Source organism: Petromyzon marinus, unplaced genomic scaffold (assembly GCF_048934315.1).
Source record: "Petromyzon marinus isolate PM22_M1 ecotype Great Lakes invasive population unplaced genomic scaffold, UKy_Petmar_22M1.pri1.0 PM_G_Scaffold_1, whole genome shotgun sequence".
NCBI lineage: Eukaryota > Metazoa > Chordata > Hyperoartia > Petromyzontiformes > Petromyzontidae > Petromyzon > Petromyzon marinus.
In genome coordinates, this window is record NW_027422650.1 from 7645805 (window position 1) to 7717893 (window position 72089).

Below are 72089 nucleotides of genomic sequence, written 5' to 3' on the forward strand. Positions count from 1 at the left end.
ACCTATACAACATGGCAACCAGCACAATGTCCCCCATGCAATATGGCTGACTTGGAAGTCACCTATACAATACAACCAGCACAATGTCCCCCAAGCAATATGGCTGACTTGGAAGTCACCTATACAAGACAACCAGCACAATGTCCCCCATGCAATATGGCTGACTTGGAAGTCACCTATAGGACATGGCCACCAGCACAATGTCCCCCATGCAATATGGCTGACTTGGAAGTCACCTATACAATACAACCAGCACAATGTCCCCCATGCAATATGGCTGACTTGGAAGTCACCTATACAATACAACCAGCACAATGTCCCCCATGCAATATGGCTGATTTGGAAGTCACCTATACAACACAACCAGCACAATGTCCCCCATGCAATATGGCTGACTTGGAAGTCACCTATACAAGACAACCAGCACAATGTCCCCCATGCAATATGGCTGAATTGGAAGTAACCTATAGAACATGGCCACCAGCACAATGTCCCCCATGCAATATGGCTGACTTTGAAGTCACCTATACAACATGGCAACCAGCACAATGTCCCCCATGCAATATGGCTGACTTGGAAGTCACCTATAGAACATGGCCACCAGCACAATGTCCCCCATGCAATATGGCTGACTTGGAAGTCACCTATACAACATGGCAACCAGCACAATGTCCCCCAAGCAATATGGCTGACTTGGAAGTCACCTATAGAACATGACCACCAGCACAATGTCCCCCAAGCAATATGGCTGACTTGGAAGTCACCTATAGAACATGGCAACCAGCACAATGTCCCCCAAGCAATATGGCTGACTTGGAAGTCACCTATACAAGACAACCAGCACAATGTGCCCCATGCAATATGGCTGACTTGGAAGTCACCTATAGGACATGGCAACCAGCACAATGTCCCCCATGCAATATGGCTGACTTGGAAGTCACCTATAGAACATGGCCACCAGCACAATGTCCCCCAAGCAATATGGCTCACTTGGAAGTCACCTATACAATACAACCAGCACAATGTCCCCCATGCAATATGGCTGACTTGGAAGTCACCTATACAATACAACCAGCACAATGTCCAAAATGCAATATGGCTGCTTTGGAAGTCACCTATAGAACATGGCCACCAGCACAATGTCCCCCATGCAATATGGCTGACTTGGAAGTCACCTATACAACATCTCAACCAGCACAATGTCCCCAATGCAATATGGCTGACTTGGAAGTCACCTATACAATACAACCAGCACAATGTCCCCCAAGCAATATGTCTGACTTGGAAGTCACCTATACAAGACAACCAGCACAATGTCCCCCATGCAATATGGCTGACTTGGAAGTCACCTATACAATACAACCAGCACAATGTCCCCCATGCAATATGGCTGATTTGGAAGTCACCTATACAACACAACCAGCACAATGTCCCCCATGCAATATGGCTGACTTGGAAGTCACCTATACAAGACAACCAGCACAATGTCCCAAACGCAATATGGCTGACTTGGAAGTCACCTATAGAACATGGCCACCAGCACAATGTCCCCCATGCAATATGGCTGACTTGGAAGTCACCTATACAACATGGCAACCAGCACAATGTCCCCCATGCAATATGGCTGACTTGGAAGTCACCTATACAAGACAACCAGCACAATGTCCCCCATGCAATATGGCTGACTTGGAAGTCACCTATAGGACATGGCAACCAGCACAATGTCCCCCAAGCAATATGGCTGACTTGGAAGTCACCTATACAAGACAACCAGCACAATGTCCCAAATGCAATATGGCTGACTTGGAATTCACCTATAGAACATGGCCACCAGCACAATGTCCCCCATGCAATATGGCTGACTTGGAAGTCACCTATACAACATGGCAACCAGCACAATGTCCCCCATGCAATATGGCTGACTTCGAAGTCACCTATACAATACAACCAGCACAATGTCCCCCATGCAATATGGCTGACTTGGAAGTCACTTATACAATACAACCAGCACAATGTCCCAAATGCAATATGGCTGACTTGGAAGTCAACTATAGAACATGGCCATCAGCACAATGTCCCCCATGCAATATGGCTGGATTGGAAGTCACCTATACAACATGGCAACCAGCACAATGTCCCCCATGCAATATGGCTGACTTGGAAGTCACCTATACAATACAACCAGCACAATGTCCCCCAAGCAATATGGCTGACTTGGAAGTCACCTATACAAGACAACCAGCACAATGTCCCCCATGCAATATGGCTGACTTGGAAGTCACCTATACAATACAACCAGCACAATGTCCCCCATGCAATATGGCTGATTTGGAAGTCACCTATACAACACAACCAGCACAATGTACCCCATGCAATATGGCTGACTTGGAAGTCACCTATACAAGACAACCAGCACAATGTCCCCCATGCAATATGGCTGACTTGGAAGTCACCTATAGAACATGGCCACCAGCACAATGTCCCCCATGCAATATGGCTGACTTTGAAGTCACCTATACAACATGGCAACCAGCACAATTTCCCCCATGCAATATGGCTGACTTGGAAGTCACCTATACAAGACAACCAGCACAATGTCCCCCATGCAATATGGCTGACTTGGAAGTCACCTATAGGACATGGCCACCAGCACAATGTCCCCCATGCAATATGGCTGACTTGGAAGTCACCTATACAATACAACCAGCACAATGTCCCCCATGCAATATGGCTGACTTGGAAGTCACCTATACAATACAACCAGCACAATGTCCCCCAAGCAATATGGCTGACTTGGAAGTCACCTATAGAACATGGCCTCCAGCACAATGCCCCCCAAGCAATATGGCTGACTTGGAAGTCACCTATAGATCATGGCAACCAGCACAATGTCCCCCAAGCAATATGGCTGACTTGGAAGTCACCTATACAAGACAACCAGCACAATGTCCCCCATGCAATATGGCTGACTTGGAAGTCACCTATAGGACATGGCAACCAGCACAATGTCCCCCATGCAATATGGCTGACTTGGAAGTCACCTATAGAACATGGCCACCAGCACAATGTTCCCCAAGCAATATGGCTCACTTGGAAGTCACCTATACAATACAACCAGCACAAAGTCCCCCATGCAATATGGCTGACTTGGAAGTCACCTATACAATACAACCAGCACAATGTCCCAAATGCAATATGGCTGACTTGGAAGTCTCCTATAGAACATGGCCACCAGCACAATGTCCCCCATGCAATATGGCTGACTTGGAAGTCACCTAAAGAACATGGCAACCAGCACAATGTCCCCCAAGCAATATGGCTGACTTGGAAGTCACCTATACAAGACAACCAGCACAATTTCCCCCATGCAATATGGCTGACTTGGAAGTCACCTATAGGACATGGCAACCAGCACAATGTCCCCCATGCAATATGGCTGACTTGGAAGTCACCTATACAATACAACCAGCACAATGTCCCCCAATGCAATATGGCTGACTTGGAAGTCACCTATACAACATGGCAACCAGCACAATGTCCCCCATGCAATATGGCTGACTTGGAAGTCACCTATAGAACATGGCCACCAGCACAATGTCCCCCATGCAATATGGCTGACTTGGAAGTCACCTATACAACATGGCAACCAGCACAATGTCCCCCAAGCAATATGGCTGACTTGGAAGTCACCTATAGAACATGGCCACCAGCACAATGTCCCCCAAGCAATATGGCTGACTTGGAAGTCACCTATACAACATGGCAACCAGCACAATGTCCCCCATGCAATATGGCTGATTTGGAAGTCACCTATACAACACAACCAGCACAATGTCCCCCATGCAATATGGCTGACTTGGAAGTCACCAATACAAGACAACCAGCACAATGTCCCCCAAGCAATATGGCTGACTTGGAAGTCACCTATAGGACATGGCAACCAGCACAATGTCCCCCATGCAATATGGCTGACTTGGAAGTCACCTATAGAACATGGCCACCAGCACAATGTCCCCCAAGCAATATGGCTGACTTGGAAGTCACCTATACAACATGGCAACCAGCACAATGTCCCCCATGCAATATGGCTGACTTGGAAGTCACCTATAGGACATGGCAACCAGCACAATGTCCCCCATGCAATATGGCTGACTTGTAAGTCACCTATACAACATGGCAACCAGCACAATGTCCCCCATGCAATATGGCTGACTTGGAAGTCACCTATACAACATGGCAACCAGCACAATGTCCCCCATGCAATATGGCTGACTTGGAAGTCACCTATACAAGACAACCAGCACAATGTCCCAAATGCAATATGCCTGACTTGGCAGTCACCTATAGAACATGGCCACCAGCACAATGTCCCCCATGCAATATGGCTGACTTGGAAGTCACCTATACAACACAACCAGCACAATGTCCCCCAAGCAATATGGCTCACTTGGAAGTCACCTATACAACATGGCCACCAGCACAATGTCCCCCATGCAATATGGCTGACTTGGAAGTCACCTATACAATACAACCAGCACAATGTCCCCCAAGCAATATGGCTGATTTGGAAGTCACCTATAGAACATGGCCACCAGCACAATGTCCCCCATGCAATATGGCTGACTTGGAAGTCACCTATAGAACATGGCCACAAGCACAATGTCCCCCATGCAATATGGAAGTCACCTATACAACATGGCAACCAGCACAATGTCCCCCAAGCAATATGGCTGACTTGGAAGTCACCTAATAGAACATGGCCACCAGCACAATGTCCCCCAAGCAATATGGCTGACTTGGAAGTCACCTATAGAACATGGCAACCAGCACAATGTCCCCCTAGCAATATGGCTGACTTGGAAGTCACCTATACAAGACAACCAGCACAATGTCCCCCATGCAATATGGCTGACTTGGAAGTCACCTATACAATACAACCAGCACAATTTCCCCCATGCAATATGGCTGACTTGGAAGTCACCTATAGGACATGGCAACCAGCACAATGTCCCCCATGCAATATGGCTGACTTGGAAGTCACCTATACAATACAACCAGCACAATGTCCCCCAATGCAATATGGCTGACTTGGAAGTCACCTATACAACATGGCAACCAGCACAATGTCCCCCATGCAATATGGCTGACTTGGAAGTCACCTATAGAACATGGCCACCAGCACAATGTCCCCCATGCAATATGGCTGACTTTGAAGTCACCTATACAACATGGCAACCAGCACAATGTCCCCCAAGCAATATGGCTGACTTGGAAGTCACCTATAGAACATGGCCACCAGCACAATGTCCCCCAAGCAATATGGCTGACTTGGAAGTCACCTATACAACATGGCAACCAGCACAATGTCCCCCATGCAATATGGCTGATTTGGAAGTCACCTATACAACACAACCAGCACAATGTCCCCCATGCAATATGGCTGACTTGGAAGTCACCAATACAAGACAACCAGCACAATGTCCCCCAAGCAATATGGCTGACTTGGAAGTCACCTATAGGACATGGCAACCAGCACAATGTCCCCCATGCAATATGGCTGACTTGGAAGTCACCTATAGAACATGGCCACCAGCACAATGTCCCCCAAGCAATATGGCTGACTTGGAAGTCACCTATACAACATGGCAACCAGCACAATGTCCCCCATGCAATATGGCTGACTTGGAAGTCACCTATAGGACATGGCAACCAGCACAATGTCCCCCATGCAATATGGCTGACTTGTAAGTCACCTATACAACATGGCAACCAGCACAATGTCCCCCATGCAATATGGCTGACTTGGAAGTCACCTATACAACATGGCAACCAGCACAATGTCCCCCATGCAATATGGCTGACTTGGAAGTCACCTATACAAGACAACCAGCACAATGTCCCAAATGCAATATGCCTGACTTGGCAGTCACCTATAGAACATGGCCACCAGCACAATGTCCCCCATGCAATATGGCTGACTTGGAAGTCACCTATACAACACAACCAGCACAATGTCCCCCAAGCAATATGGCTCACTTGGAAGTCACCTATACAACATGGCCACCAGCACAATGTCCCCCATGCAATATGGCTGACTTGGAAGTCACCTATACAATACAACCAGCACAATGTCCCCCAAGCAATATGGCTGATTTGGAAGTCACCTATAGAACATGGCCACCAGCACAATGTCCCCCATGCAATATGGCTGACTTGGAAGTCACCTATAGAACATGGCCACAAGCACAATGTCCCCCATGCAATATGGAAGTCACCTATACAACATGGCAACCAGCACAATGTCCCCCAAGCAATATGGCTGACTTGGAAGTCACCTAATAGAACATGGCCACCAGCACAATGTCCCCCAAGCAATATGGCTGACTTGGAAGTCACCTATAGAACATGGCAACCAGCACAATGTCCCCCTAGCAATATGGCTGACTTGGAAGTCACCTATACAAGACAACCAGCACAATGTCCCCCATGCAATATGGCTGACTTGGAAGTCACCTATAGGACATGGCAACCAGCACAATGTCCCGCATGCAATATGGCTGACTTGGAAGTCACCTATACAATACAACCAGCACAATGTCCCCCATGCAATATGGCTGACTTGGAAGTCACCTAAACAATACAACCAGCACAATGTCCCCCATGCAATATGGCTGACTTGGAAGTCACCTATACAACATGGCAACCAGCACAATGTCCCCCATGCAATATGGCTTACTTGGAAGTCACCTATACAAGACAACCAGCACAATGTCCCCCATGCAATATGGCTGACTTGGAAGTCACCTATAGGACATGGCAACCAGCACAATGTCCCCCAAGCAATATGGCTGACTTGGAAGTCACCTATACAAGACAACCAGCACAATGTCCCAAATGCAATATGGCTGACTTGGAAGTCACCTATAGAACATTGCCACCAGCACAATGTCCCCCATGCAATATGGCTGACTTGGAAATCACCTATACAACATACAACCAGCACAATGTCCCCTAAGCAATATGGCTGACTTGGAAGTCACCTATACAAGACAACCAGCACAATGTCCCCCATGCAATATGGCTGACTTGGAAGTCACCTATAGGACATGGCCACCAGCACAATGTCCCCCATGCAATATGGCTGACTTGGAAGTCACCTATACAATACAACCAGCACAATGTCCCCCATGCAATATGGCTGACTTGGAAGTCACCTATACAATACAACCAGCACAATGTCCCCCATGCAATCTGGCTGACTTGGAAGTCACCTATACAATACAACCAGCACAATGTCCCCCATGCAATATGGCTGATTTGGAAGTCACCTATACAACACAACCAGCACAATGTCCCCCATGCAATATGGCTGACTTGGAAGTCACCAATACAAGACAACCAGCACAATGTCCCCCATGCAATATGGCTGACTTGGAAGTCAACTACAGAACATGGCCACCAGCACAATGTCCCCCATGCAATATGGCTGACTTGGAAGTCACCTATACAACATGGCAACCAGCACAATGTCCCCCAAGCAATATGGCTGACTTGGAAGTCACCTATACAACATGACAACCAGCACAATTTCCCCCATGCAATATGGCTGACTTGGAAGTCACCTATAGGACATGGCAACCAGCACAATGTCCCCCATGCAATATGGCTGACTTGTAAGTCACCTATACAACATGGCAACCAGCACAATGTCCCCCATGCAATATGGCTGACTTGGAAGTCACCTATACAACATGGCAACCAGCACAATGTCCCCCATGCAATATGGCTGACTTGGAAGTCACCTATACAAGACAACCAGCACAATGTCCCAAATGCAATATGCCTGACTTGGCAGTCACCTATAGAACATGGCCACCAGCACAATGTCCCCCATGCAATATGGCTGACTTGGAAGTCACCTATACAACACAACCAGCACAATGTCCCCCAAGCAATATGGCTCATTTGGAAGTCACCTATACAACATGGCCACCAGCACAATGTCCCCCATGCAATATGGCTGACTTGGAAGTCACCTATACAATACAACCAGCACAATGTCCCCCAAGCAATATGGCTGATTTGGAAGTCACCTATAGAACATGGCCACCAGCACAATGTCCCCCATGCAATATGGCTGACTTGGAAGTCACCTATAGAACATGGCCACCAGCACAATGTCCCCCATGCAATATGGAAGTCACCTATACAACATGGCAACCAGCACAATGTCCCCCAAGCAATATGGCTGACTTGGAAGTCACCTAATAGAACATGGCCACCAGCACAATGTCCCCCAAGCAATATGGCTGACTTGGAAGTCACCTATAGAACATGGCAACCAGCACAATGTCCCCCAAGCAATATGGCTGACTTGGAAGTCACCTATACAAGACAACCAGCACAATGTCCCCCATGCAATATGGCTGACTTGGAAGTCACCTATAGGACATGGCAACCAGCACAATGTCCCGCATGCAATATGGCTGACTTGGAAGTCACCTATACAATACAACCAGCACAATGTCCCGCATGCAATATGGCTGACTTGGAAGTCACCTATACAATACAACCAGCACAATGTCCCCCATGCAATATGGCTGACTTGGAAGTCACCTATACAACATGGCAACCAGCACAATGTCCCCCATGCAATATGGCTTACTTGGAAGTCACCTATACAAGACAACCAGCACAATGTCCCCCATGCAATATGGCTGACTTGGAAGTCACCTATAGGACATGGCAACCAGCACAATGTCCCCCAAGCAATATGGCTGACTTGGAAGTCACCTATACAAGACAACCAGCACAATGTCCCAAATGCAATATGGCTGACTTGGAAGTCACCTATAGAACATTGCCACCAGCACAATGTCCCCCATGCAATATGGCTGACTTGGAAGTCACCTATACAACATACAACCAGCACAATGTCCCCTAAGCAATATGGCTGACTTGGAAGTCACCTATACAAGACAACCAGCACAATGTCCCCCATGCAATATGGCTGACTTGGAAGTCACCTATAGGACATGGCCACCAGCACAATGTCCCCCATGTAATATGGCTGACTTGGAAGTCACCTATACAATACAACCAGCACAATGTCCCCCATGCAATATGGCTGACTTGGAAGTCACCTATACAATACAACCAGCACAATGTCCCCCATGCAATATGGCTGATTTTGGAAGTCACCTATAAAACACAACCAGCACAATGTCCCCCATGCAATATGGCTGACTTGGAAATCACCTATACAAGACAACCAGCACAATGTCCCAAATGCAATATGGCTGACTTGGAAGTCACCTATAGAACATGGCCACCAGCACAATGTCCCCCATGCAATATGGCTGACTTGGAAGTCACCTATACAAGACAACCAGCACAATGTCCCCCATGCAATATGGCTGACTTGGAAGTCACCTATAGGACATGGCCACCAGCACAATGTCCCCCATGCAATATGGCTGACTTGAAAGTCACCTATACAATACAACCAGCACAATGTCCCCCATGCAATATGGCTGATTTGGAAGTCACCTATACAACACAACCAGCACAATGTCCCCCATGCAATATGGCTGACTTGGAAGTCACCAATACAAGACAACCAGCACAATGTCCCCCATGCAATATGGCTGACTTGGAAGTCACCTATAGAACATGGCCACCAGCACAATGTCCCCCATGCAATATGGCTGACTTGGAAGTCACCTATACAACATGGCAACCAGCACAATGTCCCCCAAGCAATATGGCTGACTTGGAAGTCACCTATACAACATGGCAACCAGCACAATGTCCCACAAGCAATATGGCTGACTTGGAAGTCACCTATAGAACATGGCAACCAGCACAATGTCCCCCAAGCAATATGGCTGACTTAAAAGTCACCTATACAAGACAACCAGCACAATTTCCCCCATGCAATATGGCTGACTTGGAAGTCACCTATAGGACATGGCAACCAGCACAATGTCCCCCATGCAATATGGCTGACTTGTAAGTCACCTATACAACATGGCAACCAGCACAATGTCCCCCATGCAATATGGCTGACTTGGAAGTCACCTATACAACATGGCAACCAGCACAATGTCCCCCATGCAATATGGCTGACTTGAAAGTCACCTATACAACATGGCCACCAGCACAATGTCCCCCATGCAACACGGCTGACTTGGAAGTCACCTATACAAGACAACTAGCACAATGTCCCCCATGCAATATGGCTGACTTGGAAGTCACCTATACAACACAACCAGCACAATGTCCCCCAAGCAATATGGCTCACTTGGAAGTCACCTATACAACATGGCAACCAGCACAATGTCCCCCATGCAATATGGCTGACTTGGAAGTCACCTATACAATACAACCAGCACAATGTCCCCCAAGCAATATGGCTGACTTGGAAGTCACCTATAGAACATGGCCACCAGCACAATGTCCCCCATGCAATATGGCTGACTTGGAAGTCACCTATACAAGACAACCAGCACAATGTCCCCCATGCAATATGGCTGACTTGGAAGTCACCTATAGAACATGGCCACCAGCACAATGTCCCCCATGCAATATGGCTGACTTGGAAGTCACCTATACAACATGGCAACCAGCACAATGTCCCCCAAGCAATATGGCTGATTTGGAAGTCACCTATAGAACATGGCCACCAGCACAATGTCCCCCAAGCAATATGGCTGACTTGGAAGTCACCTATAGAACATGGCAACCAGCACAATGTCCCCCAAGCAATATGGCTGACTTGGAAGTCACCTATACAAGACAACCAGCACAATGTCCCCCATGCAATATGGCTGACTTGGAAGTCACCTATAGGACATGGCAACCAGCAAAATGTCCCGCATGCAATATGGCTGACTTGGAAGTCACCTATACAATACAACCAGCACAATGTCCCCCAAGCAATATGGCTGACTTGGAAGTCACCTATAGAACATGGCCAGCAGCACAATGTCCCCCATGCAATATGGCTGACTTGGAAGTCACCTATACAAGACAACCAGCACAATGTCCCCCATGCAATATGGCTGACTTGGAAGTCACCTATAGAACATGGCCACCAGCACAATGTCCCCCATGCAATTTGGCTGACTTGGAAGTCACCTATACAACATGGCAACCAGCACAATGTCCCCCAAGCAATATGGCTGACTTGGAAGTCACCTATAGAACATGGCCACCAGCACAATGTCCCCGAAGCAATATGGCTGACTTGGAAGTCACCTATACAAGACAACCAGCGCAATGTCCCCCATGCAATATGGCTGACCTGGAAGTCACCTATAGAACATGGCCACCAGCACAATGTCCCCCATGCAATATGGCTCACTTGGAAGTCACCTATAGAACATGGCAACCAGCACAATGTCCCCCATGCAATATGGCTGATTTGGAAGTCACCTATACAACACAACCAGCACAATGTCCCCCATGCAATATGGCTGACTTGGAAGTCACCTATACAACATGGCAACCAGCACAATGTCCCCCATGCAATATGGCTGACTTGTAAGTCACCTATACAACATGGCAACCAGCACAATGTCCCCCATGCAATATGGCTGACTTGGAAGTCACCTATACAACATGGCAACCAGCACAATGTCCCCCATGCAATATGGCTGACTTGAAAGTCACCTATACAACATGGCCACCAGCACAATGTCCCCCATGCAACACGGCTGACTTGGAAGTCACCTATACAAGACAACTAGCACAATGTCCCCCATGCAATATGGCTGACTTGGAAGTCACCTATACAACACAACCAGCACAATGTCCCCCAAGCAATATGGCTCACTTGGAAGTCACCTATACAACATGGCAACCAGCACAATGTCCCCCATGCAATATGGCTGACTTGGAAGTCACCTATACAATACAACCAGCACAATGTCCCCCAAGCAATATGGCTGACTTGGAAGTCACCTATAGAACATGGCCACCAGCACAATGTCCCCCATGCAATATGGCTGACTTGGAAGTCACCTATACAAGACAACCAGCACAATGTCCCCCATGCAATATGGCTGACTTGGAAGTCACCTATAGAACATGGCCACCAGCACAATGTCCCCCATGCAATATGGCTGACTTGGAAGTCACCTATACAACATGGCAACCAGCACAATGTCCCCCAAGCAATATGGCTGATTTGGAAGTCACCTATAGAACATGGCCACCAGCACAATGTCCCCCAAGCAATATGGCTGACTTGGAAGTCACCTATAGAACATGGCAACCAGCACAATGTCCCCCAAGCAATATGGCTGACTTGGAAGTCACCTATACAAGACAACCAGCACAATGTCCCCCAAGCAATATGGCTGACTTGGAAGTCACCTATAGGACATGGCAACCAGCAAAATGTCCCGCATGCAATATGGCTGACTTGGAAGTCACCTATACAATACAACCAGCACAATGTCCCCCAAGCAATATGGCTGACTTGGAAGTCACCTATAGAACATGGCCAGCAGCACAATGTCCCCCATGCAATATGGCTGACTTGGAAGTCACCTATACAAGACAACCAGCACAATGTCCCCCATGCAATATGGCTGACTTGGAAGTCACCTATAGAACATGGCCACCAGCACAATGTCCCCCATGCAATTTGGCTGACTTGGAAGTCACCTATACAACATGGCAACCAGCACAATGTCCCCCAAGCAATATGGCTGACTTGGAAGTCACCTATAGAACATGGCCACCAGCACAATGTCCCCGAAGCAATATGGCTGACTTGGAAGTCACCTATACAAGACAACCAGCGCAATGTCCCCCATGCAATATGGCTGACCTGGAAGTCACCTATAGAACATGGCCACCAGCACAATGTCCCCCATGCAATATGGCTCACTTGGAAGTCACCTATAGAACATGGCAACCAGCACAATGTCCCCCATGCAATATGGCTGATTTGGAAGTCACCTATACAACACAACCAGCACAATGTCCCCCATGCAATATGGCTGACTTGGAAGTCACCTATACAACATGGCAACCAGCACAATGTCCCCCATGCAATATGGCTGACTTGGAAGTCACCTATACAATACAACCAGCACAATGTCCCCCAAGCAATATGGCTGACTTGGAAGTTACCTATACAAGACAACCAGCACAATGTCCCCCATGCAATATGGCTGACTTGGAAGTCACCTATACAATACAACCAGCACAATGTCCCCCATGCAATATGGCTGATTTGGAAGTCACCTATACAACACAACCAGCACAATGTCCCCCATGCAATATGGCTGACTTGGAAGTCACCTATACAAGACAACCAGCACAATGTCCCAAATGCAATATGGCTGACTTGGAAGTCACCTATAGAACATGGCCACCAGCACAATGTCCCCCATGCAATATGGCTGACTTGGAAGTCACCTATACAACATGGCAACCAGCACAATTTCCCCCATGCAATATGGCTGACTTGGAAGTCACCTATACAATACAACCAGCACAATGTCCCCCAAGCAATATGGCTGACTTGGAAGTCACCTATACAAGACAACCAGCACAATGTCCCCCATGCAATATGGCTGACTTGGAAGTCACCTATAGGACATGGCAACCAGCACAATGTCCCGCATGCAATATGGCTGACTTGGAAGTCACCTATACAATACAACCAGCACAATGTCCCCCATGCAATATGGCTGACTTGGAAGTCACCTAAACAATACAACCAGCACAATGTCCCCCATGCAATATGGCTGACGTGGAAGTCACCTATACAACATGGCAACCAGCACAATGTCCCCCATGCAATATGGCTTACTTGGAAGTCACCTATACAAGACAACCAGCACAATGTCCCCCATGCAATATGGCTGACTTGGAAGTCACCTATAGGACATGGCAACCAGCACAATGTCCCCCAAGCAATATGGCTGACTTGGAAGTCACCTATACAAGACAACCAGCACAATGTCCCAAATGCAATATGGCTGACTTGGAAGTCACCTATAGAACATTGCCACCAGCACAATGTCCCCCATGCAATATGGCTGACTTGGAAGTCACCTATACAACATACAACCAGCACAATGTCCCCTAAGCAATATGGCTGACTTGGAAGTCACCTATACAAGACAACCAGCACAATGTCCCCCATGCAATATGGCTGACTTGGAAGTCACCTATAGGACATGGCCACCAGCACAATGTTCCCCATGCAATATGGCTGACTTGGAAGTCACCTATACAATACAACCAGCACAATGTCCCCCATGCAATATGGCTGACTTGGAAGTCACCTATACAATACAACCAGCACAATGTCCCCCATGCAATCTGGCTGACTTGGAAGTCACCTATACAATACAACCAGCACAATGTCCCCCATGCAATATGGCTGATTTGGAAGTCACCTATACAACACAACCAGCACAATGTCCCCCATGCAATATGGCTGACTTGGAAGTCACCAATACAAGACAACCAGCACAATGTCCCCCATGCAATATGGCTGACTTGGAAGTCAACTACAGAACATGGCCACCAGCACAATGTCCCCCATGCAATATGGCTGACTTGGAAGTCACCTATACAACATGGCAACCAGCACAATGTCCCCCAAGCAATATGGCTGACTTGGAAGTCACCTATACAACATGACAACCAGCACAATTTCCCCCATGCAATATGGCTGACTTGGAAGTCACCTATAGGACATGGCAACCAGCACAATGTCCCCCATGCAATATGGCTGACTTGTAAGTCACCTATACAACATGGCAACCAGCACAATGTCCCCCATGCAATATGGCTGACTTGGAAGTCACCTATACAACATGGCAACCAGCACAATGTCCCCCATGCAATATGGCTGACTTGGAAGTCACCTATACAAGACAACCAGCACAATGTCCCAAATGCAATATGCCTGACTTGGCAGTCACCTATAGAACATGGCCACCAGCACAATGTCCCCCATGCAATATGGCTGACTTGGAAGTCACCTATACAACACAACCAGCACAATGTCCCCCAAGCAATATGGCTCACTTGGAAGTCACCTATACAACATGGCCACCAGCACAATGTCCCCCATGCAATATGGCTGACTTGGAAGTCACCTATACAATACAACCAGCACAATGTCCCCCAAGCAATATGGCTGATTTGGAAGTCACCTATAGAACATGGCCACCAGCACAATGTCCCCCATGCAATATGGCTGACTTGGAAGTCACCTATAGAACATGGCCACCAGCACAATGTCCCCCATGCAATATGGAAGTCACCTATACAACATGGCAACCAGCACAATGTCCCCCAAGCAATATGGCTGACTTGGAAGTCACCTAATAGAACATGGCCACCAGCACAATGTCCCCCAAGCAATATGGCTGACTTGGAAGTCACCTATAGAACATGGCAACCAGCACAATGTCCCCCAAGCAATATGGCTGACTTGGAAGTCACCTATACAAGACAACCAGCACAATGTCCCCCATGCAATATGGCTGACTTGGAAGTCACCTATAGGACATGGCAACCAGCACAATGTCCCGCATGCAATATGGCTGACTTGGAAGTCACCTATACAATACAACCAGCACAATGTCCCCCATGCAATATGGCTGACTTGGAAGTCACCTATACAATACAACCAGCACAATGTCCCCCATGCAATATGGCTGACTTGGAAGTCACCTATAGGACATGGCAACCAGCACAATGTCCCCCATGCAATATGGCTGACTTGGAAGTCACCTATACAAGACAACCAGCACAATGTCCCAAATGCAATATGGCTGACTTGGAAGTCACCTATAGAACATGGCCACCAGCACAATGTCCCCCATGCAATATGGCTGACTTGGAAGTCACCTATACAAGACAACCAGCACAATGTCCACCATGCAATATGGCTGACTTGGAAGTCACCTATAGGACATGGCCACCAGCACAATGTCCCCCATGCAATATGGCTGACTTGGAAGTCACCTATACAATACAACCAGCACAATGTCCCCCATGCAATATGGCTGATTTGGAAGTCACCTATACAACACAACCAGCACAATGTCCCCCATGCAATATGGCTGACTTGGAAGTCACCAATACAAGACAACCAGCACAATGTCCCCCATGCAATATGGCTGACTTGGAAGTCAACTATAGAACATGGCCACCAGCACAATGTCCCCCATGCAATATGGCTGACTTGGAAGTCACCTATACAACATGGCAACCAGCACAATGTCCCCCAAGCAATATGGCTGACTTGGAAGTCACCTATACAACATGACAACCAGCACAATTTCCCCCATGCAATATGGCTGACTTGGAAGTCACCTATAGGACATGGCAACCAGCACAATGTCCCCCATGCAATATGGCTGACTTGTAAGTCACCTATACAACATGGCAACCAGCACAATGTCCCCCATGCAATATGGCTGACTTGGAAGTCACCTATACAACATGGCAACCAGCACAATGTCCCCCATGCAATATGGCTGACTTGGAAGTCACCTATACAAGACAACCAGCACAATGTCCCAAATGCAATATGCCTGACTTGGCAGTCACCTATAGAACATGGCCACCAGCACAATGTCCCCCATGCAATATGGCTGACTTGGAAGTCACCTATACAACACAACCAGCACAATGTCCCCCAAGCAATATGGCTCACTTGGAAGTCACCTATACAACATGGCCACCAGCACAATGTCCCCCATGCAATATGGCTGACTTGGAAGTCAGCTATACAATACAACCAGCACAATGTCCCCCAAGCAATATGGCTGATTTGGAAGTCACCTATAGAACATGGCCACCAGCACAATGTCCCCCATGCAATATGGCTGACTTGGAAGTCACCTATAGAACATGGCCACAAGCACAATGTCCCCCATGCAATATGGAAGTCACCTATACAACATGGCAACCAGCACAATGTCCCCCAAGCAAAATGGCTGACTTGGAAGTCACCTAATAGAACATGGCCACCAGCACAATGTCCCCCAAGCAATATGGCTGACTTGGAAGTCACCTATAGAACATGGCAACCAGCACAATGTCCCCCTAGCAATATGGCTGACTTGGAAGTCACCTATACAAGACAACCAGCACAATGTCCCCCATGCAATATGGCTGACTTGGAAGTCACCTATAGGACATGGCAACCAGCACAATGTCCCGCATGCAATATGGCTGACTTGGAAGTCACCTATACAATACAACCAGCACAATGTCCCCCATGCAATATGGCTGACTTGGAAGTCACCTAAACAATACAACCAGCACAATGTCCCCCATGCAATATGGCTGACTTGGAAGTCACCTATACAACATGGCAACCAGCACAATGTCCCCCATGCAATATGGCTTACTTGGAAGTCACCTATACAAGACAACCAGCACAATGTCCCCCATGCAATATGGCTGACTTGGAAGTCACCTATAGGACATGGCAACCAGCACAATGTCCCCCAAGCAATATGGCTGACTTGGAAGTCACCTATACAAGACAACCAGCACAATGTCCCAAATGCAATATGGCTGACTTGGAAGTCACCTATAGAACATTGCCACCAGCACAATGTCCCCCATGCAATATGGCTGACTTGGAAGTCACCTATACAACATACAACCAGCACAATGTCCCCTAAGCAATATGGCTGACTTGGAAGTCACCTATACAAGACAACCAGCACAATGTCCCCCATGCAATATGGCTGACTTGGAAGTCACCTATAGGACATGGCCACCAGCACAATGTCCCCCATGCAATATGGCTGACTTGGAAGTCACCTATACAATACAACCAGCACAATGTCCCCCATGCAATATGGCTGACTTGGAAGTCACCTATACAATACAACCAGCACAATGTCCCCCATGCAATCTGGCTGACTTGGAAGTCACCTATACAATACAACCAGCACAATGTCCCCCATGCAATATGGCTGATTTGGAAGTCACCTATACAACACAACCAGCACAATGTCCCCCATGCAATATGGCTGACTTGGAAGTCACCAATACAAGACAACCAGCACAATGTCCCCCATGCAATATGGCTGACTTGGAAGTCAACTACAGAACATGGCCACCAGCACAATGTCCCCCATGCAATATGGCTGACTTGGAAGTCACCTATACAACATGGCAACCAGCACAATGTCCCCCAAGCAATATGGCTGACTTGGAAGTCACCTATACAACATGACAACCAGCACAATTTCCCCCATGCAATATGGCTGACTTGGAAGTCACCTATAGGACATGGCAACCAGCACAATGTCCCCCATGCAATATGGCTGACTTGTAAGTCACCTATACAACATGGCAACCAGCACAATGTCCCCCATGCAATATGGCTGACTTGGAAGTCACCTATACAACATGGCAACCAGCACAATGTCCCCCATGCAATATGGCTGACTTGGAAGTCACCTATACAAGACAACCAGCACAATGTCCCAAATGCAATATGCCTGACTTGGCAGTCACCTATAGAACATGGCCACCAGCACAATGTCCCCCATGCAATATGGCTGACTTGGAAGTCACCTATACAACACAACCAGCACAATGTCCCCCAAGCAATATGGCTCACTTGGAAGTCACCTATACAACATGGCCACCAGCACAATGTCCCCCATGCAATATGGCTGACTTGGAAGTCACCTATACAATACAACCAGCACAATGTCCCCCAAGCAATATGGCTGATTTGGAAGTCACCTATAGAACATGGCCACCAGCACAATGTCCCCCATGCAATATGGCTGACTTGGAAGTCACCTATAGAACATGGCCACCAGCACAATGTCCCCCATGCAATATGGAAGTCACCTATACAACATGGCAACCAGCACAATGTCCCCCAAGCAATATGGCTGACTTGGAAGTCACCTAATAGAACATGGCCACCAGCACAATGTCCCCCAAGCAATATGGCTGACTTGGAAGTCACCTATAGAACATGGCAACCAGCACAATGTCCCCCAAGCAATATGGCTGACTTGGAAGTCACCTATACAAGACAACCAGCACAATGTCCCCCATGCAATATGGCTGATTTGGAAGTCACCTATAGGACATGGCAACCAGCACAATGTCCCGCATGCAATATGGCTGACTTGGAAGTCACCTATACAATACAACCAGCACAATGTCCCGCATGCAATATGGCTGACTTGGAAGTCACCTATACAATACAACCAGCACAATGTCCCCCATGCAATATGGCTGACTTGGAAGTCACCTATACAACATGGCAACCAGCACAATGTCCCCCATGCAATATGGCTTACTTGGAAGTCACCTATACAAGACAACCAGCACAATGTCCCCCATGCAATATGGCTGACTTGGAAGTCACCTATAGGACATGGCAACCAGCACAATGTCCCCCAAGCAATATGGCTGACTTGGAAGTCACCTATACAAGACAACCAGCACAATGTCCCAAATGCAATATGGCTGACTTGGAAGTCACCTATAGAACATTGCCACCAGCACAATGTCCCCCATGCAATATGGCTGACTTGGAAGTCACCTATACAACATACAACCAGCACAATGTCCCCTAAGCAATATGGCTGACTTGGAAGTCACCTATACAAGACAACCAGCACAATGTCCCCCATGCAATATGGCTGACTTGGAAGTCACCTATAGGACATGGCCACCAGCACAATGTCCCCCATGCAATATGGCTGACTTGGAAGTCACCTATACAATACAACCAGCACAATGTCCCCCATGCAATATGGCTGACTTGGAAGTCACCTATACAATACAACCAGCACAATGTCCCCCATGCAATATGGCTGATTTTGGAAGTCACCTATAAAACACAACCAGCACAATGTCCCCCATGCAATATGGCTGACTTGGAAATCACCTATACAAGACAACCAGCACAATGTCCCAAATGCAATATGGCTGACTTGGAAGTCACCTATAGAACATGGCCACCAGCACAATGTCCCCCATGCAATATGGCTGACTTGGAAGTCACCTATACAAGACAACCAGCACAATGTCCCCCATGCAATATGGCTGACTTGGAAGTCACCTATAGGACATGGCCACCAGCACAATGTCCCCCATGCAATATGGCTGACTTGGAAGTCACCTATACAATACAACCAGCACAATGTCCCCCATGCAATATGGCTGATTTGGAAGTCACCTATACAACACAACCAGCACAATGTCCCCCATGCAATATGGCTGACTTGGAAGTCACCAATACAAGACAACCAGCACAATGTCCCCCATGCAATATGGCTGACTTGGAAGTCACCTATAGAACATGGCCACCAGCACAATGTCCCCCATGCAATATGGCTGACTTGGAAGTCACCTATACAACATGGCAACCAGCACAATGTCCCCCAAGCAATATGGCTGACTTGGAAGTCACCTATACAACATGGCAACCAGCACAATGTCCCACAAGCAATATGGCTGACTTGGAAGTCACCTATAGAACATGGCAACCAGCACAATGTCCCCCAAGCAATATGGCTGACTTAAAAGTCACCTATACAAGACAACCAGCACAATTTCCCCCATGCAATATGGCTGACTTGGAAGTCACCTATAGGACATGGCAACCAGCACAATGTCCCCCATGCAATATGGCTGACTTGTAAGTCACCTATACAACATGGCAACCAGCACAATGTCCCCCATGCAATATGGCTGACTTGGAAGTCACCTATACAACATGGCAACCAGCACAATGTCCCCCATGCAATATGGCTGACTTGAAAGTCACCTATACAACATGGCCACCAGCACAATGTCCCCCATGCAACACGGCTGACTTGGAAGTCACCTATACAAGACAACTAGCACAATGTCCCCCATGCAATATGGCTGACTTGGAAGTCACCTATACAACACAACCAGCACAATGTCCCCCAAGCAATATGGCTCACTTGGAAGTCACCTATACAACATGGCAACCAGCACAATGTCCCCCATGCAATATGGCTGACTTGGAAGTCACCTATACAATACAACCAGCACAATGTCCCCCAAGCAATATGGCTGACTTGGAAGTCACCTATAGAACATGGCCACCAGCACAATGTCCCCCATGCAATATGGCTGACTTGGAAGTCACCTATACAAGACAACCAGCACAATGTCCCCCATGCAATATGGCTGACTTGGAAGTCACCTATAGAACATGGCCACCAGCACAATGTCCCCCATGCAATATGGCTGACTTGGAAGTCACCTATACAACATGGCAACCAGCACAATGTCCCCCAAGCAATATGGCTGACTTGGAAGTCACCTATAGAACATGGCCACCAGCACAATGTCCCCCAAGCAATATGGCTGACTTGGAAGTCACCTATAGAACATGGCAACCAGCACAATGTCCCCCAAGCAATATGGCTGACTTGGAAGTCACCTATACAAGACAACCAGCACAATGTCCCCCATGCAATATGGCTGACTTGGAAGTCACCTATAGGACATGGCAACCAGCAAAATGTCCCGCAAGCAAAATGGCTGACTTGGAAGTCACCTATACAATACAACCAGCACAATGTCCCCCAAGCAATATGGCTGACTTGGAAGTCACCTATAGAACATGGCCAGCAGCACAATGTCCCCCATGCAATATGGCTGACTTGGAAGTCACCTATACAAGACAACCAGCACAATGTCCCCCATGCAATATGGCTGACTTGGAAGTCACCTATAGAACATGGCCACCAGCACAATGTCCCCCATGCAATTTGGCTGACTTGGAAGTCACCTATACAACATGGCAACCAGCACAATGTCCCCCAAGCAATATGGCTGACTTGGAAGTCACCTATAGAACATGGCCACCAGCACAATGTCCCCGAAGCAATATGGCTGACTTGGAAGTCACCTATACAAGACAACCAGCACAATGTCCCCCATGCAATATGGCTGACTTGGAAGTCACCTATAGAACATGGCCACCAGCACAATGTCCCCCATGCAATATGGCTCACTTGGAAGTCACCTATAGAACATGGCAACCAGCACAATGTCCCCCATGCAATATGGCTGACATGGAAGTCACCTATACAATACAACCAGCACAATGTCCCCCATGCAATATGGCTGATTTGGAAGTCACCTATACAACACAACCAGCACAATGTCCCCCATGCAATATGGCTGACTTGGAAGTCACCTATACAACATGGCAACCAGCACAATGTCCCCCATGCAATATGGCTGACTTGGAAGTCACCTATACAATACAACCAGCACAATGTCCCCCAAGCAATATGGCTGACTTGGAAGTTACCTATACAAGACAACCAGCACAATGTCCCCCATGCAATATGGCTGACTTGGAAGTCACCTATACAATACAACCAGCACAATGTCCCCCATGCAATATGGCTGATTTGGAAGTCACCTATACAACACAACCAGCACAATGTCCCCCATGCAATATGGCTGACTTGGAAGTCACCTATACAAGACAACCAGCACAATGTCCCAAATGCAATATGGCTGACTTGGAAGTCACCTATAGAACATGGCCACCAGCACAATGTCCCCCATGCAATATGGCTGACTTGGAAGTCACCTATACAACATGGCAACCAGCACAATTTCCCCCATGCAATATGGCTGACTTGGAAGTCACCTATACAATACAACCAGCACAATGTCCCCCAAGCAATATGGCTGACTTGGAAGTCACCTATACAAGACAACCAGCACAATGTCCCCCATGCAATATGGCTGACTTGGAAGTCACCTATACAATACAACCAGCACAATGTCCCCCATGCAATATGGCTGACTTGGAAGTCACCTATACAACATGGCAACCAGCACAATGTCCCCCATGCAATATGGCTGACTTGGAAGTCACCTATACAAGACAACCAGCACAATGTCCCCCATGCAATATGGCTGACTTGGAAGTCACCTATACAACATGGCCACCAGCACAATGTCCCCCATGCAAAATGGCTGACTTGGAAGTCACCTATACAACATGGCAACCAGCACAATGTCCCCCAAGCAATATGGCTGACTTGGAAGTCACCTATAGAACATAGCCACCAGCACAATGTCCCCCAAGCAATATGGCTGACTTGGAAGTCACCTATAGAACATGGCAACCAGCACAATGTCCCCCAAGCAATATGGCTGACTTGGAAGTCACCTATACAAGACAACCAGCACAATGTCCCCCATGAAATATGGCTGACTTGGAAGTCACCTATAGGACATGGCAACCAGCACAATGTCCCCCATGCAATATGGCTGACTTGGAAGTCACCTATAGAACATGGCCACCAGCACAATGTCCCCCAAGCAATATGGCTCACTTGGAAGTCACCTATACAATACAACCAGCACAATGTCCCCCATGCAATATGGCTGACTTGGAAGTCACCTATACAATACAACCAGCACAATGTCCCAAATGCAATATGGCTGACTTGGAAGTCACCTATACAAGACAACCAGCACAATGTCCCCCATGCAATATGGCTGACTTGGAAGTCACCTATACAATACAACCAGCACAATGTCCCCCATGCAATATGGCTGATTTGGAAGTCACCTATACAACACAACCAGCACAATGTCCCCCATGCAATATGGCTGACTTGGAAGTCACCTATACAAGACAACCAGCACAATGTCCCAAATGCAATATGGCTGACTTGGAAGTCACCTATAGAACATGGCCACCAGCACAATGTCCCCCATGCAATATGGCTGACTTGGAAGTCACCTATACAACATGGCAACCAGCACAATGTCCCCCATGCAATATGGCTGACTTGGAAGTCACCTATACAATACAACCAGCACAATGTCCACCAAGCAATATGGCTGACTTGGAAGTCACCTATACAAGACAACCAGCACAATGTCCCCCATGCAATATGGCTGACTTGGAAGTCACCTATAGGACATGGCCACCAGCACAATGTCCCCTATGCAATATGGCTGACTTGGAAGTCACCTATACAATACAACCAGCACAATGTCCCCCATGCAATATGGCTGACTTGGAAGTCACCTATACAATACAACCAGCACAATGTCCCCCATGCAATATGGCTGACTTGGAAGTCACCTATACAATACAACCAGCACAATGTCCCCCATGCAATATGGCTGATTTGGAAGTCACCTATACAACACAACCAGCACAATGTCCCCCATGCAATATGGCTGACTTGGAAGTCACCTATACAAGACAACCAGCACAATGTCCCCCATGCAATATGGCTGACTTGGAAGTCACCTATAGAACATGGCCACCAGCACAATGTCCCCCATGCAATATGGCTGACTTGGAAGTCACCTATAGAACATGGCCACCAGCACAATGTCCCCCAAGCAATATGGCTGACTTGGAAGTCACCTATAGAACATGGCAAAAAGCACAATGTCCCCCAAGCAATATGGCTGACTTGGAAGTCACCTATACAAGACAACCAGCACAATGTCCCCCATGCAATATGGCTGACTTGGAAGTCACCTATAGGACATGGCAACCAGCACAATGTCCCCCATGCAATATGGCTGACTTGGAAGTCACCTATAGAACATGGCCACCAGCACAATGTCCCCCAAGCAATATGGCTGACTTGGAAGTCACCTATACAATACAACCAGCACAATGTCCCCCAAGCAATATGGCTGACTTGGAAGTCACCTATACAAGACAACCAGCACAATGTCCCCCATGCAATATGGCTGACTTGGAAGTCACCTATACAATACAACCAGTACAATGTCCCCCATGCAATATGGCTGATTTGGAAGTCACCTATACAACACAACCGGCACAATGTCCCCCATGCAATATGGCTGACTTGGAAGTCACCTATACAAGACAACCAGCACAATGTCCCAAATGCAATATGGCTGACTTGGAAGTCACCTATAGAACATGGCCACCAGCACAATGTCCCCCATGCAATATGGCTGACTTGGAAGTCACCTATACAACATGGCAACCAGCACAATGTCCCCCATGCAATATGGATTACTTGGAAGTCACCTATACAATACAACCAGCACAATGTCCCCCATGCAATATGGCTGACTTGGAAGTCACCTATACAAGACAACCAGCACAATGTCCCCCATGCAATATGGCTGACTTGGATGTCACCTATAGGACATGGCAACCAGCACAATGTCCCCCAAGCAATATGGCTGACTTGGAAGTCACCTATACAAGACAACCAGCACAATGTTCCAAATGCAATATGGCTGACTTGGAAGTCACCTATAGAACATGGCCACCAGCACAATGTCCCCCATGCAATATGGCTGACTTGGAAGTCACCTATACAACATGGCAACCAGCACAATGTCCCCCATGCAATATGGATGACTTGGAAGTCACCTATACAATACAACCAGCACAATGTCCCCCATGCAATATGGCTGACTTGGAAGTCACCTATACAATACAACCAGCACAATGTCCCCCATGCAATATGGCTGACTTGGAAGTCACCTATACAATACAACCAGCACAATGTCCCAAATGCAATATGGCTGACTTGGAAGTCACCTATACAACATGGCAACCAGCACAATGTCCCCCATGCAATATGGCTGACTTGGAAGTCACCTATACAATACAACCAGCACAATGTCCCCCAAGCAATATGGCTGACTTGGAATTCACCTATACAAGACAACCAGCACAATGTCCCCCATGCAATATGGCTGACTTGGAAGTCACCTATACAAGACAACCAGCACAATGTCCCCCATGCAATATGGCTGACTTGGAAGTCACCTATACAATACAACCAGCACAATGTCCCCCATGTAATATGGCTGATTTGGAAGTCACCTATACAACACAACCAGCACAATGTCCCCCATGCAATATGGCTGACTTGGAAGTCACCTATACAAGACAACCAGCACAATGTCCCAAATGCAATATGGCTGACTTGGAAGTCACCTATAGAACATGGCCACCAGCACATTGTCCCCCATGCAATATGGCTGACTTGGAAGTCACCTATACAACATGGCAACCAGCACAATTTCCCCCATGCAATATGGCTGACTTAGAAGTCACCTATACAAGACAACCAGCACAATGTCCCCCATGCAATATGGCTGACTTGGAAGTCACCTATAGGACATGGCCACCAGCACAATGTCCCCCATGCAATATGGCTGACTTGGAAGTCACCTATACAATACAACCAGCACAATGTCCCCCAAGCAATATGGCTGACTTGGAAGTCACCTATAGAACATGGCCACCAGCACAATGTCCCCCAAGCAATATGGCTGACTTGGAAGTCACCTATAGAACATGGCAACCAGCACAATGTCCCCCAAGCAATATGGCTGACTTGGAAGTCACCTATACAAGACAACCAGCACAATGTCCCCCATGCAATATGGCTGACTTGGAAGTCACCTATAGGACATGGCAACCAGCACAATGTCCCCCATGCAATATGGCTGACTTGGAAGTCACCTATAGAACATGGCCACCAGCACAATGTCCCCCAAGCAATATGGCTCACTTGGAAGTCACCTATACAATACAACCAGCACAATGTCCCCCATGCAATATGGCTGACTTGGAAGTCACCTATACAATACAACCAGCACAATGTCCCAAATGCAATATGGCTGACTTGGAAGTCACCTATAGAACATGGCCACCAGCACAATATCCCCCATGCAATATGGCTGACTTGGAAGTCACCTATAGAACATGGCAACCAGCACAATGTCCCCCAAGCAATATTGCTGACTTGGAAGTCACCTATACAAGACAACCAGCACAATTTCCCCCATGCAATATGGCTGACTTGGAAGTCACCTATAGGACATGGCAACCAGCACAATGTCCCCCATGCAATATGGCTGACTTGGAAGTCACCTATACAATACAACCAGCACAATGTCCGCCATGCAATATGGCTGACTTGGAAGTCACCTATACAACATGGCATCCAGCACAATGTCCCCCATGCAATATGGCTGACTTGGAAGTCACCTATAGAACATGGCCACCAGCACAATGTCCCCCATGCAATATGGCTGACTTGGAAGTCACCTATACAACATGGCAACCAGCACAATGTCCCCCAAGCAATATGGCTGACTTGGAAGTCACCTATAGAACATGGCCACCAGCACAATGTCCCCCAAGCAATATGGCTGACTTGGAAGTCACCTATAGAACATGGCAACCAGCACAATGTCCCCCAAGCAATATGGCTGACTTGGAAGTCACCTATACAAGACAACCAGCACAATGTCCCCCATGCAATATGGCTGACTTGGAAGTCACCTATAGGACATGGCAACCAGCACAATGTCCCCCATGCAATATAGCTGACTTGGAAGTCACCTATAGAACATGGCCACCAGCACAATGTCCCCCAAGCAATATGGCTGACTTGGAAGTCACCTATACAACATGGCAACCAGCACAATGTCCCCCATGCAATATGGATGACTTGTAAGTCACCTATACAATACAACCAGCACAATGTCCCCCATGCAATATGGCTGACTTGGAAGTCACCTATACAAGACAACCAGCACAATGTCCCCCATGCAATATGGCTGACTTGGAAGTCACCTATACAAGACAACCAGCACAATGTCCCCCATGCAATATGGCTGACTTGGAAGTCACCTATAGGACATGGCAACCAGCACAATGTCCCCCAAGCAATATGGCTGACTTGTAAGTCACCTATAGAACATGGCCACCAGCACAATGTCCCCCATGCAATATGGCTGACTTGGAAGTCACCTATACAATACAACCAGCACAATGTCCCCCATGCAATATGGCTGACTTGGAAGTCACCTATACAATACAACCAGCACAATGTCCCCCATGCAATATGGCTGACTTGGAAGTCACCTATACAATACAACCAGCACAATGTCCCAAATGCAATATGGCTGACTTGGAAGTCACCTATACAACATGGCAACCAGCACAATGTCCCCCATGCAATATGGCTGACTTGGAAGTCACCTATACAATACAACCAGCACAATGTCCCCCAAGCAATATGGCTGACTTGGAAGTCACCTATACAAGACAACCAGCACAATGTCCCCCATGCAATATGGCTGACTTGGAAGTCACCTATACAAGACAACCAGCACAATGTCCCCCATGCAATATGGCTGACTTGGAAGTCACCTATACAATACAACCAGCACAATGTCCCCCATGCAATATGGCTGATTTGGAAGTCACCTATACAACACAACCAGCACAATGTCCCCCATGCAATATGGCTGACTTGGAAGTCACCTATACAAGACAACCAGCACAATGTCCCAAATGCAATATGGCTGACTTGGAAGTCACCTATAGAACATGGCCACCAGCACATTGTCCCCCATGCAATATGGCTGACTTGGAAGTCACCTATACAACATGGCAACCAGCACAATTTCCCCCATGCAATATGGCTGACTTGGAAGTCACCTATACAATACAACCAGCACAATGTCCCCCAAGCAATATGGCTGACTTGGAAGTCACCTATACAAGACAACCAGCACAATGTCCCCCATGCAATATGGCTGACTTGGAAGTCACATATAGGACATGGCCACCAGCACAATGTCCCCCATGCAATATGGCTGACTTGGAAGTCACCCATACAATACAACCAGCACAATGTCCCGCAAGCAATATGGCTGACTTGGAAGTCACCTATAGAACATGGCCACCAGCACAATGTCCCCCATGCAATATGGCTGACTTGGAAGTCACCTATACAATACAACCAGCACAATGTCCCAAATGCAATATGGCTGACTTGGAAGTCACCTATACAACATGGCAACCAGCACAATGTCCCCCATGCAATATGGCTGACTTGGAAGTCACCTATACAATACAACCAGCACAATGTCCCCCAAGCAATATGGCTGACTTGGAAGTCACCTATACAAGACAACCAGCACAATGTCCCCCATGCAATATGGCTGACTTGGAAGTCACCTATACAAGACAACCAGCACAATGTCCCCCATGCAATATGGCTGACTTGGAAGTCACCTATACAATACAACCAGCACAATGTCCCCCATGCAATATGGCTGATTTGGAAGTCACCTATACAACACAACCAGCACAATGTCCCCCATGCAATATGGCTGACTTGGAAGTCACCTATACAAGACAACCAGCACAATGTCCCAAATGCAATATGGCTGACTTGGAAGTCACCTATAGAACATGGCCACCAGCACATTGTCCCCCATGCAATATGGCTGACTTGGAAGTCACCTATACAACATGGCAACCAGCACAATTTCCCCCATGCAATATGGCTGACTTGGAAGTCACCTATACAAGACAACCAGCACAATGTCCCCCATGCAATATGGCTGACTTGGAAGTCACCTATAGGACATGGCCACCAGCACAATGTCCCCCATGCAATATGGCTGACTTGGAAGTCACCTATACAATACAACCAGCACAATGTCCCCCAAGCAATATGGCTGACTTGGAAGTCACCTATAGAACATGGCCACCAGCACAATGTCCCCCAAGCAATATGGCTGACTTGGAAGTCACCTATAGAACATGGCAACCAGCACAATGTCCCCCAAGCAATATGGCTGACTTGGAAGTCACCTATACAAGACAACCAGCACAATGTCCCCCATGCAATATGGCTGACTTGGAAGTCACCTATAGGACATGGCAACCAGCACAATGTCCCCCATGCAATATGGCTGACTTGGAAGTCACCTATAGAACATGGCCACCAGCACAATGTCCCCCAAGCAATATGGCTCACTTGGAAGTCACCTATACAATACAACCAGCACAATGTCCCCCATGCAATATGGCTGACTTGGAAGTCACCTATACAATACAACCAGCACAATGTCCCAATGCAATATGGCTGACTTGGAAGTCACCTATAGAACATGGCCACCAGCACAATGTCCCCCATGCAATATGGCTGACTTGGAAGTCACCTATAGAACATGGCAACCAGCACAATGTCCCCCAAGCAATATGGCTGACTTGGAAGTCACCTATACAAGACAACCAGCACAATTTCCCCCATGCAATATGGCTGACTTGGAAGTCACCTATAGGACATGGCAACCAGCACAATGTCCCCCATGCAATATGGCTGACTTGGAAGTCACCTATACAATACAACCAGCACAATGTCCGCCATGCAATATGGCTGACTTGGAAGTCACCTATAGGACATGGCAACCAGCACAATGTCCCCCATGCAATATAGCTGACTTGGAAGTCACCTATACAAGACAACCAGCACAATGTCCCCCATGCAATATGGCTGACTTGGAAGTCACCTATAGGACATGGCAACCAGCACAATATCCCCCATGCAATATGGCTGACTTGGAAGTCACCTATACAAGACAACCAGCACAATGTCCCCCATGCAATATGGCTGACTTGGAAGTCACCTATAGGACATGGCAACCAGCACAATGTCCCCCATGCAATATGGCTGACTTGGAAGTCACCTATAGAACATGGCCACCAGCACAATGTCCCCCAAGCAATATGGCTCACTTGGAAGTCACCTATACAATACAACCAGCACAATGTCCCCCATGCAATATGGCTGACTTGGAAGTCACCTATACAATACAACCAGCACAATGTCCCAATGCAATATGGCTGACTTGGAAGTCACCTATAGAACATGGCCACCAGCACAATGTCCCCCATGCAATATGGCTGACTTGGAAGTCACCTATAGAACATGGCAACCAGCGCAATGTCCCCCAAGCAATATGGCTGACTTGGAAGTCACCTATACAAGACAACCAGCACAATTTCCCCCATGCAATATGGCTGACTTGGAAGTCACCTATAGGACATGGCAACCAGCACAATGTCCCCCATGCAATATGGCTGACTTGGAAGTCACCTATACAATACAACCAGCACAATGTCCGCCATGCAATATGGCTGACTTGGAAGTCACCTATAGGACATGGCAACCAGCACAATGTCCCCCATGCAATATAGCTGACTTGGAAGTCACCTATACAAGACAACCAGCACAATGTCCCCCATGCAATATGGCTGACTTGGAAGTCACCTATAGGACATGGCAACCAGCACAATGTCCCCCATGCAATATGGCTGACTTGGAAGTCACCTATACAAGACAACCAGCACAATGTCCCCCATGCAATATGGCTGACTTGGAAGTCACCTATAGGACATGGCAACCAGCACAATGTCCCCCATGCAATATAGCTGACTTGGAAGTCACCTATAGAACATGGCCACCAGCACAATGTCCCCCAAGCAATATGGCTGACTTGGAAGTCACCTATACAACATGGCAACCAGCACAATGTCCCCCATGCAATATGGATGACTTGTAAGTCACCTATACAATACAACCAGCACAATGTCCCCCATGCAATATGGCTGACTTGGAAGTCACCTATACAAGACAACCAGCACAATGTCCCCCATGCAATATGGCTGACTTGGAAGTCACCTATAGGACATGGCAACCAGCACAATGTCCCCCAAGCAATATGGCTGACTTGGAAGTCACCTATACAAGACAACCAGCACAATGTCCCAAATGCAATATGGCTGACTTGGAAGTCACCTATAGAACATGGCCACCAGCACAATGTCCCCCATGCAATATGGCTGACTTGGAAGTCACCTATACAATACAACCAGCACAATGTCCCCCATGCAATATGGCTGACTTGGAAGTCACCTATACAATACAACCAGCACAATGTCCCCCATGCAATATGGCTGACTTGGAAGTCATCTATACAATACAACCAGCACAATGTCCCAAATGCAATATGGCTGACTTGGAAGTCACCTATACAACATGGCAACCAGCACAATGTCCCCCATGCAATATGGCTGACTTGGAAGTCACCTATACAATACAACCAGCACAATGTCCCCCAAGCAATATGGCTGACTTGGAAGTCACCTATACAAGACAACCAGCACAATGTCCCCCATGCAATATGGCTGACTTGGAAGTCACCTATACAAGACAACCAGCACAATGTCCCCCATGCAATATGGCTGACTTGGAAGTCACCTATACAATACAACCAGCACAATGTCCCCCATGCAATATGGCTGATTTGGAAGTCACCTATACAACACAACCAGCACAATGTCCCACATGCAATATGGCTGACTTGGAAGTCACCTATAGAACATGGCCACCAGCACATTGTCCCCCATGCAATATGGCTGACTTGGAAGTCACCTATACAACATGGCAACCAGCACAATTTGCCCCATGCAATATGGCTGACTTGGAAGTCACCTATACAATACAACCAGCACAATGTCCCCCAAGCAATATGGCTGACTTGGAAGTCACCTATACAAGACAACCAGCACAATGTCCCCCATGCAATATGGCTGACTTGGAAGTCACATATAGGACATGGCCACCAGCACAATGTCCCCCATGCAATATGGCTGACTTGGAAGTCACCTATACAATACAACCAGCACAATGTCCCCCAAGCAATATGGCTGACTTGGAAGTCACCTATAGAACATGGCCACCAGCACAATGTCCCCCATGCAATATGGCTGACTTGGAAGTCACCTATAGAACATGGCAACCAGCACAATGTCCGCCAAGCAATATGGCTGACTTGGAAGTCACCTATACAAGACAACCAGCACAATTTCCCCCATGCAATATGGCTGACTTGGAAGTCACCTATAGGACATGGCAACCAGCACAATGTCCCCCATGCAATATGGCTGACTTGGAAGTCACCTATACAATACAACCAGCACAATGTCCCCCATGCAATATGGCTGACTTGGAAGTCACCTATACAACATGGCAACCAGCACAATGTCCCCCATGCAATATGGCTGACTTGGAAGTCACCTATAGAACATGGCCACCAGCACAATGTCCCCCATGCAATATGGCTGACTTGGAAGTCACCTATACAACATGGCAACCAGCACAATGTCCCCCAAGCAATATGGCTGACTTGGAAGTCACCTATAGAACATGGCCACCAGCACAATGTCCCCCAAGCAATATGGCTGACTTGGAAGTCACCTATAGAACATGGCAACCAGCACAATGTCCCCCAAGCAATTTGGCTGACTTGGAAGTCACCTATACAAGACAACCAGCACAATGTCCCCCATGCAATATGGCTGACTTGGAAGTCACCTATAGGACATGGCAACCAGCACAATGTCCCCCATGCAATATGGCTGACTTGGAAGTCACCTATAGAACATGGCCACCAGCACAATGTCCCCCAAGCAATATGGCTGACTTGGAAGTCACCTATACAACATGGCAACCAGCACAATGTCCCCCATGCAATATGGATGACTTGGAAGTCACCTATACAATACAACCAGCACAATGTCCCCCATGCAATATGGCTGACTTGGAAGTCACCTATACAATACAACCAGCACAATGTCCCCCATGCAATATGGCTGATTTGGAAGTCACCTATACAACACAACCAGCACAATGTCCCCCATGCAATATGGCTGACTTGGAAGTCACCTATACAAGACAACCAGCACAATGTCCCAAATGCAATATGGCTGACTTGGAAGTCACCTATAGAACATGGCCACCAGCACATTGTCCCCCATGCAATATGGCTGACTTGGAAGTCACCTATACAACATGGCAACCAGCACAATTTCCCCCATGCAATATGGCTGACTTGGAAGTCACCTATACAATACAACCAGCACAATGTCCCCCAAGCAATATGGCTGACTTGGAAGTCACCTATACAAGACAACCAGCACAATGTCCCCCAAGCAATATGGCTGACTTGGAAGTCACCTATACAAGACAACCAGCACAATTTCCCCCATGCAATATGGCTGACTTGGAAGTCACCTATAGGACATGGCAACCAGCACAATGTCCCCCATGCAATATGGCTGACTTGGAAGTCACCTATACAATACAACCAGCACAATGTCTCCCATGCAATATGGCTGACTTGGAAGTCACCTATACAACATGGCAACCAGCACAATGTCCCCCATGCAATATGGCTGACTTGGAAGTCACCTATAGAACATGGCCACCAGCACAATGTCCCCCATGCAATATGGCTGACTTGGAAGTCACCTATACAACATGGCAACCAGCACAATGTCCCCCAAGCAATATGGCTGACTTGGAAGTCACCTATAGAACATGGCCACCAGCACAATGTCCCCCAAGCAATATGGCTGACTTGGAAGTCACCTATAGAACATGGCAACCAGCACAATGTCCCCCAAGCAAAATGGCTGACTTGGAAGTCACCTATACAAGACAACCAGCACAATGTCCCCCATGCAATATGGCTGACTTGGAAGTCACCTATAGGACATGGCAACCAGCACAATGTCCCCCATGCAATATGGCTGACTTGGAAGTCACCTATAGAACATGACCACCAGCACAATGTCCCCCAAGCAATATGGCTGACTTGGAAGTCACCTATACAACATGGCAACCAGCACAATGTCCCCCATGCAATATGGATGACTTGGAAGTCACCTATACAATACAATCAGCACAATGTCCCCCATGCAATATGGCTGACTTGGAAGTCACATATACAAGACAACCAGCACAATGTCCCAAATGCAATATGGCTGACTTGGAAGTCACCTATAGAACATGGCCACCAGCACAATTTCCCCCATGCAATATGGCTGACTTGGAAGTCACCTATACAACATGGCAACCAGCACAATGTCCCCCATGCAATATGGATGACTTGGAAGTCACCTATACAATACAACCAGCACAATGTCCCCCATGCAATATGGCTGACTTGGAAGTCACCTATACAATACAACCAGCACAATGTCCCCCATGCAATATGGCTGACTTGGAAGTCACCTATACAATACAACCAGCACAATGTCCCAAATGCAATATGGCTGACTTGGAAGTCACCTATACAACATGGCAACCAGCACAATGTCCCCATGCAATATGGCTGACTTGGAAGTCACCTATACAATACAACCAGCACAATGTCCCCCAAGCAATATGGCTGACTTGGAAGTCACCTATACAAGACAACCAGCACAATGTCCCCCATGCAATATGGCTGACTTGGAAGTCACCTATACAAGACAACCAGCACAATGTCCCCCATGCAATATGGCTGACTTGGAAGTCACCTATACAATACAACCAGCACAATGTCCCCCATGCAATATGGCTGATTTGGAAGTCACCTATACAACACAACCAGCACAATGTCCCCCATGCAATATGGCTGACTTGGAAGTCACCTATACAAGACAACCAGCACAATGTCCCAAATGCAATATGGCTGACTTGGAAGTCACCTATAGAACATGGCCACCAGCACATTGTCCCCCATGCAATATGGCTGACTTGGAAGTCACCTATACAACATGGCAACCAGCACAATTTCCCCCATGCAATATGGCTGACTTGGAAGTCACCTATACAATACAACCAGCACAATGTCCCCCAAGCAATATGGCTGACTTGGAAGTCACCTATACAAGACAACCAGCACAATGTCCCCCATGCAATATGGCTGACTTGGAAGTCACCTATAGGACATGGCCACCAGCACAATGTCCCCCATGCAATATGGCTGACTTGGAAGTCACCTATACAATACAACCAGCACAATGTCCCCCAAGCAATATGGCTGACTTGGAAGTCACCTATAGAACATGGCCACCAGCACAATGTCCCCCAAGCAATATGGCTGACTTGGAAGTCACCTATAGAACATGGCAACCAGCACAATGTCCCCCAAGCAATATGGCTGACTTGGAAGTCACCTATACAAGACAACCAGCACAATGTCCCCCATGCAATATGGCTGACTTGGAAGTCACCTATAGGACATGGCAACCAGCACAATGTCCCCCATGCAATATGGCTGACTTGGAAGTCACCTATAGAACATGGCCACCAGCACAATGTCCCCCAAGCAATATGGCTCACTTGGAACTCACCTATACAATACAACCAGCACAATGTCCCCCATGCAATATGGCTGACTTGGAAGTCACCTATACAATACAACCAGCACAATGTCCCAAATGCAATATGGCTGACTTGGAAGTCACCTATAGAACATGGCCACCAGCACAATGTCCCCCATGCAATATGGCTGACTTGGAAGTCACCTATAGAACATGGCAACCAGCACAATGTCCCCCAAGCAATATGGCTGACTTGGAAGTCACCTATACAAGACAACCAGCACAATTTCCCCCATGCAATATGGCTGACTTGGAAGTCACCTATAGGACATGGCAACCAGCACAATGTTCCCCATGCAATATGGCTGACTTGGAAGTCACCTATACAATACAACCAGCACAATGTCCCCCATGCAATATGGCTGACTTGGAAGTCACCTATAGGACATGGCAACCAGCACAATGTCCCCCATGCAATATGGCTGACTTGGAAGTCACCTATACAATACAACCAGCACAATGTCCCCCATGCAATATGGCTGACTTGGAAGTCACCTATACAACATGGCAACCAGCACAATGTCCCCCCATGCAATATGGCTGACTTGGAAGTCACCTATAGAACATGGCCACCAGCACAATGTCCCCCATGCAATATGGCTGACTTGGAAGTCACCTATACAACATGGCAACCAGCACAATGTCCCCCAAGCAATATGGCTGACTTGGAAGTCACCTATAGAACATGGCAACCAGCACAATGTCCCCCAAGCAATATGGCTGACTTGGAAGTCACCTATACAAGACAACCAGCACAATGTCCCCCATGCAATATGGCTGACTTGGAAGTCACCTATAGGACATGGCAACCAGCACAATGTCCCCCATGCATTATGGCTGACTTGGAAGTCACCTATAGAACATGGCCACCAGCACAATGTCCCCCAAGCAATATGGCTGACTTGGAAGTCACCTATACAACATGGCAACCAGCACAATGTCCCCCATGCAATATGGCTGACTTGGAAGTCACCTATACAATACAACCAGCACAATGTCCCCCATGCAATATGGCTGACTTGGAAGTCACCTATACAATACAACCAGCACAATGTCCCAAATGCAATATGGCTGACTTGGAAGTCACCTATAGAACATGGCCACCAGCACAATGTCCCCCATGCAATATGGCTGACTTGGAAGTCACCTATACATCATGGCAACCAGCACAATGTTCCCCATGCAATATGGCTGACTTGGAAGTCACCTATACAATACAACCAGCACAATGTCCCCCAAGCAATATGGCTGACTTGGAAGTCACCTATACAAGACAACCAGCACAATGTCCCCCATGCAATATGGCTGACTTGGAAGTCACCTATACAATACAACCAGCACAATGTCCCCCATGCAATATGGCTGATTTGAAAGTCACCTATACAACACAACCAGCACAATGTCCCCCATGCAATATGGCTGACTTGGAAGTCACCTATACAAGACAACCAAAACAATGTCCCAAATGCAATATGGCTGACTTGGAAGTCACCTATAGAACATGGCCACCAGCACAATGTCCCCCATGCAATATGGCTGACTTGGAAGTCACCTATACAACATGGCAACCAGCACAATTTCCCCCATGCAATATGGCTGACTTGGAAGTCACCTATACAATACAACCAGCACAATGTCCCCCAAGCAATATGGCTGACTTGGAAGTCACCTATACAAGACAACCAGCACAATGTCCCCCATGCAATATGGCTGACTTGGAAGTCACCTATAGGACATGGCCACCAGCACAATGTCCCCCATGCAATATGGCTGACTTGGAAGTCACCTATACAATACAACCAGCACAATGTCCCCCATGCAATATGGCTGACTTGGAAGTCACCTATACAATACAACCAGCACAATGTCCCCCAAGCAATATGGCTGACTTGAAAGTCACCTATAGAACATGGCCACCAGCACAATGTCCCCCAAGCAATATGGCTGACTTGGAAGTCACCTATAGAACATGGCAACCAGCACAATGTCCCCCAAGCAATATGGCTGACTTGGAAGTCACCTATACAAGACAACCAGCACAATGTCCCCCATGCAATATGGCTGACTTGGAAGTCACCTATAGGACATGGCAACCAGCACAATGTCCCCCATGCAATATGGCTGACTTGGAAGTCACCTATAGAACATGGCCACCAGCACAATGTCCCCCAAGCAATATGGCTCACTTGGAAGTCACCTATACAATACAACCAGCACAATGTCCCCCATGCAATATGGCTGACTTGGAAGTCACCTATTCAATACAACCAGCACAATGTCCCAAATGCAATATGGCTGACTTGGAAGTCACCTATAGAACATGGCCACCAGCACAATGTCCCCCATGCAATATGGCTGACTTGAAAGTCACCTATACAAGACAACCAGCACAATTTCCCCCATGCAATATGGCTGACTTGGAAGTCACCTATAGGACATGGCAACCAGCACAATGTCCCCCATGCAATATGGCTGACTTGGAAGTCACCTATACAATACAACCAGCACAATGTCCCCCATGCAATATGGCTGACTTGGAAGTCACCTATACAAGACAACCAGCACAATGTCCCCCATGCAATATGGCTGACTTGGAAGTCACCTATACAACATGGCCACCAGCACAATGTCCCCCATGCAATATGGCTGACTTGGAAGTCACCTATAGAACATGGCCACCAGCACATTGTCCCCCATGCAATATGGCTGACTTGGAAGTCACCTATACAACATGGCAACCAGCACAATTTCCCCCATGCAATATGGCTGACTTGGAAGTCACCTATACAAGACAACCAGCACAATGTCCCAAATGCAATATGGCTGACTTGGAAGTCACCTATAGAACATGGCCACCAGCACATTGTCCCCCATGCAATATGGCTGACTTGGAAGTCACCTATACAACATGGCAACCAGCACAATTTCCCCCATGCAATATGGCTGACTTGGAAGTCACCTATACAATACAACCAGCACAATGTCCCCCAAGCAATATGGCTGACTTGGAAGTCACCTATACAAGACAACCAGCACAATGTCCCCCATGCAATATGGCTGACTTGGAAGTCACCTATACAATACAACCAGCACAATGTCCCCCAAGCAATATGGCTGACTTGGAAGTCACCTATAGAACATGGCCACCAGCACAATGTCCCCCATGCAATATGGCTGACCTGGAAGTCACCTATAGAACATGGCAACCAGCACAATGTCCGCCAAGCAATATGGCTGACTTGGAAGTCACCTATACAAGACAACCAGCACAATTTCCCCCATGCAATATGGCTGACTTGGAAGTCACCTATAGGACATGGCAACCAGCACAATGTCCCCCATGCAATATGGCTGACTTGGAAGTCACCTATACAACATGGCAACCAGCACAATGTCCCCCAAGCAATATGGCTCACTTGGAAGTCACCTATAGAACATGGCAACCAGCACAATGTCCCCCAAGCAATATGGCTGACTTGGAAGTCACCTATACAAGACAACCAGCACAATGTCCCCCATGCAATATGGCTGACTTGGAAGTCACCTATAGGACATGGCAACCAGCACAATGTCCCCCATGCAATATGGCTGACTTGGAAGTCACCTATAGAACATGGCCACCAGCACAATGTCCCCCAAGCAATATGGCTGACTTGGAAGTCACCTATACAACATGGCAACCAGCACAATGTCCCCCATGCAATATGGATGACTTGGAAGTCACCTATACAATACAACCAGCACAATGTCCCCCATGCAATATGGCTGACTTGGAAGTCACCTATACAATACAACCAGCACAATGTCCCCCATGCAATATGGCTGATTTGGAAGTCACCTATACAACACAACCAGCACAATGTCCCCCATGCAATATGGCTGACTTGGAAGTCACCTATACAAGACAACCAGCACAATGTCCCAAATGCAATATGGCTGACTTGGAAGTCACCTATAGAACATGGCCACCAGCACATTGTCCCCCATGCAATATGGCTGACTTGGAAGTCACCTATACAACCTGGCAACCAGCACAATTTCCCCCATGCAATATGGCTGACTTGGAAGTCACCTATACAATACAACCAGCACAATGTCCCCCAAGCAATATGGCTGACTTGGAAGTCACCTATACAAGACAACCAGCACAATGTCCCCCAAGCAATATGGCTGACTTGGAAGTCACCTATACAAGACAACCAGCACAATTTCCCCCATGCAATATGGCTGACTTGGAAGTCACCTATAGGACATGGCAACCAGCACAATGTCCCCCATGCAATATGGCTGACTTGGAAGTCACCTATACAATACAACCAGCACAATGTCCCCCATGCAATATGGCTGACTTGGAATTCACCTATACAACATGGCAACCAGCACAATGTCCCCCATGCAATATGGCTGACTTGGAAGTCACCTATAGAACATGGCCACCAGCACAATGTCCCCCATGCAATATGGCTGACTTGGAAGTCACCTATACAACATGGCAACCAGCACAATGTCCCCCAAGCAATATGGCTGACTTGGAAGTCACCTATAGAACATGGCCACCAGCACAATGTCCCCCAAGCAATATGGCTGACTTGGAAGTCACCTATAGAACATGGCAACCAGCACAATGTCCCCCAAGCAATATGGCTGACTTGGAAGTCACCTATACAAGACAACCAGCACAATGTCCCCCATGCAATATGGCTGACTTGGAAGTCACCTATAGGACATGGCAACCAGCACAATGTCCCCCATGCAATATGGCTGACTTGGAAGTCACCTATAGAACATGGCCACCAGCACAATGTCCCCCAAGCAATATGGCTGACTTGGAAGTCACCTATACAACATGGCAACCAGCACAATGTCCCCCATGCAATATGGATGACTTGGAAGTCACCTATACAATACAATCAGCACAATGTCCCCCATGCAATATGGCTGACTTGGAAGTCACCTATACAAGACAACCAGCACAATGTCCCCCATGCAATATGGATGACTTGGAAGTCACCTATAGGACATGGCAACCAGCACAATGTCCCCCAAGCAATATGGCTGACTTGGAAGTCACCTATACAAGACAACCAGCACAATGTCCCAAATGCAATATGGCTGACTTGGAAGTCACCTATAGAACTTGGCCACCAGCACAATTTCCCCCATGCAATATGGCTGACTTGGAAGTCACCTATACAACATGGCAACCAGCACAATGTCCCCCATGCAATATGGATGACTTGGAAGTCACCTATACAATACAACCAGCACAATGTCCCCCATGCAATATGGCTGACTTGGAAGTCACCTATACAATACAACCAGCACAATGTCCCCCATGCAATATGGCTGACTTGGAAGTCACCTATACAATACAACCAGCACAATGTCCCAAATGCAATATGGCTGACTTGGAAGTCACCTATACAACATGGCAACCAGCACAATGCCCCCCATGCAATATGGCTGACTTGGAAGTCACCTATACAATACAACCAGCACAATGTCCCCCAAGCAATATGGCTGACTTGGAAGTCACCTATACAAGACAACCAGCACAATGTCCCCCATGCAATATGGCTGACTTGGAAGTCACCTATACAAGACAACCAGCACAATGTCCCCCATGCAAAATGGCTGACTTGGAAGTCACCTATACAATACAACCAGCACAATGTCCCCCATGCAATATGGCTGATTTGGAAGTCACCTATACAACACAACCAGCACAATGTCCCCCATGCAATATGGCTGACTTGGAAGTCACCTATACAAGACAACCGGCACAATGTCCCAAATGCAATATGGCTGACTTGGAAGTCACCTATAGAACATGGCCACCAGCACATTGTCCCCCATGCAATATGGCTGACTTGGAAGTCACCTATACAACATGGCAACCAGCACAATTTCCCCCATGCAATATGGCTGACTTGGAAGTCACCTATACAATACAACCAGCACAATGTCCCCCAAGCAATATGGCTGACTTGGAAGTCACCTATACAAGACAACCAGCACAATGTCCCCCATGCAATATGGCTGACTTGGAAGTCACCTATAGGACATGGCCACCAGCACAATGTCCCCCATGCAATATGGCTGACTTGGAAGTCACCTATACAATACAACCAGCACAATGTCCCCCAAGCAATATGGCTGACTTGGAAGTCACCTATAGAACATGGCCACCAGCACAATGTCCCCCAAGCAATATGGCTGACTTGGAATTCACCTATAGAACATTGCAACCAGCACAATGTCCCCCAAGCAATATGGCTGACTTGGAAGTCACCTATACAAGACAACCAGCACAATGTCCCCCATGCAATATGGCTGACTTGGAAGTCACCTATAGGACATGGCAACCAGCACAATGTCCCCCATGCAATATGGCTGACTTGGAAGTCACCTATAGAACATGGCCACCAGCACAATGTCCCCCAAGCAATATGGCTCACTTGGAACTCACCTATACAATACAACCAGCACAATGTCCCCCATGCAATATGGCTGACTTGGAAGTCACCTATACAATACAACCAGCACAATGTCCCAAATGCAATATGGCTGACTTGGAAGTCACCTATAGAACATGGCCACCAGCACAATGTCCCCCATGCAATATGGCTGACTTGGAAGTCACCTATAGAACATGGCAACCAGCACAATGTCCCCCAAGCAATATGGGTAGACTTGGAAGTCACCTATACAAGACAACCAGCACAATTTCCCCCATGCAATATGGCTGACTTGGAAGTCACCTATAGGACATGGCAACCAGCACAATGTCCCCCATGCAATATGGCTGACTTGGAAGTCACCTATACAATACAACCAGCACAATGTCCCCCATGCAATATGGCTGACTTGGAAGTCACCTATAGGACATGGCAACCAGCACAATGTCCCCCATGCAATATGGCTGACTTGGAAGTCACCTATACAATACAACCAGCACAATGTCCCCCATGCAATATGGCTGACTTGGAAGTCACCTATACAACATGGCAACCAGCACAATGTCCCCCATGCAATATGGCTGACTTGGAACTCACCTATAGAACATGGCCACCAGCACAATGTCCCCCATGCAATATGGCTGACTTGGAAGTCACCTATACAACATGGCAACCAGCACAATGTCCCCCAAGCAATATGGCTGACTTGGAAGTCACCTATAGAACATGGCCACCAGCACAATGTCCCCCAAGCAATATGGCTGACTTGGAAGTCACCTATAGAACATGGCAACCAGCACAATGTCCCCCAAGCAATATGGCTGACTTGGAAGTCACCTATACAAGACAACCAGCACAATGTCCCCCATGCAATATGGCTGACTTGGAAGTCACCTATAGGACATGGCAACCAGCACAATGTCCCCCATGCAATATGGCTGACTTGGAAGTCACCTATAGAACATGGCCACCAGCACAATGTCCCCCAAGCAATATGGCTGACTTGGAAGTCACCTATACAAGACAACCAGCACAATGTCCCCCATGCAATATGGCTGACTTGGAAGTCACCTATACAATACAACCAGCACAATGTCCCCCATGCAATATGGCTGATTTGGAAGTCACCTATACAACACAACCAGCACATTGTCCCCCATGCAATATGGCTGACTTGGAAGTCACCTATACAAGACAACCAACACAATGTCCCAAATGCAATATGGCTGACTTGGAAGTCACCTATAGAACATGGCCACCAGCACAATGTCCCCCATGCAATATGGCTGACTTGGAAGTCACCTATACAACATGGCAACCAGCACAATTTCCCCCATGCAATATGGCTGACTTGGAAGTCACCTATACAATACAACCAGCACAATGTCCCCCAAGCAATATGGCTGACTTGGAAGTCACCTATACAAGACAACCAGCACAATGTCCCCCATGCAATATGGCTGACTTGGAAGTCACCTATAGGACATGGCCACCAGCACAATGTCCCCCATGCAATATGGCTGACTTGGAAGTCACCTATACAATACAACCAGCACAATGTCCCCCATGCAATATGGCTGACTTGGAAGTCACCTATACAATACAACCAGCACAATGTCCCCCAAGCAATATGCCTGACTTGGAAGTCACCTATAGAACATGGCCACCAGCACAATGTCCCCCAAGCAATATGGCTGACTTGGAAGTCACCTATAGAACATGGCAACCAGCACAATGTCCCCCAAGCAATATGGCTGACTTGGAAGTCACCTATACAAGACAACCAGCACAATGTCCCCCATGCAATATGGCTGACTTGGAAGTCACCTATAGGACATGGCAACCAGCACAATGTCCCCCATGCAATATGGCTGACTTGGAAGTCACCTATAGAACATGGCCACCAGCACAATGTCCCCCAAGCAATATGGCTCACTTGGAACTCACCTATACAAGACAACCAGCACAATGTCCCCCATGCAATATGGCTGACTTGGAAGTCACCTATACAATACAACCAGCACAATGTCCCCCATGCAATATGGCTGACTTGGAAGTCACCTATACAACATGGCCACCAGCACAATGTCCCCCATGCAATATGGCTGACTTGGAAGTCACCTATAGAACATGGCCACCAGCACATTGTCCCCCATGCAATATGGCTGACTTGGAAGTCACCTATACAACATGGCAACCAGCACAATTTCCCCCATGCAATATGGCTGACTTGGAAGTCACCTATACAAGACAACCAGCACAATGTCCCAAATGCAATATGGCTGACTTGGAAGTCACCTATAGAACATGGCCACCAGCACATTGTCCCCCATGCAATATGGCTGACTTGGAAGTCACCTATACAACATGGCAACCAGCACAATTTCCCCCATGCAATATGGCTGACTTGGAAGTCACCTATACAATACAACCAGCACAATGTCCCCCAAGCAATATGGCTGACTTGGAAGTCACCTATACAAGACAACCAGCACAATGTCCCCCATGCAATATGGCTGACTTGGAAGTCACCTATACAATACAACCAGCACAATGTCCCCCAAGCAATATGGCTGACTTGGAAGTCACCTATAGAACATGGCCACCAGCACAATGTCCCCCATGCAATATGGCTGACCTGGAAGTCACCTATAGAACATGGCAACCAGCACAATGTCCGCCAAGCAATATGGCTGACTTGGAAGTCACCTATACAAGACAACCAGCACAATTTCCCCCATGCAATATGGCTGACTTGGAAGTCACCTATAGGACATGGCAACCAGCACAATGTCCCCCATGCAATATGGCTGACTTGGAAGTCACCTATACAACATGGCAACCAGCACAATGTCCCCCAAGCAATATGGCTCACTTGGAAGTCACCTATAGAACATGGCAACCAGCACAATGTCCCCCAAGCAATATGGCTGACTTGGAAGTCACCTATACAAGACAACCAGCACAATGTCCCCCATGCAATATGGCTGACTTGGAAGTCACCTATAGGACATGGCAACCAGCACAATGTCCCCCATGCAATATGGCTGACTTGGAAGTCACCTATAGAACATGGCCACCAGCACAATGTCCCCCAAGCAATATGGCTGACTTGGAAGTGACCTATACAACATGGCAACCAGCACAATGTCCCCCATGCAATATGGATGACTTGGAAGTCACCTATACAATACAACCAGCACAATGTCCCCCATGCAATATGGCTGACTTGGAAGTCACCTATACAATACAACCAGCACAATGTCCCCCATGCAATATGGCTGATTTGGAAGTCACCTATACAACACAACCAGCACAATGTCCCCCATGCAATATGGCTGACTTGGAAGTCACCTATACAAGACAACCAGCACAATGTCCCAAATGCAATATGGCTGACTTGGAAGTCACCTATAGAACATGGCCACCAGCACATTGTCCCCCATGCAATATGGCTGACTTGGAAGTCACCTATACAACCTGGCAACCAGCACAATTTCCCCCATGCAATATGGCTGACTTGGAAGTCACCTATACAATACAACCAGCACAATGTCCCCCAAGCAATATGGCTGACTTGGAAGTCACCTATACAAGACAACCAGCACAATGTCCCCCAAGCAATATGGCTGACTTGGAAGTCACCTATACAAGACAACCAGCACAATTTCCCCCATGCAATATGGCTGACTTGGAAGTCACCTATAGGACATGGCAACCAGCACAATGTCCCCCATGCAATATGGCTGACTTGGAAGTCACCTATACAATACAACCAGCACAATGTCCCCCATGCAATATGGCTGACTTGGAATTCACCTATACAACATGGCAACCAGCACAATGTCCCCCATGCAATATGGCTGACTTGGAAGTCACCTATAGAACATGGCCACCAGCACAATGTCCCCCATGCAATATGGCTGACTTGGAAGTCACCTATACAACATGGCAACCAGCACAATGTCCCCCAAGCAATATGGCTGACTTGGAAGTCACCTATAGAACATGGCCACCAGCACAATGTCCCCCAAGCAATATGGCTGACTTGGAAGTCACCTATAGAACATGGCAACCAGCACAATGTCCCCCAAGCAATATGGCTGACTTGGAAGTCACCTATACAAGACAACCAGCACAATGTCCCCCATGCAATATGGCTGACTTGGAAGTCACCTATAGGACATGGCAACCAGCACAATGTCCCCCATGCAATATGGCTGACTTGGAAGTCACCTATAGAACATGGCCACCAGCACAATGTCCCCCAAGCAATATGGCTGACTTGGAAGTCACCTATACAACATGGCAACCAGCACAATGTCCCCCATGCAATATGGATGACTTGGAAGTCACCTATACAATACAATCAGCACAATGTCCCCCATGCAATATGGCTGACTTGGAAGTCACCTATAGAACATGGCCACCAGCACAATTTCCCCCATGCAATATGGCTGACTGGGAAGTCACCTATACAACATGGCAACCAGCACAATGTCCCCCATGCAATATGGATGACTTGGAAGTCACCTATACAATACAACCAGCACAATGTCCCCCATGCAATATGGCTGACTTGGAAGTCACCTATACAATACAACCAGCACAATGTCCCCCATGCAATATGGCTGACTTGGAAGTCACCTATACAATACAACCAGCACAATGTCCCAAATGCAATATGGCTGACTTGGAAGTCACCTATACAACATGGCAACCAGCACAATGCCCCCCATGCAATATGGCTGACTTGGAAGTCACCTATACAATACAACCAGCACAATGTCCCCCAAGCAATATGGCTGACTTGGAAGTCACCTATACAAGACAACCAGCACAATGTCCCCCATGCAATATGGCTGACTTGGAAGTCACCTATACAATACAACCAGCACAATGTCCCCCATGCAATATGGCTGACTTGGAAGTCACCTATACAATACAACCAGCACAATGTCCCCCAAGCAATATGCCTGACTTGGAAGTCACCTATAGAACATGGCCACCAGCACAATGTCCCCCAAGCAATATGGCTGACTTGGAAGTCACCTATAGAACATGGCAACCAGCACAATGTCCCCCAAGCAATATGGCTGACTTGGAAGTCACCTATACAAGACAACCAGCACAATGTCCCCCATGCAATATGGCTGACTTGGAAGTCACCTATAGGACATGGCAACCAGCACAATGTCCCCCATGCAATATGGCTGACTTGGAAGTCACCTATAGAACATGGCCACCAGCACAATGTCCCCCAAGCAATATGGCTCACTTGGAACTCACCTATACAAGACAACCAGCACAATGTCCCCCATGCAATATGGCTGACTTGGAAGTCACCTATACAATACAACCAGCACAATGTCCCCCATGCAATATGGCTGACTTGGAAGTCACCTATACAACATGGCCACCAGCACAATGTCCCCCATGCAATATGGCTGACTTGGAAGTCACCTATAGAACATGGCCACCAGCACATTGTCCCCCATGCAATATGGCTGACTTGGAAGTCACCTATACAACATGGCAACCAGCACAATTTCCCCCATGCAATATGGCTGACTTGGAAGTCACCTATACAAGACAACCAGCACAATGTCCCAAATGCAATATGGCTGACTTGGAAGTCACCTATAGAACATGGCCACCAGCACATTGTCCCCCATGCAATATGGCTGACTTGGAAGTCACCTATACAACATGGCAACCAGCACAATTTCCCCCATGCAATATGGCTGACTTGGAAGTCACCTATACAATACAACCAGCACAATGTCCCCCAAGCAATATGGCTGACTTGGAAGTCACCTATACAAGACAACCAGCACAATGTCCCCCATGCAATATGGCTGACTTGGAAGTCACCTATACAATACAACCAGCACAATGTCCCCCAAGCAATATGGCTGACTTGGAAGTCACCTATAGAACATGGCCACCAGCACAATGTCCCCCATGCAATATGGCTGACCTGGAAGTCACCTATAGAACATGGCAACCAGCACAATGTCCGCCAAGCAATATGGCTGACTTGGAAGTCACCTATACAAGACAACCAGCACAATTTCCCCCATGCAATATGGCTGACTTGGAAGTCACCTATAGGACATGGCAACCAGCACAATGTCCCCCATGCAATATGGCTGACTTGGAAGTCACCTATACAACATGGCAACCAGCACAATGTCCCCCAAGCAATATGGCTCACTTGGAAGTCACCTATAGAACATGGCAACCAGCACAATGTCCCCCAAGCAATATGGCTGACTTGGAAGTCACCTATACAAGACAACCAGCACAATGTCCCCCATGCAATATGGCTGACTTGGAAGTCACCTATAGGACATGGCAACCAGCACAATGTCCCCCATGCAATATGGCTGACTTGGAAGTCACCTATAGAACATGGCCACCAGCACAATGTCCCCCAAGCAATATGGCTGACTTGGAAGTGACCTATACAACATGGCAACCAGCACAATGTCCCCCATGCAATATGGATGACTTGGAAGTCACCTATACAATACAACCAGCACAATGTCCCCCATGCAATATGGCTGACTTGGAAGTCACCTATACAATACAACCAGCACAATGTCCCCCATGCAATATGGCTGATTTGGAAGTCACCTATACAACACAACCAGCACAATGTCCCCCATGCAATATGGCTGACTTGGAAGTCACCTATACAAGACAACCAGCACAATGTCCCAAATGCAATATGGCTGACTTGGAAGTCACCTATAGAACATGGCCACCAGCACATTGTCCCCCATGCAATATGGCTGACTTGGAAGTCACCTATACAACCTGGCAACCAGCACAATTTCCCCCATGCAATATGGCTGACTTGGAAGTCACCTATACAATACAACCAGCACAATGTCCCCCAAGCAATATGGCTGACTTGGAAGTCACCTATACAAGACAACCAGCACAATGTCCCCCAAGCAATATGGCTGACTTGGAAGTCACCTATACAAGACAACCAGCACAATTTCCCCCATGCAATATGGCTGACTTGGAAGTCACCTATAGGACATGGCAACCAGCACAATGTCCCCCATGCAATATGGCTGACTTGGAAGTCACCTATACAATACAACCAGCACAATGTCCCCCATGCAATATGGCTGACTTGGAATTCACCTATACAACATGGCAACCAGCACAATGTCCCCCATGCAATATGGCTGACTTGGAAGTCACCTATAGAACATGGCCACCAGCACAATGTCCCCCATGCAATATGGCTGACTTGGAAGTCACCTATACAACATGGCAACCAGCACAATGTCCCCCAAGCAATATGGCTGACTTGGAAGTCACCTATAGAACATGGCCACCAGCACAATGTCCCCCAAGCAATATGGCTGACTTGGAAGTCACCTATAGAACATGGCAACCAGCACAATGTCCCCCAAGCAATATGGCTGACTTGGAAGTCACCTATACAAGACAACCAGCACAATGTCCCCCATGCAATATGGCTGACTTGGAAGTCACCTATAGGACATGGCAACCAGCACAATGTCCCCCATGCAATATGGCTGACTTGGAAGTCACCTATAGAACATGGCCACCAGCACAATGTCCCCCAAGCAATATGGCTGACTTGGAAGTCACCTATACAACATGGCAACCAGCACAATGTCCCCCATGCAATATGGATGACTTGGAAGTCACCTATACAATACAATCAGCACAATGTCCCCCATGCAATATGGCTGACTTGGAAGTCACCTATAGAACATGGCCACCAGCACAATTTCCCCCATGCAATATGGCTGACTGGGAAGTCACCTATACAACATGGCAACCAGCACAATGTCCCCCATGCAATATGGATGACTTGGAAGTCACCTATACAATACAACCAGCACAATGTCCCCCATGCAATATGGCTGACTTGGAAGTCACCTATACAATACAACCAGCACAATGTCCCCCATGCAATATGGCTGACTTGGAAGTCACCTATACAATACAACCAGCACAATGTCCCAAATGCAATATGGCTGACTTGGAAGTCACCTATACAACATGGCAACCAGCACAATGCCCCCCATGCAATATGGCTGACTTGGAAGTCACCTATACAATACAACCAGCACAATGTCCCCCAAGCAATATGGCTGACTTGGAAGTCACCTATACAAGACAACCAGCACAATGTCCCCCATGCAATATGGCTGACTTGGAAGTCACCTATACAAGACAACCAGCACAATGTCCCCCATGCAATATGGCTGACTTGGAAGTCACCTATACAATACAACCAGCACAATGTCCCCCATGCAATATGGCTGATTTGGAAGTCACCTATACAACACAACCAGCACAATGTCCCCCATGCAATATGGCTGACTTGGAAGTCACCTATACAAGACAACCGGCACAATGTCCCAAATGCAATATGGCTGACTTGGAAGTCACCTATAGAACATGGCCACCAGCACATTGTCCCCCATGCAATATGGCTGACTTGGAAGTCACCTATACAACATGGCAACCAGCACAATTTCCCCCATGCAATATGGCTGACTTGGAAGTCACCTATACAATACAACCAGCACAATGTCCCCCAAGCAATATGGCTGACTTGGAAGTCACCTATACAAGACAACCAGCACAATGTCCCCCATGCAATATGGCTGACTTGGAAGTCACCTATAGGACATGGCCACCAGCACAATGTCCCCCATGCAATATGGCTGACTTGGAAGTCACCTATACAATACAACCAGCACAATGTCCCCCAAGCAATATGGCTGACTTGGAAGTCACCTATAGAACATGGCCACCAGCACAATGTCCCCCAAGCAATATGGCTGACTTGGAATTCACCTATAGAACATTGCAACCAGCACAATGTCCCCCAAGCAATATGGCTGACTTGGAAGTCACCTATACAAGACAACCAGCACAATGTCCCCCATGCAATATGGCTGACTTGGAAGTCACCTATAGGACATGGCAACCAGCACAATGTCCCCCATGCAATATGGCTGACTTGGAAGTCACCTATAGAACATGGCCACCAGCACAATGTCCCCCAAGCAATATGGCTCACTTGGAACTCACCTATACAATACAACCAGCACAATGTCCCCCATGCAATATGGCTGACTTGGAAGTCACCTATACAATACAACCAGCACAATGTCCCAAATGCAATATGGCTGACTTGGAAGTCACCTATAGAACATGGCCACCAGCACAATGTCCCCCATGCAATATGGCTGACTTGGAAGTCACCTATAGAACATGGCAACCAGCACAATGTCCCCCAAGCAATATGGGTAGACTTGGAAGTCACCTATACAAGACAACCAGCACAATTTCCCCCATGCAATATGGCTGACTTGGAAGTCACCTATAGGACATGGCAACCAGCACAATGTCCCCCATGCAATATGGCTGACTTGGAAGTCACCTATACAATACAACCAGCACAATGTCCCCCATGCAATATGGCTGACTTGGAAGTCACCTATAGGACATGGCAACCAGCACAATGTCCCCCATGCAATATGGCTGACTTGGAAGTCACCTATACAATACAACCAGCACAATGTCCCCCATGCAATATGGCTGACTTGGAAGTCACCTATACAACATGGCAACCAGCACAATGTCCCCCATGCAATATGGCTGACTTGGAAGTCACCTATAGAACATGGCCACCAGCACAATGTCCCCCATGCAATATGGCTGACTTGGAAGTCACCTATACAACATGGCAACCAGCACAATGTCCCCCAAGCAATATGGCTGACTTGGAAGTCACCTATAGAACATGGCCACCAGCACAATGTCCCCCAAGCAATATGGCTGACTTGGAACTCACCTATAGAACATGGCAACCAGCACAATGTCCCCCAAGCAATATGGCTGACTTGGAAGTCACCTATACAAGACAACCAGCACAATGTCCCCCATGCAATATGGCTGACTTGGAAGTCACCTATAGGACATGGCAACCAGCACAATGTCCCCCATGCAATATGGCTGACTTGGAAGTCACCTATAGAACATGGCCACCAGCACAATGTCCCCCAAGCAATATGGCTGACTTGGAAGTCACCTATACAAGACAACCAGCACAATGTCCCCCATGCAATATGGCTGACTTGGAAGTCACCTATACAATACAACCAGCACAATGTCCCCCATGCAACATGGCTGATTTGGAAGTCACCTATACAACACAACCAGCACATTGTCCCCCATGCAATATGGCTGACTTGGAAGTCACCTATACAAGACAACCAACACAATGTCCCAAATGCAATATGGCTGACTTGGAAGTCACCTATAGAACATGGCCACCAGCACAATGTCCCCCATGCAATATGGCTGACTTGGAAGTCACCTATACAACATGGCAACCAGCACAATTTCCCCCATGCAATATGGCTGACTTGGAAGTCACCTATACAATACAACCAGCACAATGTCCCCCAAGCAATATGGCTGACTTGGAAGTCACCTATACAAGACAACCAGCACAATGTCCCCCATGCAATATGGCTGACTTGGAAGTCACCTATAGGACATGGCCACCAGCACAATGTCCCCCATGCAATATGGCTGACTTGGAAGTCACCTATACAATACAACCAGCACAATGTCCCCCATGCAATATGGCTGACTTGGAAGTCACCTATACAATACAACCAGCACAATGTCCCCCAAGCAATATGGCTGACTTGGAAGTCACCTATAGAACATGGCCACCAGCACAATGTCCCCCAAGCAATATGGCTGACTTGGAAGTCACCTATAGAACATGGCAACCAGCACAATGTCCCCCAAGCAATATGGCTGACTTGGAAGTCACCTATACAAGACAACCAGCACAATGTCCCCCATGCAATATGGCTGACTTGGAAGTCACCTATAGGACATGGCAACCAGCACAATGTCCCCCATGCAATATGGCTGACTTGGAAGTCACCTATAGAACATGGCCACCAGCACAATGTCCCCCAAGCAATATGGCTCACTTGGAACTCACCTATACAAGACAACCAGCACAATGTCCCCCATGCAATATGGCTGACTTGGAAGTCACCTATACAATACAACCAGCACAATGTCCCAAATGCAATATGGCTGACTTGGAAGTCACCTATAGAACATGGCCACCAGCACAATGTCCCCCATGCAATATGGCTGACTTGGAAGTCACCTATAGAACATGGCAACCAGCACAATGTCCCCCAAGCAATATGGCTGACTTGGAAGTCACCTATACAAGACAACCAGCACAATTTCCCCCATGCAATATGGCTGACTTGGAAGTCACCTATAGGACATGGCAACCAGCACAATGTCCCCCATGCAATATGGCTGACTTGGAAGTCACCTATACAATACAACCAGCACAATGTCCCCCATGCAATATGGCTGACTTGGAAGTCACCTATAGGACATGGCAACCAGCACAATGTCCCCCATGCAATATGGCTGACTTGGAATTCACCTATACAATACAACCAGCACAATGTCCCCCATGCAATATGGCTGACTTGGAAGTCACCTATACAACATGGCAACCAGCACAATGTCCCCCATGCAATATGGCTGACTTGGAAGTCACCTATAGAACATGGCCACCAGCACAATGTCCCCCATGCAATATGGCTGACTTGGAAGTCACCTATACAACATGGCAACCAGCACAATGTCCCCCAAGCAATATGGCTGACTTGGAAGTCACCTATAGAACATGGCCACCAGCACAATGTCCCCCAAGCAATATGGCTGACTTGGAAGTCACCTATAGAACATGGGAACCAGCACAATGTCCCCCAAGCAATATGGCTGACTTGGAAGTCACCTATACAAGACAACCAGCACAATGTCCCCCATGCAATATGGCTGACTTGGAAGTCACCTATAGGACATGGCAACCAGCACAATGTCCCCCATGCAATATGGCTGACTTGGAAGTCACCTATAGAACATGGCCACCAGCACAATGTCCCCCAAGCAATATGGCTGACTTGGAAGTCACCTATACAAGACAACCAGCACAATGTCCCCCATGCAATATGGCTGACTTGGAAGTCACCTATACAATACAACCAGCACAATGTCCCCCATGCAATATGGCTGATTTGGAAGTCACCTATACAACACAACCAGCACATTGTCCCCCATGCAATATGGCTGACTTGGAAGTCACCTATACAAGACAACCAACACAATGTCCCAAATGCAATATGGCTGACTTGGAAGTCACCTATAGAACATGGCCACCAGCACAATGTCCCCCATGCAATATGGCTGACTTGGAAGTCACCTATACAACATGGCAACCAGCACAATTTCCCCCATGCAATATGGCTGACTTGGAAGTCACCTATACAATACAACCAGCACAATGTCCCCCAAGCAATATGGCTGACTTGGAAGTCACCTATACAAGACAACCAGCACAATGTCCCCCATGCAATATGGCTGACTTGGAAGTCACCTATAGGACATGGCCACCAGCACAATGTCCCCCATGCAATATGGCTGACTTGGAAGTCACCTATACAATACAACCAGCACAATGTCCCCCATGCAATATGGCTGACTTGGAAGTCACCTATACAATACAACCAGCACAATGTCCCCCAAGCAATATGGCTGACTTGGAAGTCACCTATAGAACATGGCCACCAGCACAATGTCCCCCAAGCAATATGGCTGACTTGGAAGTCACCTATAGAACATGGCAACCAGCACAATGTCCCCCAAGCAATATGGCTGACTTGGAAGTCACCTATACAAGACAACCAGCACAATGTCCCCCATGCAATATGGCTGACTTGGAAGTCACCTATTGGACATGGCAACCAGCACAATGTCCCCCATGCAATATGGCTGACTTGGAAGTCACCTATAGAACATGGCCACCAGCACAATGTCCCCCAAGCAATATGGCTCACTTGGAAGTCACCTATACAATACAACCAGCACAATGTCCCCCATGCAATATGGCTGACTTGGAAGTCACCTATTCAATACAACCAGCACAATGTCCCAAATGCAATATGGCTGACTTGGAAGTCACCTATAGAACATGGCCACCAGCACAATGTCCCCCATGCAATATGGCTGACTTGGAAGTCACCTATAGGACATGGCAACCAGCACAATGTCCCCCATGCAATATGGCTGACTTGGAAGTCACCTATAGAACATGGCCACCAGCACAATGTCCCCCAAGCAATATGGCTGACTTGGAAGTCACCTATACAAGACAACCAGCACAATGTCCCCCGTGCAATATGGCTGACTTGGAAGTCACCTATACAATACAACCAGCACAATGTCCCCCATGCAATATGGCTGATTTGGAAGTCACCTATAAAACACAACCAGCACATTGTCCCCCATGCAATATGGCTGACTTGGAAGTCACCTATACAAGACAACCAACACAATGTCCCAAATGCAATATGGCTGACTTGGAAGTCACCTATAGAACATGGCCACCAGCACAATGTCCCCCATGCAATATGGCTGACTTGGAAGTCACCTATACAACATGGCAACCAGCACAATTTCCCCCATGCAATATGGCTGACTTGGAAGTCACCTATACAATACAACCAGCACAATGTCCCCCAAGCAATATGGCTGACTTGGAAGTCACCTATACAAGACAACCAGCACAATGTCCCCCATGCAATATGGCTGACTTGGAAGTCACCTATAGGACATGGCCACCAGCACAATGTCCCCCATGCAATATGGCTGACTTGGAAGTCACCTATACAATACAACCAGCACAATGTCCCCCATGCAATATGGCTGACTTGGAAGTCACCTATACAATACAACCAGCACAATGTCCCCCAAGCAATATGGCTGACTTGGAAGTCACCTATAGAACATGGCCACCAGCACAATGTCCCCCAAGCAATATGGCTGACTTGGAAGTCACCTATAGAACATGGCAACCAGCACAATGTCCCCCAAGCAATATGGCTGACTTGGAAGTCACCTATACAAGACAACCAGCACAATGTCCCCCATGCAATATGGCTGACTTGGAAGTCACCTATAGGACATGGCAACCAGCACAATGTCCCCCATGCAATATGGCTGACTTGGAAGTCACCTATAGAACATGGCCACCAGCACAATGTCCCCCAAGCAATATGGCTCACTTGGAAGTCACCTATACAATACAACCATCACAATGTCCCCCATGCAATATGGCTGACTTGGAAGTCACCTATTCAATACAACCACCACAATGTCCCAAATGCAATATGGCTGACTTGGAAGTCACCTATAGAACATGGCCACCAGCACAATGTCCCCCATGCAATATGGCTGACTTGGAAGTCACCTATACAAGACAACCAGCACAATTTCCCCCATGCAATATGGCTGACTTGGAAGTCACCTATAGGACATGGCAACCAGCACAATGTCCCCCATGCAATATGGCTGACTTGGAAGTCACCTATACAATACAACCAGCACAATGTCCCCCATGCAATATGGCTGACTTGGAAGTCACCTATACAAGACAACCAGCACAATGTCCCCCATGCAATATGGCTGACTTGGAAGTCACCTATACAACATGGCCACCAGCACAATGTCCCCCATGCAATATGGCTGACTTGGAAGTCACCTATACAACATGGCAACCAACACAATGTCCCCCAAGCAATATGGCTGACTTGGAAGTCACCTATAGAACATGGCCACCAGCACAATGTCCCCCAAGCAATATGGCTGACTTGGAAGTCACCTATAGAACATGGCAACCAGCACAATGTCCCCCAAGCAATATGGCTGACTTGGAAGTCACCTATACAAGACAACCAGCACAATGTCCCCCATGCAATATGGCTGACTTGGAAGTCACCTATAGGACATGGCAACCAGCACAAGGTCCCCCATGCAATATGGCTGACTTGGAAGTCACCTATAGAACATGGCCACCAGCACAATGTCCCCCAAGCAATATGGCTCACTTGGAAGTCACCTATACAATACAACCAGCACAATGTCCCCCATGCAATATGGCTGACTTGGAAGTCACCTATACAATACAACCAGCACAATGTCCCAAATGCAATATGGCTGACTTGGAAGTCACCTATAGAACATGGCCACCAGCACAATGCCCCCATGCAATATGGCTGCCTTGGAAGTCACCTTTACAACATGGCAACAAGCACAATGTCCCCCATGCAATATGGCTGACTTGGAAGTCACCTATACAATACAACCAGCACTATGTCCCCCAAGCAATATTGCTGACTTGGAAGTCACCTATACAATACAACCAGCACAATGTCCCCCATGCAATATGGCTGATTTGGAAGTCACCTATACAACACAACCAGCACAATGTCCCCCATGCAATATGGCTGACTTGGAAGTCACCTATACAAGACAACCAGCACAATGTCCCAAATGCAATATGGGTGACTTGGAAGTCACCTATAGAACATGGCCACCAGCACAATGTCCCCCATGCAATATGGCTGACTTGGAAGTCACCTATACAACATGGCAACCAGCACAATGTCCCCCATGCAATATTCCTGACTTGGAAGTCACCTATACAATACAACCAGCACAATGTCCCCCAAGCAATATGGCTGACTTGGAAGTCACCTATACAAGACAACCAGCACAATGTCCCCCATGCAATATGGCTGACTTGGAAGTCACCTATAGGACATGGCCACCAGCACGATGTCCCCCATGCAATATGGCTGACTTGGAAGTCACCTATACAATACAACCAGCACAATGTCCCCCATGCAATATGGCTGACTTGGAAGTCACCTATACAATACAACCAGCACAATGTCCCCCATGCAATATGGCTGATTTGGAAGTCACCTATACAACACAACCAGCACAATGTCCCTCATGCAATATGGCTGACTTGGAAGTCACCTATAGAACATGGCCACCAGCACAATGTCCCCCATGCAATATGGCTGACTTTGAAGTCACCTATACAACATGGCAACCAGCACAATGTCCCCCATGCAATATGGCTGACATGGAAGTCACCTATAGAACATGGCCACCAGCACAATGTCCCCCATGCAATATGGCTGACTTGGAAGTCACCTATACAACATGGCAACCAGCACAATGTCCCCCAAGCAATCTGGCTGACTTGGAAGTCACCTATAGAACATGACCACCAGCACAATGTCCCGCAAGCAATATGGCTGACTTGGAAGTCACCTATAGAACATGGCAACCAGCACAATGTCCCACAAGCAATATGGCTGACTTGGAAGTCACCTATACAAGACAACCAGTACAATGTGCCCCATGCAATATGGCTGACTTGGAAGTCACCTATAGGACATGGCAACCAGCACAATGTCCCGCATGCAATATGGCTGACTTGGAAGTCACCTATAGAACATGGCCACCAGCACAATGTCCCCCAAGCAATATGGCTCACTTGGAAGTCACCTATACAATACAACCAGCACAATGTCCCCCATGCAATATGGCTGACTTGGAAGTCACCTATACAATACAACCAGCACAATGTCCCAAATGCAATATGGCTGACTTGCAAGTCACCTATAGAACATGGCCACCAGCACAATGTCCCCCATGCAATATGGCTGACTTGGAAGTCACCTATACAAATGGCAACCAGCACAATGTCCCCCATGCAATATGGCTGACTTGGAAGTCACCTATACAATACAACCAGCACAATGTCCCCCAAGCAATATGGCTGACTTGGAAGTCACCTATACAAGACAACCAGCACAATGTCCCCCATGCAATATGGCTGACTTGGAAGTAACCTATACAATACAACCAGCACAATGTCCCCCATGCAATATGGCTGATTTGGAAGTAACCTATACAACACAACCAGCACAATGTCCCGCATGCAATATGGCTGACTTGGAAGTCACCTATACAAGACAACCAGCACAATGTCCCAAATGCAATATGGCTGACTTGGAAGTCACCTATAGAACATGGCGACCAGCACAATGTCCCCCATGCAATATGGCTGACTTGGAAGTCACCTATACAACATGGCAACCAGCACAATTTCCCCCATGCAATATGGCTGACTTGGAAGTCACCTTTACAATACAACCAGCACAATGTCCCCCAAGCAATATGGCTGACTTGGAAGTCACCTATACAAGACAACCAGCACAATGTCCCCCATGCAATATGGCTGACTTGGAAGTCACCTATAGGACATGGCCACCAGCACAATGTCCTCCATGCAATATGGCTGACTTGGAAGTCACCTATACAATACAACCAGCACAATGTCCAACATGCAATATGGCTGATTTGGAAGTCACCTATACAACACAACCAGCACAATGTCCCCCATGCAATATGGCTGACTTGGAAGTCACCTATACAAGACAACCAGCACAATGTCCCCCATGCAATATGGCTGACTTGGAAGTCACCTATAGAACATGGCCACCAGCACAATGTCCCCCATGCAATATGGCTGACTTTGAAGTCACCTCTACAACATGGCAACGAGCACAATGTCCCCCATGCAATATGGCTGACTTGGAAGTCACCTATAGAACATGGCCACCAGCACAATGTGCCCCATGCAATATGGCTGACTTGGAAGTCACCTATACAACATGGCAACCAGCACAATGTCCCCCAAGCAATATGGCTGACTTGGAAGTCACCTATAGAACATGGCCACCAGCACAATGTCCCCCAAGCAATATGGCTGACTTGGAAGTCACCTATAGAACATGGCAACCAGCACAATGTCCCCCAAGCAATATGGCTGACTTGGAAGTCACCTATACAAGACAACCAGCACAATGTGCCCCATGCAATATGGCTGACTCGGAAGTCACCTATAGGACATGGCAACCAGCACAATGTCCCCCATGCAATATGGCTGACTTGGAAGTCACCTATAGAACATGGCCACCAGCACAATGTCCCCCAAGCAATATGGCTCACTTGGAAGTCACCTATGCAATACAACCAGCACAATGTCCCCCATGCAATATGGCTGACTTGGAAGTCACCTATACAATACAACCAGCACAATGTCCCAAATGCAATATGGCTGACTTGGAAGTCACCTATAGAACATGGCCACCAGCACAATGTCCCCCATGCAATATGGCTGACTTGGAAGTCACCTATACAACATGGCAACCAGCACAATGTCCCCCATGCAATATGGCTGACTTGGAAGTCACCTATACAATACAACCAGCACAATGTCCCCCAAGCAATATGGCTGACTTGGAAGTCACCTATACAAGACAACCAGCACAATGTCCCCCATGCAATATGGCTGACTTGGAAGTCACCTATACAATACAACCAGCACAATGTCCCCCATGCAATATGGCTGATTTGGAAGTCACCTATACAACACAACCAGCACAATGTCCCCCATGAAATATGGCTGACTTGGAAGTCACCTATACAAGACAACCAGCACAATGTCCCAAATGCAATATGGCTGACTTGGAAGTCACCTATACAACATGGCAACCAGCACAATTTCCCCCATGCAATATGGCTGACTTGGAAGTCACCTATACATTACAACCAGCACAATGTCCCCCAAGCAATATGGCTGACTTGGAAGTCACCTATACAAGACAACCAGCACAATGTCCCCCATGCAATATGGCTGACTTGGAAGTCACCTATAGGACATGGCCACCAGCACAATGTCCCCCATGCAATATGGCTGACTTGGAAGTCACCTATACAATACAACCAGCACAATGTCCCCCATGCAATATGGCTGACTTGGACGTCACCTATACAAAACAACCAGCACAATGTCCCCCAAGCAATATGGCTGACTTGGAAGTCACCTATAGAACATGGCCACCAGCACAATGTCGCCCAAGCAATATGGCTGACTTGGAAGTCACCTATAGAACATGGGAACCAGCACAATGTCCCCCAAGCAATATGGCTGACTTGGAAGTCACCTATACAAGACAACCAGCACAATGTCCCCCATGCAATATGGCTGACTTGGAAGTCACCTATAGGACATGGCCACCAGCACAATGTCCCCCATGCAATATGGCTGACTTGGAAGTCACCTATACAATACAACCAGCACAATGTCCCCCATGCAATATGGCTGACTTGGACGTCACCTATACAAAACAACCAGCACAATGTCCCCCAAGCAATATGGCTGACTTGGAAGTCACCTATAGAACATGGCCACCAGCACAATGTCCCCCAAGCAATATGGCTGACTTGGAAGTCACCTATAGAACATGGGAACCAGCACAATGTCCCCCAAGCAATATGGCTGACTTGGAAGTCACCTATACAAGACAACCAGCACAATGTCCCCCATGCAATATGGCTGACTTGGAAGTCACCTATAGGACATGGCAACCAGCACAATGTCCCCCATGCAATATGGCTGACTTGGAAGTCACCTATAGAACATGGCCACCAGCACAATGTCCCCCAAGCAATATGGCTCACTTGGAAGTCACCTATACAATACAACCAGCACAATGTCCCCCATGCAATATGGCTGACTTGGAAGTCACTTATACAATACAACCAGCACAATGTCCCAAATGCAATATGGCTGACTTGGAAGTCACCTATAGAACATGGCCACCAGCACAATGTCCCCCATGCAATATGGCTGACTTGGAAGTCACCTATACAAGACAACCAGCACAATTTCCCCCATGCAATATGGCTGACTTGGAAGTCACCTATAGGACATGGCAACCAGCACAATGTCCCCCATGCAATATGGCTGACTTGGAAGTCACCTATACAATACAACCAGCACAATGTCCCCCATGCAATATGGCTGACTTGGAAGTCACCTATACAAGACAACCAGCACAATGTCCCCCATGCAATATGGCTGACTTGGAAGTCACCTATACAACATGGCCACCAGCACAATGTCCCCCATGCAATATGGCTGACTTGTAAGTCACCTATACAACATGGCAACCAGCACAATGTCCCCCAAGCAATATGGCTGACTTGGAAGTCACCTATAGAACATGGCCACCAGCAAAATGTCCCCCAAGCAATATGGCTGACTTGGAAGTCACCTATAGAACATGGCAACCAGCACAATGTCCCCCAAGCAATATGGCTGACTTGGAAGTCACCTATACAAGACAACCAGCACAATGTCCCAAATGCAATATGGCTGACTTGGAAGTCACCTATAGAACATGGCCACCAGCACAATGTCCCCCATGCAATATGGCTGACTTGGAAGTCATCTATACAACATGGCAACCAGCACAATGTCCCCCATGCAATATGGCTGACTTGGAAGTCACCTATACATTACAACCAGCACAATGTCCCCCAAGCAATATGGCTGACTTGGAAGTCACCTATACAAGACAACCAGCACAATGCCCCCCATGCAATATGGCTGACTTGGAAGTCACCTATAGGACATGGCCACCAGCACAATGTCCCCCATGCAATATGGCTGACTTGGAAGTCACCTATACAATACAACCAGCACAATGTCCCCCATGCAATATGGCTGACTTGGACGTCACCTATACAAAACAACCAGCACAATGTCCCCCAAGCAATATGGCTGACTTGGAAGTCACCTATAGAACATGGCCACCAGCACAATGTCCCCCAAGCAATATGGCTGACTTGGAAGTCACCTATAGAACATGGGAACCAGCACAATGTCCCCCAAGCAATATGGCTGACTTGGAAGTCACCTATACAAGACAACCAGCACAATGTCCCCCATGCAATATGGCTGACTTGGAAGTCACCTATAGGACATGGCCACCAGCACAATGTCCCCCATGCAATATGGCTGACTTGGAAGTCACCTATACAATACAACCAGCACAATGTCCCCCATGCAATATGGCTGACTTGGACGTCACCTACACAAAACAACCAGCACAATGTCCCCCAAGCAATATGGCTGACTTGGAAGTCACCTATAGAACATGGCCACCAGCACAATGTCCCCCAAGCATTATGGCTGACTTGGAAGTCACCTATAGAACATGGGAACCAGCACAATGTCCCCCAAGCAATATGGCTGACTTGGAAGTCACCTATACAAGACAACCAGCACAATGTCCCCCATGCAATATGGCTGACTTGGAAGTCACCTATAGGACATGGCAACCAGCACAATGTCCCCCATGCAATATGGCTGACTTGGAAGTCACCTATAGAACATGGCCACCAGCACAATGTCCCCCAAGCAATATGGCTCACTTGGAAGTCACCTATACAATACAACCAGCACAATGTCCCCCATGCAATATGGCTGACTTGGAAGTCACTTATACAATACAACCAGCACAATGTCCCAAATGCAATATGGCTGACTTGGAAGTCACCTATAGAACATGGCCACCAGCACAATGTCCCCCATGCAATATGGCTGACTTGGAAGTCACCTATACAAGACAACCAGCACAATTTCCCCCATGCAATATGGCTGACTTGGACGTCACCTATAGGACATGGCAACCAGCACAATGTCCCCCATGCAATATGGCTGACTTGGAAGTCACCTATACAATACAACCAGCACAATGTCCCCCATGCAATATGGCTGACTTGGAAGTCACCTATACAAGACAACCAGCACAATGTCCCCCATGCAATATGGCTGACTTGGAAGTCACCTATACAACATGGCCACCAGCACAATGTCCCCCATGCAATATGGCTGACTTGTAAGTCACCTATACAACATGGCAACCAGCACAATGTCCCCCAAGCAATATGGCTGACTTGGAAGTCACCTATAGAACATGGCCACCAGCACAATGTCCCCCAAGCAATATGGCTGACTTGGAAGTCACCTATAGAACATGGCAACCAGCACAATGTCCCCCAAGCAATATGGCTGACTTGGAAGTCACCTATACAAGACAACCAGCACAATGTCCCCCATGCAATATGGCTGACTTGGAAGTCACCTATAGGACATGGCAACCAGCACAATGTCCCCCATGCAATATGGCTGACTTGGAAGTCACCTATAGAACATGGCCACCAGCACAATGTCCCCCAAGCAATATGGCTCACTTGGAAGTCACCTATACAATACAACCAGCACAATGTCCCCCATGCAATATGGCTGACTTGGAAGTCACCTATACAATACAACCAGCACAATGTCCCAAATGCAATATGGCTGACTTGGAAGTCACCTATAGAACATGGCCACCAGCACAATGCCCCCATGCAATATGGCTGACTTGGAAGTCACCTATACAACATGGCAACAAGCACAATGTCCCCCATGCAATATGGCTGACTTGGAAGTCACCTATACAATACAACCAGCACAATGTCCCCCAAGCAATATGGCTGACTTGGAAGTCACCTATACAAGACAACCAGCACAATGTCCCCCATGCAATATGGCTGACTTGGAAGTCACCTATACAATACAACCAGCACAATGTCCCCCATGCAATATGGCTGATTTGGAAGTCACCTATACAACACAACCAGCACAATGTCCCCCATGCAATATGGCTGACTTGGAAGTCACCTATAAAAGACAACCAGCACAATGTCCCAAATGCAATATGGCTGACTTGGAAGTCACCTATAGAACATGGCCACCAGCACAATGTCCCCCATGCAATATGGCTGACTTGGAAGTCACCTATACAACATGGCAACCAGAACAATGTCCCCCATGCAATATGGCTGACTTGGAAGTCACCTATACAATACAACCAGCACAATGTCCCCCAAGCAATATGGCTGACTTGGAAGTCACCTATACAAGACAACCAGCACAATGTCCCCCATGCAATATGGCTGACTTGGAAGTCACCTATAGGACATGGCCACCAGCACAATGTCCCCCATGCAATATGGCTGACTTGGAAGTCACCTATACAATACAACCAGCACAATGTCCCCCATGCAATATGGCTGACTTGGAAGTCACCTATACAAGACAACCAGCACAATGTCCCAAATGCAATATGGCTGACTTGGAAGTCACCTATAGAACATGGCCACCAGCACAATGTCCCCCATGCAATATGGCTGACTTGGAAGTCATCTATACAACATGGCAACCAGCACAATGTCCCCCATGCAATATGGCTGACTTGGAAGTCACCTATACAATACAACCAGCACAATGTCCCCCAAGCAATATGGCTGACTTGGAAGTCACCTATACAAGACAACCAGCACAATGTCCCCCATGCAATATGGCTGACTTGGAAGTCACCTATAGGACATGGCCACCAGCACAATGTCCACCATGCAATATGGCTGACTTGGAAGTCACCTATACAAGACAACCAGCACAATGTCCCCCATGCAATATCGCTGACTTGGAAGTCACCTATAGGACATGGCCACCAGCACAATGTCCCCCATGCAATATGGCTGACTTGGAAGTCACCTATACAAGACAACCAGCACAATGTCCCCCATGCAATATGGCTGACTTGGAAGTCACCTATACAATACAACCAGCACAATGTCCCCCATGCAATATGGCTGACTTGGAAGTCACCTATACAATACAACCAGCACAATGTCCCACAAGCAATATGGCTGACTTGGAAGTCACCTATACAAGACAACCAGCACAATGTCCCCCATGCAATATGGCTGACTTGGAAGTCACCTATAGGACATGGCCACCAGCACAATGTCCCCCATGCAATATGGCTGACTTGGAAGTCACCTATACAATACAACCAGCACAATGTCCCCCATGCAATATGGCTGACTTGGAAGTCACCTATACAAGACAACCAGCACAATGTCCCAAATGCAATATGGCTGACTTGGAAGTCAACTATAGAACATGGCCACCAGCACAATGTCCCCCATGCAATATGGCTGACTTGGAAGGCACCTATACAACATGGCAACCAGCACAATGTCCCCCATGCAATATGGCTGACTTGGAAGTCACCTATACAATACAACCAGCACAATGTCCCCCAAGCAATATGGCTGACTTGGAAGTCACCTATACAAGACAACCAGCACAATGTCCCCCATGCAATATGGCTGACTTGGAAGTCACCTATAGGACATGGCCACCAGCACAATGTCCCCCATGCAATATGGCTGACTTGGAAGTCACCTATACAATACAACCAGCACAATGTCCCCCATGCAATATGGCTGACTTGGAAGTCACCTATACAATACAACCAGCACAATGTCCCCCATGCAATATGGCTGATTTGGAAGTCACCTATACAACACAACCAGCACAATGTCCCCCATGCAATATGGCTGACTTGGAAGTCACCTATACAAGACAACCAGCACAATGTCCCCCATGCAATATGGCTGAATTGGAAGTAACCTATAGAACATGGCCACCAGCACAATGTCCCCCATGCAATATGGCTGACATTGAAGTCACCTATACAACATGGCAACCAGCACAATGTCCCCCATGCAATATGGCTGACTTGGAAGTCACCTATAGAACATGGCCACCAGCACAATGTCCCCCATGCAATATGGCTGACTTGGAAGTCACCTATACAACATGGCAAAAAGCACAATGTCCCCCAAGCAATATGGCTGACTTGGAAGTCACCTATAGAACATGACCACCAGCACAATGTCCCCCAAGCAATATGGCTGACTTGGAAGTCACCTATAGAACATGGCAACCAGCACAATGTCCCCCAAGCAATATGGCTGACTTGGAAGTCACCTATACAAGACAACCAGCACAATGTGCCCCATGCAATATGGCTGACTTGGAAGTCACCTATAGGACATGGCAACCAGCACAATGTCCCCCATGCAATATGGCTGACTTGGAAGTCACCTATAGAACATGGCCACCAGCACAATGTCCCCCAAGCAATATGGCTCACTTGGAAGTCACCTATACAATACAACCAGCACAATGTCCCCCATGCAATATGGCTGACTTGGAAGTCACCTATACAATACAACCAGCACAATGTCCAAAATGCAATATGGCTGCTTTGGAAGTCACCTATAGAACATGGCCACCAGCACAATGTCCCCCATGCAATATGGCTGACTTGGAAGTCACCTATACAACATCTCAACCAGCACAATGTCCCCCATGCAATATGGCTGACTTGGAAGTCACCTATACAATACAACCAGCACAATGTCCCCCAAGCAATATGTCTGACTTGGAAGTCACCTATACAAGACAACCAGCACAATGTCCCCCATGCAATATGGCTGACTTGGAAGTCACCTATACAATACAACCAGCACAATGTCCCCCATGCAATATGGCTGATTTGGAAGTCACCTATACAACACAACCAGCACAATGTCCCCCATGCAATATGGCTGACTTGGAAGTCACCTATACAAGACAACCAGCACAATGTCCCAAACGCAATATGGCTGACTTGGAAGTCACCTATAGAACATGGCCACCAGCACAATGTCCCCCATGCAATATGGCTGACTTGGAAGTCACCTATACAACATGGCAACCAGCACAATGTCCCCCATGCAATATGGCTGACTTGGAAGTCACCTATACAAGACAACCAGCACAATGTCCCCCATGCAATATGGCTGACTTGGAAGTCACCTATAGGACATGGCAACCAGCACAATGTCCCCCAAGCAATATGGCTGACTTGGAAGTCACCTATACAAGACAACCAGCACAATGTCCCAAATGCAATATGGCTGACTTGGAATTCACCTATAGAACATGGCCACCAGCACAATGTCCCCCATGCAATATGGCTGACTTGGAAGTCACCTATACAACATGGCAACCAGCACAATGTCCCCCATGCAATATGGCTGACTTGGAAGTCACCTATACAATACAACCAGCACAATGTCCCCCATGCAATATGGCTGACTTGGAAGTCACTTATACAATACAACCAGCACAATGTCCCAAATGCAATATGGCTGACTTGGAAGTCAACTATAGAACATGGCCATCAGCACAATGTCCCCCATGCAATATGGCTGGATTGTAAGTCACCTATACAACATGGCAACCAGCACAATGTCCCCCATGCAATATGGCTGACTTGGAAGTCACCTATACAATACAACCAGCACAATGTCCCCCAAGCAATATGGCTGACTTGGAAGTCACCTATACAAGACAACCAGCACAATGTCCCCCATGCAATATGGCTGACTTGGAAGTCACCTATACAATACAACCAGCACAATGTCCCCCATGCAATATGGCTGATTTGGAAGTCACCTATACAACACAACCAGCACAATGTACCCCATGCAATATGGCTGACTTGGAAGTCACCTATACAAGACAACCAGCACAATGTCCCCCATGCAATATGGCTGACTTGGAAGTCACCTATAGAACATGGCCACCAGCACAATGTCCCCCATGCAATATGGCTGACTTTGAAGTCACCTATACAACATGGCAACCAGCACAATTTCCCCCATGCAATATGGCTGACTTGGAAGTCACCTATACAAGACAACCAGCACAATGTCCCCCATGCAATATGGCTGACTTGGAAGTCACCTATAGGACATGGCCACCAGCACAATGTCCCCCATGCAATATGGCTGACTTGGAAGTCACCTATACAATACAACCAGCACAATGTCCCCCATGCAATATGGCTGACTTGGAAGTCACCTATACAATACAACCAGCACAATGTCCCCCAAGCAATATGGCTGACTTGGAAGTCACCTATAGAACATGGCCTCCAGCACAATGCCCCCCAAGCAATATGGCTGACTTGGAAGTCACCTATAGATCATGGCAACCAGCACAATGTCCCCCAAGCAATATGGCTGACTTGGAAGTCACCTATACAAGACAACCAGCACAATGTCCCCCATGCAATATGGCTGACTTGGAAGTCACCTATAGGACATGGCAACCAGCACAATGTCCCCCATGCAATATGGCTGACTTGGAAGTCACCTATAGAACATGGCCACCAGCACAATGTCCCCCAAGCAATATGGCTCACTTGGAAGTCACCTATACAATACAACCAGCACAAAGTCCCCCATGCAATATGGCTGACTTGGAAGTCACCTATACAATACAACCAGCACAATGTCCCAAATGCAATATGGCTGACTTGGAAGTCACCTATAGAACATGGCCACCAGCACAATGTCCCCCATGCAATATGGCTGACTTGGAAGTCACCTATAGAACATGGCAACCAGCACAATGTCCCCCAAGCAATATGGCTGACTTGGAAGTCACCTATACAAGACAACCAGCACAATTTCCCCCATGCAATATGGCTGACTTGGAAGTCACCTATAGGACATGGCAACCAGCACAATGTCCCCCATGCAATATGGCTGACTTGGAAGTCACCTATACAATACAACCAGCACAATGTCCCCCAATGCAATATGGCTGACTTGGAAGTCACCTATACAACATGGCAACCAGCACAATGTCCCCCATGCAATATGGCTGACTTGGAAGTCACCTATAGAACATGGCCACCAGCACAATGTCCCCCATGCAATATGGCTGACTTGGAAGTCACCTATACAACATGGCAACCAGCACAATGTCCCCCAAGCAATATGGCTGACTTGGAAGTCACCTATAGAACATGGCCACCAGCACAATGTCCCCCAAGCAATATGGCTGACTTGGAAGTCACCTATACAACATGGCAACCAGCACAATGTCCCCCAAGCAATATGGCTGACTTGGAAGTCACCTATAGGACATGGCAACCAGCACAATGTCCCCCATGCAATATGGCTGACTTGGAAGTCACCTATAGAACATGGCCACCAGCACAATGTCCCCCAAGCAATATCGCTGACTTGGAAGTCACCTATACAACATGGCAACCAGCACAATGTCCCCCATGCAATATGGCTGACTTGGAAGTCACCTATACAATACAACCAGCACAATGTCCCCCATGCAATATGGCTGACTTGGAAGTCACCTATACAATACAACCAGCACAATGTCCCAAATGCAATATTGCTGACTTGGAAGTCACCTATAGAACATGGCAACCAGCACAATGTCCCCCAAGCAATATGGCTGACTTGGAAGTCACCTATACAAGACAACCAGCACAATGTCCCTAATGCAATATGGCTGACTTGGAAGTCACCTATAGGACATGGCAACCAGCACAATGTCCCCCATGCAATATGGCTGACTTGGAAGTCACCTATAGAACATGGCCACCAGCACAATGTCCCCCAAGCAATATGGCTCACTTTGAAGTCACCTATACAATACAACCAGCACAATGTCCCCCATGCAATATGGCTGACTTGGAAGTCACCTATACAATACAACCAGCACAATGTCCCAAATGCAATATGGCTGACTTGGAAGTCACCTATAGAACATGGCCACCAGCACAATGTCCCCCATGCAATATGGCTGACTTGGAAGTCACCTATAGAACATGGCAACCAGCACAATGTCCCCCAAGCAATATGGCTGACTTGGAAGTCACCTATACAAGACAACCAGCACAATTTCCCCCATGCAATATGGCTGACTTGGAAGTCACCTATAGGACATGGCAACCAGCACAATGTCCCCCATGCAATATGGCTGACTTGGAAGTCACCTATACAATACAACCAGCACAATGTCCCCAATGCAATATGGCTGACTTGGAAGTCACCTATACAACATGGCAACCAGCGGTCCCGGGCGGTCCTGGCCGGTCCCGGGCAGTCCCGGGCAGTCCGGGGTGGTCCCGGGCGGTCCGGGGCGGTCCAGGGCGGTCCGGGGCGGTCCCGGGCGGTCCCGTGCGGTCCCGGGCGGTCCGGGGCGGTCCGGGGCGGTCCCGGCGGTCCCGGGCGGTCCCGGGCGGTCCCGGGCGGTCCCGGGCGGTCTCGGGCGGTCCCGGGCAGTCCCGGGCGGTCCGAGGCGGTCCCGGGCGGTCTGGGGCGGTCCCGGGCGGTCTGGGGCGGTCCCGGGTGGTCCGGGGCGGTCCTGGGCGGTCCGGGGTGGTCCTGGGCGGTCCCGTGCGGTCCTGGGTGGTCCAGAACGGTCCGGACGGTCCCGGGCGTTCCCTGGCGGTCCCGGGCGGTTCCGGGCGGTCCCGGGCGTTCCAGGGCGGTCCCGGGCGGTCCAGGGCGGTCCCTGCCGGTCCCGGGCGTTCCCGGGCGGTCCCGGGCGGTCCCGGGCGGTCCCCGGCGGTCCCGGGCGGTCCCGGGCGATCCCGGGCGGTCCCGGGCGGTCCGGGGCGGTCCCGCGCGGTCCCGGGCTGTCCGGGGCGGTCCCGGGCAGTCCGGGGCAATCCCGGGTGGTCCGGGGTGGTCCCGGGCGGGCCAGGGCGGTCCGCGGCGGTCCCGGGCGGTCCCGGGCGGTAACGGGCGGTCCCGGGCGGTCCCGGGCGGTCCCGGGCGGTCCCGGGCGGTCCCGGGATGTCCGGGGTGGTCCCGGGCGGTCCCGGGCGGTCCTGGGCGGTCCCGGGCAGTCCCAGGCGGTCCCGGGCGGTCGCGGGCGGTCCCGGGCGGTCCCGGGCGGTCCGGGGCGGTCCCGTGCGGTCCCGGGTGGTTCTGGGCGGTCCCGGGCGGTCCCGGCGGTCCCG